General features: G+C 42.3%; 3 protein-coding genes and 2 pseudogenes across 3 annotated transcripts; 3 read left to right on the top strand and 2 right to left on the bottom strand.

The window, feature by feature from the left end:
- The first annotated feature begins 21,616 nt into the window (after positions 1–21,616).
- LOC145944731 (uncharacterized) lies at positions 21,617–22,320 on the top strand (annotated as a pseudogene).
- Positions 22,321–27,027: 4,707 nt separating this feature from the next.
- Positions 27,028–28,668, top strand: LOC145944551 (uncharacterized). The gene has a single exon (XM_083052941.1). It carries the CDS (start codon positions 27,331–27,333, stop codon positions 28,666–28,668), a length of 1,338 nt encoding a protein of 445 aa, XP_082909067.1. The 5' UTR covers positions 27,028–27,330.
- A 6,416-nt stretch (positions 28,669–35,084) lies between these two features.
- On the bottom strand, positions 35,085–36,047 carry LOC145944730 (uncharacterized). Its single transcript, XM_083053288.1, has one exon. It carries the CDS (start codon positions 36,045–36,047, stop codon positions 35,085–35,087), a length of 963 nt encoding a protein of 320 aa, XP_082909414.1.
- Positions 36,048–36,605: 558 nt separating this feature from the next.
- On the bottom strand, positions 36,606–38,078 carry LOC145944729 (uncharacterized). Its single transcript, XM_083053287.1, has one exon. It carries the CDS (start codon positions 38,076–38,078, stop codon positions 36,606–36,608), a length of 1,473 nt encoding a protein of 490 aa, XP_082909413.1.
- Positions 38,079–48,167: 10,089 nt separating this feature from the next.
- Positions 48,168–51,144, top strand: LOC145944728 (uncharacterized; annotated as a pseudogene).
- The last annotated feature ends 11,354 nt before the right edge of the window (positions 51,145–62,498 follow it).

Genomic DNA, 62,498 nt, shown 5'->3' with positions numbered 1-62,498 from the left:
AATTATTGCGCATGAAAACACCTCTAAAGAATGGTATATGCATACGTCTTGCCAGTTGTTCTAATTGTACATTAGTTGTTACACCCACAGGCATTTTTAGCGTTTTTTTTTTTGACGTTTTTTTTTCTTAGTTGAGAATCCCTGTCCACGTTTGTATGGAGCGAGATAAACTTCACGACCTTCCATAGCGTGATTATGACGTTGCATTTCTTCAAGCTGACGTTGCGCAGCCTTGCTATCATTCACAGCCTTTGCGACTCCCGCTGCTCCACCTGTCAACGAACCGAGAACTCCCAACAATGGTAAAATTGGCAAGATACCACCACGCTTCGCCACAGGCAGTATTCGTTTCTTCTTCTTTTTCAAAGATTTTTTCGTCTTCATCCCCATACCGAATTTTGTCTTTGCTTTCATAGCTGCCCAAACAGTCGTAGCGGCTGCTCTTTCACCAAGAGTTGAATCTCTCGCAGTAATATGTTTTCGCGCTTTCGCAGCGAGTATATTATCAGCAACGTGTCGTTCTCTGAGGGCGTTGCTTTGAGAATATGCAATGTCGTGCTCGCGACACGCGGCATCCAATGGATTAATACCTCGATCACCTCTAGCCAATCGCTTTTCCAAATGAGTCTCCGGACCGCAAAACTGATAGCTGGGAATATGTAATTCTATCGGAAGCGCGTTTATCGCGCGATTAAAGAGACCACTACCTATTTTCGTTGACATTCGCTGCAATCCTTTATCATTGGCGCTGGACCGTCGATGTGCGTTTGCTGCCACGGTCGATTGTAATGTTTCAAACATCGACGACAGGTCTGAATCTCTGGATCCGCCTTTATGTGTTCCGGAAGCTTGTCCCACACGTAGTGGATGTGATTTTCATATCGCAATAAAAATGCTTTTGGTACAAATTGCAGCTGTTCGGCGCTTAAACCGTGAATATCGGAAGCACTTGTTAGCAGAACAAACATTTTTTCGATACTGAGTGATTCATGGTTCCGCGCAGCTATAAATAGGCTCTCCATGACTCATTCATTCATTCGAGAGAAAACATGCGGTTCGTTCAGCAATCGACGATAATCAAAGTTACAAATTTCGACGATAAAACACGGTTGATGTCGGATAAAGAAATGACGCAGACATGGAAACATACTGCCGAATACTATACGCGGAATCATTTGCGGTCCTTCGAATTGTGGTAAAACTAACGCATTGATTAGTTTGATAGAAAGCCCGCACGGCGTTTGCTTCGAGAACGTGTACGTATACTCGAAATCGCTTCAACAACCGAAATATCGATATTTGAAAAATTTGCTATCACCGATAGAAGAAATTGGTTATTTTACATTCTCTAATAATAGCGATGTCATTCCACCGAGTGAGGCGCTTCCGAATTCCATTTTTATCTTTGATGACGTGGCATGTGACAAGCAAGATACGATAAGAGAGTACTTTGCAATGGGGCGACACTCGAGCGTCGACTGTTTCTATTTTTGTCAAACGTATGCCAAGATACCCAAGCATCTTGTACGTGACAATGCAAACTTATTAATTTTATTTAAACAAGATGGGACAAACTTGAAACATGTGTACAACGATCACGTAAATACAGATATGTCTTACAATAATTTTCGTGCATTTTGTCAGAAATGTTGGCAACATAAATATGGATTTGCAGCGATTGACAAGGACAGTCCGCTGACTAATGGACGATACAGAAAAGGATTTAATGAATTTGCAATACCGCAAAGCACTTAGTCGCTTTCGATGCATTGATTGAGCAACGTCTAAATTGCAACATTATGAATAACGATCGTGAAAAGATTGTGTTAGAGATTGCGAAAACGAGCGATTCAATCCGTAAAAATATCGTTTCTTGAAAACTGGTAAAATGGAGGAGGACGATGCATTGGAGAGGCATTTTAAACCAATCTCTGAACCTCTGAAACAGCTTGTTGAAAATACAGTTGGTGTTGAGTCTGGTGAAGAAAAGATTGAACCATTGAGTATGCTCGGAGAGAAAAAAGAGTTTAAAACAAAGCGATCAAATATATCATTGAGCGGTATAACTTCTACTCCAAAGCGAATCAAAAGCAGGCGAATGCAACAATTATTGGATGCAACTACTTCTACTCCGATACAAGATGTACAGCCAAGGCAATTATTGCATGATAAGACATCTATCGAGGAAATTTTCGAGACTTCACCTCAATCGCTTGTGACATCAATTCAACATTCATTACAAACATCCGATGGTCAAAATTCATTGCGAAATCACCTGGGTCCACTTGCTCAAAAATATGTGGCAGCTATATTGAGTCAAGATAAAAATTCCAAGATGGATTACGTATACGGTGTTAAATTTATCGACAAAGGAATGACGCTCGGTAATAAAAATTTCGATGTGGATAAAAATGATAATATAATTATCGATGGGTCAAAATACGTTGGAACAGCAGGTCTTTACGAGTTGGTTTTCAAGAGAATTCCCGACGATGAAATATATACTGCGAATGACTTGCAAAACTATAAAAGTATATTAATAAGAACAAATGCTCACAGACGAAATGGTAATGTGAATCAGCCTGTATTAGGTAACAAGGGATACAAATATAAATATATAATCGCACCATTATTCTCTGATAAAAAATCTGGAAAAGGTATACCGCATGCTATGATCTTAAACAATAATAAGATTGATTACGTGCATTGGAATGATCCCAACGAGTTGGTAGATCGTCTGCGATTGCTTGAAGCTTCACGTCAAGCCGGCAACAACGCCCACAGCAATGAAATATTATCGATTATCGAGGAACTTTACGAAGCTCGTATTATTATAAAATAAGTTATACATCCACGATATGAGTCAGTCTGTCAATATTAGTGGTATCGAAATGTCGATTAATAAATTTGGATTATCACTTGGAACGTCGAATAATAATTCATATTATCAATGGGATGGATTACTAAGAAATTACGTGCGCGATAATACTCTGTGTCTAACAGCCTCCGGCTATGACGCAAGGTCGCGCAAGATACGACGTGTAGCGCAACCAGAAGATGATAATGATGCAGCCAACAAACGATATGTCGAAGCGAGTGTCAAGCTTTTGAGAGATCAACAGAAAGAAATTGAGAAAAAAATAATCAGGCTTGAAAGGAATATGCAGGCGCTATTATTAACGCTGGATAAAATGGCTGTAACGCAGACTACATCAAAAGATACATAAAGAACACTACGTGAAAATTATATCACATTATTACAAATATGCCTCGATCAAACACCTCTGAAAAGCAGCTACTCGTGGAGGAATTGCACGCTCCAGCGAGAAGAAATTTTCCGCGTAGATGTGTCATAGTACATGGATACGACGACCTGTGGCAAGCTGACGTGGTCGAGATGCGTCCTTATGCAAGAGTCAACAAAGGATACAATTACATACTCACCGTCATCGATGTGTTGAGCAAGTATGCATGGGCCCTGCCGCTCAAGAATAAGAGCGGACGCGAAACAGCTGACGCTATCGCTGAGATAATTCGAGATAGCAAGAGATGTCCGAGAAACATGCAAACCGATAGAGGAAAAGAATTTTACAATGCAAATGTGCAGAAACTCGTAAAAAAACACAACATCAATCATTACTCGACGTATTCTGTTATGAAAGCCTCAGTAGTGGAACGATTTAATCGTACTTTAAAGAATAATATGTGGAAAATGTTTACACTTAATGGTAATTACAAGTGGATCGACGCGCTGTCCCGACTCGTTGCAGAGTACAATGCGCGAAAACATCGCACTATCGGTATGAAACCTATCGATGTTACTCCGGAGATTGCCGAAAAACTTTTAAATACGGTATACAGTAACATAAAAATTGCTGCTCCGGCAAGATTCAAAGTAGGCTGTCAGGTACGCGTGAGTAAATTCAAAACCGTCTTCGAAAAAGGTTTTACACCAAATTGGACTACTGAAATATTTAAAATTATCAAAGTGCAGAAAACTAATCCTGCGACATATATACTTGAAGATTTGCGCGGAAATTCCGTCGCCGGAGGATTCTACGAGTATGAGCTACATCATGTTGCAAATCCCGATGTATATCTCGTGGAAAAGGTTTTGCGGAAAAAAGGCGATGATGTTTATGTGAAATGGTTGGGACTGGATAAATCTCACAACTCATGGATTCATAAAAATAATTTATTATAAACATTTATTTAAAATATTTGTACACTGTTTATTTTACAATATATTTATCTAATAATTTTATAAATACAAATATACATATAATATACATATTTATACAAAATATACATATACAAAATATACAAAATATACATATTTTACAACAAATATTATTTACAAAGGTATTTTATAATGTCCTCATGGTAATGTATTAGTGGTTTCAGGTATGATATACCGCTTGTCATCGTGAGGACTTAGAGCAATTTTCGTCTCGCGAATGGTGTATACTTCATGCAATTTCGATCTTATACATGACTGACTACGTGTCATTTCAATCTCTTCATTCAAACACCGCGTGTAATCATCAAACGTTATCGTTCTCGCGACAACGTTACTCTTGACACCTTTTACTTTTTTGGTATCTTTCTTACCATCCACTCGTAATGCATACATTTTTGCTCTAAGCCCTACAAATTCGGTCATTATCGTACCGTTATTTTCATCTTTCATTAGACCTGGCACTTTTTTATTCACGAGCGGTATACCATACACATTGTCCGCAGCGTAATCGCTCGTATCAAATTTGCTTACGTCGCGCTTTATATTCTTATACACATCTTCACATTCGATGTGGTATATTAGGCTGTCTGTGTCGGTGTACATTACCCTGCATCTGTCGCGATATAGCGGTGACATGTACTCGTGATGAAATTCGTATAAACATGTTTTGGAGATGTCGAGTATGCACATGCCGACATAGATTGGTTTGTAAAATTTTACTTCGAGTTTACGTAATTCTACAGCGATTAGATTTTCTGAAAAGATGCTTCTACTGTGGAAATTTGGTTTCGCAATCATTGCCTCTGCACCGTATCTTCCTTCCCAATGTGTGATAAGTTTTACATCAACCCGATTACGCACATTTTCCATCGTTTTGCCGAATACTGCATTATTCATCAATTTATATAAATTTTTTTCAAAATCATATTTCGCGTGTGTTCTAAATTGCGTATTAAGTTCGATATAATTTCGAAGCCATGGAGATTGCGCGAATTGTAATATGCGATGTATTTTTGCAACGCGAAGGCCGTGACGCGTACATTGCTGCAGGTTGCGGTAGTGTATCACATATCGCTTCTTGTTGTATAGCGTTGCGAGAAGCTTATCTTCCCGTTTGCCTGGTGGCTTGTCGCGTGTCGGGCAAAACGGTAGGTCAGTGTGCGCATCGTGAAGACATTGTGGATATTCTAAATCTACTTCAAGGATGTAGCCTGTAGGCGAATCGAGCGCGATAGATGATAAATTGAAACTAGACATGTCATCGACCCATTGAAAATCAGCATAAGGCAATGGTTGACACATTGCCCATCCATACAAATTATTTACATCGAAGTACATAAGGTATGACGATGGTTTCGATGGATCATATGACTGCATGTACTTGTTATTAGCGTGTGCATATCTGTTTGAACATTGACTTAGACCACCGCATATACCCCGTTCTATAAACATAACCATGTCGATATCGGTAAGCAATTCAAACGTAATATTTGTATGTTTTAGCATCGCATCCCACGTATACCCGGGGAGAGTATAATAATACGCAGGGTCGAGCCCATAACTCTCGATGCAAGTGTCGCGGAAATTTTCAAAAATATCTGCTAATAACAAGACATCAGTTTTTAAATATAAGTCGCTATATTCGCCTAGAGTTCGAAGGGAGAATCGATTCCAGACGTTCTCAGCGTGCGCGTAATCGCTCTCTGATACAGTGTCACCGGTCAAGGAACTATAAAACGATTCGCGCGGCGGTAAACGCGTGTCCTGCAGCTTGTCCACGCAGTCAATGTACTCGTACGGAAAGACACCTTTTCGCGTCAATAATTCGAAATTGTGAGTGGATAAATTTTGAAATTTCAATTGTAAATTTTTGAGTTTATCTTTACTTAGAAATGATGCCAATTTATCGAGACTAGTATTGAGAAATTTATATGAATCGATAAAACGTAATTTAATATTTCTGGATTTGTCTTCGGCAATTTGAACATTTTTTGTAAATGATATATATTTTTCTTTAGTTATTGGAAGTAATTCGATTCCCCCTTCGAACGCTGTAGCTATTTCCTTAATTATGAAATGTGAGTCGTAACCGGATAAATTATGAAATACTATTGGAATACAAAAAGAGTTTTTATAATTTAAGTTGTAATTTGAGTGTGCTGGACCTCTGTACCGCCCGGTCAGATGACAATGATCGCGTACGCGTGTATCGTCATCTTGCGTGAATGGTTTCTCACATATATGACAATGTGTCGCGCTATGAAATTTTTCCCACTCGTCTGATGTTAAATTTACCATGGGAACGTTAGTTGCCAAAATATTCTTTACGCGTATCGCTAAATTTTGTAGTTGTTCGGAAAACCACGAAACGCAATCTACACTACGACGAGAATAATACTCGGATAATGAATCGTCATATGAGCAATGTACATAATATGCTATACTAAATACTTGGTGATGTTGAAAGTTTTTTTCTTCTTCCGTCTTTGTCAGTACACATTCGAGGTCAGCGTATACGACAAAAGGAAGCCGTTCTTTCCTGGTATAGTTGGTGAACGCGAGCCACCATTGTCCTTATCGCTCGGTAACCGGATAGCGCAGTCATTCATCTCTCCGCAGTCTACCGTATGTGACTGCAACTTGTCCTCAGACCCGAAATAATGCATACATCTGTAAAAGATAATAGCAATTATAAACACTTTATAATTATTTTATGATTATTTAATATACAGGGTGACCCATTTTAACTTAGGCAGCCAAATAACTCGAAAAATAAGCACACTACGAAAAAATGTTTAGAATCAAAATTTTGTCATTTCGAGGGGGACGTACAATGACGTTAAAATGAGCCCCCCCACCCCTCCCCCTGGGCGGTGAGGGGGGGCAAGTTTGAAATCTTAAATGGGAACCCCTATTTTTTATTGCATATTCGGAATCTTTGGCTAAAAACACATACAATTTGTCTGAAACATTTTTCTCGATTCATGATAGATGGCGCTGTAATCGACGAAATTCAATTTCTTCGATTTCTCTTACTGAGAACCCATGCTTACGATTCTGCAATAAATTAACAATAAAAATACCACGTTTTCATTGTTAATACTCGAAATTAGTCTTAAAACAAACTTCTCATTATTTTTTATTACTCATTAATTACTTCTCAAGAAACTGCTTTTAGCGTAACCCAGGAACAACGTCGTGGACGTAGCAGTTTTCTGTTCCCTTCGGGGTGCTTGATTAACGTGAGTCCCCTCGCCTCTCACAATTCGGGGTGCTTGAACGTGTGGTAACCCAGCCAGTGAAGGCAAGGTCGTGTGGTGATCCAGCCAGTGAAGGCAAGGTCGTGTGGTGACCCAACCAGTTAAGGCAAGGTCAAGTAGTGACCCAGCCAGTGAAGGCAAGGTCGTGTGGTGACCCAACCAGTTAAGGCAAGGTCAAGTAGTGACCCAGCCAGTGAAGGCAAGGTCGTGTGGTGACCCAACCAGTTAAGGCAAGGTCAAGTAGTGACCCAGCCAGTGAAGGCAAGGTCGTGTGGTGACCCAACCAGTTAAGGCAAGATTGCATTGTTATCAGCTCTCTCCGCATGGAGGAGATGCTCAAAGTGTGCACCATTATTTTCTAAGGATAACAGTAATCGACAGCGAAAGTTACGTTGTACATTTTCTAGCATTAAAGGAGTTATAGCTTCACAAGCTCTTCTTATTCTTTCCATCATATTCAATCTTGTCGTTGGAGCTTTACTATACACTGCATCTTTAACGTATCCCCATAAAAAGAAATCAAGGGGGTTCAAATCCGGTGATCTCGGAGGCCACAGAACTGGTCCACCCCGCCCTATCCACCGATTTGGGAACCTTTGATTCAAAAACATCCGTACAATACGAGCATAATGAGCAGGAGCACCATCTTGTTGATACCATAAATTTAGTCTAACTGCAAGGGGAACATTCTCTAGGTATGCTGGCAAATCATTTTCGAGGAATTCTAAATACATTGGACTATTAATTGGACGTTCAAAAAAATGAGGTCCAATGACTTGGCCATTGCAAATGCCTACCCATACATATAAACTCCAACGATGTTGATTAAGCACCTCACGATACCAATGTGGATTTTCTGGTGACCAATAGTGGCAATTATGCCTATTGAGACTACCATTGCTGATGAATGTTGCTTCATCACTGAAACAAACATTACTAAAAAAATCTGGATTCTGATCTAACATCTCAAGAGCCCATCTACAAAATTGTACTCTGAGTACGTAGTCGGCCTCACTTAATTCCTGTACCAGAGTAATATGATACGGATGGTAATTGACTGATCGTAACAATCTATGTGCCGTAGTTTGAGGGATTCCCAGTTCTCGTTCTATTTGACGGGTACTAATATGGGGATTTTGATGAACCATAGCCAAAACTGCGAGCAATCTAGGGTCATTATTATTATGAAGTCTATTCCTTCGCCTTTCGCGATGAAGTGGATTATTACGAGATCTCCTTTCAATGTTTATAATTTGTTGATCAGTAGGATGGCGGCGATTTGGGAATCGCTCCGCATAAGTACGGGCAGTAAGTCTGTAATTTCTACCACATTCGCCAAAGGTTATAAGAATATCGACTACTTCTGTAGGCGTATAATTTGCCATTTTACCAGAATTTTATCAGAGTACAAATGTTAAAAAAATACATAAACACTTGTGACTTTGGCACTAAATGGACAAAATTTTGGAGGGATACTTAGAGGAACTCCATCAGATGGAAAGTCCAAAATGTCTCGGTACTTTGGACCATTCAAGTTGCCTAAAGGGCAGGTTACGCTAAAAGCAGTTTCTTGAGAAGTAATTAATGAGTAATAAAAAATAATGAGAAGTTTGTTTTAAGACTAATTTCGAGTATTAACAATGAAAACGTGGTATTTTTATTGTTAATTTATTGCAGAATCGTAAGCATGGGTTCTCAGTAAGAGAAATCGAAGAAATTGAATTTCGTCGATTACAGCGCCATCTATCATGAATCGAGAAAAATGTTTCAGACAAATTGTATGTGTTTTTAGCCAAAGATTCCGAATATGCAATAAAAAATAGGGGTTCCCATTTAAGATTTCAAACTTGCCCCCCCTCACCGCCCAGGGGGAGGGGTGGGGGGCTCATTTTAACGTCATTGTACGTCCCCCTCGAAATGACAAAATTTTGATTCTAAACATTTTTTCGTAGTGTGCTTATTTTTCGAGTTATTTGGCTGCCTAAGTTAAAATGGGTCACCCTGTATATAATTTGCAATAAATATACGTACCGATCGCAGATATATTTCTTGTGATCTTTTTTGCTCAATTGCGAGCTGACAAGCCGGGATAGATTCTTTATCCAGGCGAAATGTCCAATGTTGTTGCTGTCTTCCACGTACAGCAAGTTGATGTGTCTATCTTTCTTCTGCTCTCTGAGACGCATTGGGACAATGTTCTTTTCTTCGATGCTGTACACATTTATCGAAATGTTGTTTGATAGTTCAAATTTCTTAATTTGATTCACAGTCACTGGAAACTCAATGTCTTGGAGATTCAGCACTGTCGAATAATGGGGATATGAAGATTCCCGTCCACATTTCTTTCTGCGGGGTACAGAGCAGCGACCACCGCCCACGCGAAACATGCATTGTCTTTAGATTGCACGTTCACTACAGCTCTTTTGTTCATTATTTCTCGCGGCAATTTAACATGGCATCCCGCACGCATTGGATTGTATTTGTTTATATTTACAGTTAAATTGTTTATTCGCGATAATGCCCAACCACTATCACGTTCTTGAAATTCTTCTAGCGATGCTAGCGTGGGCTCCATAGCGCGTTGATCGTACCAATCATGTAAATCGGAGGTGTGAAAGATTTCAAAGTTTTTAGTGTTGACACTTTTATTAGCGCGCTTATCGCCCGACACAAACTCACCATTAAATATGTTCACTTTTACACTAGTGTGTTTTTGCAACACTTTTTGCACGTGTCCGATCACAATGTCTTTGGCATCCTCTAGAAATTGACGAGGTTCAATGTGATTGCTGTTTATCACCGCACCAGTCAAGATGCGGCTCTCGAACGCCGTATCAATCTTTCGCCATATGAGTCCGATGTCTCGCGAACTGCTTCCGGCACCTGCCTGTACAAAACGTCTGCGTACCGAATTCTTCAACCCTTCGAGACGTGCGATTTGGGAGACAAGCGATTGTCGAACTCCGATCGGTAATCGTGGACGTTTTATTCGACTTTGTTCTTCCAGTGATTCGATGTATTCGTCACATTGCTGCTCCCACACAATATATTCTTCCACCGAATTCACCCTTGCAGCTTGCTCCAACAAACTTACTTCCAATTGTGCCATTTTTGAGATGCTCTTGCTGAACCTCTGACAATGATACTAACATAGTATGCCTCTTTACCATCCTTTTTATTTAATCGTAGAGATCATTGGCACTTGAGTATGTTGCACATTTAACCTTGACAATAATTCTAATATTTCATTAAGGATGATGTCATAACAGCCGTGCATCGGCGCTTGAAAATTGCAATTTTACACATTTTGAACACCTGGGGGATGACAGCAGCCGGTGCATTGGCATTTGAATATGTTACATTTTGCACATTTTGACCTTGACAATAATTCTAACATTTCATTTGAGGATGATGTCATAGCAGCCGTGCATCGGCGCTTGAAATTTTGAATATGTTGCATTATTTTACATTTAATATTTCATTGAGGATGATGTCATAGCAGTCGTACATTGACGCTTGAAATTTTGGATATGTTGCATTATTTTACATTTAATATTTCATTGAGGATGATGTCATAGCAGTCGTGCATTGACGCTTGAAATTTTGGATATGTTGCATTATTTTACATTTAATATTTCATTGAGGATGATGTCATAGCAGCCGTGCATCGGCGCTTTGATTGGTTAAAAATAATTTTGTGTCAGCAATAATCCCCACTCCATTGCTTTGTATCAATAAAAACTTGTAATAATGATTTAGTATTGTATCAATCACTCGATTGAAAAGGTTCTTTTAAAATGTACTCCGCCAGCATGAATTATTACGTTCCAGTACAAGAGAGCAATGTTTTGTACAAGAAGAAATGTGACAAGTAAGTTTTAATATTATCTGTTAAATGAATTTTTCAATAAACAACTTTTTTTGTTGTTGTTAAATAATTATTTTCAATAAAATTTTTATAGCATTCATCGTGCGGCTCGTATACTTGGAAGAAGATACGTCTTAACCCCAACATCATACAAATATTTGGAAATAGGAATCAGCGTCGGAATAATATCCTATGTGGAATTGGCTCTCGGTGATAATCGAGGCAATCAAATAATATTACCCATTGAAACATGGAAATCTCTAATGCGGAAATGAGCAGACGTTGAGCAGCTAACTGAAACTCCGCTATGGATTAGTGATCTGACACTCGAAGCGGTTAACATGTATACTTCAAAAATTATAAAAATTACTTCATCTGATAATTCTTTGTACATGAAACCATCAACGTTACTACATTTATTCGATTTCGACAAATGTATTGATCATATGTATTCCTGGCTGTGTGAGAATACTCATAGTGTTAATGAAAAATTTAAACAATTTGTAAATATTTTACAATGTGATAATATCCGCGATGTGAGCAATGCCGCAAAGGCGATACGTGATAGTAATATGTTTAATAGTGAATCACTTATAGATTGTGAATTGATAACTTGTGCTATAAATGAAATTATTTATAATGTTTGCAACAAATAAATTATTTTACTGTTAAACTGTGTGTTTAATTATTTCTTTCCCGCCCCTGTTCTATATGTATATGAATAGTATGTATATGAATAGTATGATGTGCACATGCATTATCGGCAAAACTCTTCAAAAAATGATGAGTTAGATGATACTCCAGTTAGAACAGAGAGATGAAGAGAGATGTAGAATTAAATCAAGAGGGGAGCAACATTATAATATGTGTCCCATCATAAAGTTTCTGATAGTCTTGAATGTAAAATGGTTAGAGAAGTTGTGATGGATAGAGAAGATGTGGTGGATGATGATGATATGGTGAATGATGATGAGATGATAGTGATATATCAAACGTTGATGATATATCAGACGTTGAAATGGAGCGTGAAAAGGCATTAAGATATAAAGTTGAGCCAGTAACTTCGGTAGTGAAGTTGTTAAAAAATCGTGAAATTGGTCAACGAAGTCCTAATGCAAAATCGTTGCATCAGTTTTTACGAGATCGTGAAAAGGAAACATTGAATGCCTGTTCTTGCAAGCATTCGTGTTTTATGACATATCCCCTATATTGTTCTCCAAAAAAGCGCAAGCTTCATCATGGCGTTTTTTGGAAGATGTTCCATTGGGTGGACTAATATTTACGCGTCCAATAAATCTGACGTCAAAAGGCTGAGATTATCATGTAAGTTATAAATTAAATTAAATTAAATATAAATCAAATTATCTATTAATTATAAATTCTTAATAACATTTTCTGTTATGCAGGAGTCCCCGCCCAGCAGTCCCTGCCGCTTCTCGCAGCCACCATCGCGCTGCAGTAAATTTTATATATTTTTTTACATTTTATATTATATTTTATATTTTATATTATATTTTATATTATATTTATATTATATTTTATATTTTATATTTTATATATTATTATTATATTTTCATTCTTATATTTTTACACACACACACATACACACACAAACATTTTGTAAAATATACACACACACACATAGTTATATAATAAAAATTATTTTAAATATATTAAAAATATATAGTTTATTTTAGATTAGATCTTCTCCCCTTCCTCATCCTAAAAATATTAATTAAAAAAAAATATTATTAAAAAAAAAGTCCTCTCTCGCGTCCGCCTCTCGCGCTCTCGTTCGCTGCATCAGCTCTCGCGCTCTCCATCGCCGCATCGTCTCGCAACATCTCTCTCTCGCTCTTGTGATATCTCTCTCGCGTGCACCTCGCGCTCTCCTTCGCTGCATCAGCTCTCGCGCTCTCCTTCGCGTCATCTCGCTACCTCTCGTCATCTCGCGCTATCTCTCTCGCTCTTGCATATACGCCTCGCTGCAACACCTCGCGCTCTCAATCGCCGCATCATCTCGCTACCGCTATCTCTCTTTCGCGAACGTCTCTCTCGCGACATCTCTCTCTCTCTCGCGTTCGCCTCGCGCTATCCTTCACATTCCTCTCTCCCCGCGGACCCCTTACCCAAAAAGTTTCATGCGGTCTTTCGCGGATTCCCCTCTCCCCGCAGACCCCTCACCAACAAAGCTTCATGTGGTCTTTCGCGGACGCCTCCCCCTCCCCGCGGACCCCTCGCGGACCCTAAAATCGCGGACGCTCCCCTCCCCGCGGACCCCTCGCGGATCCTAACCTCGCGGACGCCTCCCCCTCCCCGCGGACCCCTCGCGGACCCGTCACCTAAATCGCAGACGCTTCCCCCTCCCCGCGGCCCCCTCGCGGACCCTAACCTCGCGGACGCCTCCCCCTCCCCGCGGACCAGGCACCAAAATCGCGGACGCTTCCCCCTCCCCGCGTGACGTCATTCCCCCGCGAGTACTCTGCGTTGATACCACTGCTTCCTGAGTTAGAACCGGCCTAGTATTACTACTATCGACAATTTTTGTTTCGAAAAGCAAGCACGGTCGAAATCGGACGTGGTCGTTGGATGCATTCGAGTCAGAATGGATCGCGGATAAACCAAGAGTCAGCATCGAGATTCCGGTCGCGAGCGTTCCAGTTGGCGAAATTGAGTGTCGCTCCGTCATAGGCGGGGGAAGGGGCAGAGCCTCTTCCCCCTGCACCCCCATCCCCGCCTTGCGCCCGAGAACTGGGGGGCTTCGCCCCCCAACCCCCCCTGTGTCGCCAATAGCTTGCGCCAATGTTGAAATTTTTAAAATACGTCTAGAGAATCAAGTACCGTGGGACAGTACGGCGCGATACGGACACTCGCCGGATTATGTGAGACCGGAAAGGTGGTGGAGGTGGTGGTGGTGGTGTTGGTGGGGTGATACAGGAATAGGACGACTCTGCGAAATGCGTCATGTATTCCGCACTACTCTGGACTCGATGTATTTACGAGTCGGCTTCGAGTTCGATTTCTTGTCCGTCGGTCCTTGCGTGTCTCTCTTGCAACGTCAAACAGCTGCCCGCTATCGTTTTCCATCAACTTGAAATCATCCTTCAACGTTACAAATATCGACAATTTTTTTTAAGCAAGCGGTCAGGATGGATTCGGGTCAGGATGGATTCGAGTCTGGATGCATCGCGGTTACGTCCGGCGAGGTCAGGACCAACCATCAGTCACGGTTTGGTATGTGGTCAGGACAGATTCTCAAAATTATTTTTTTTTTAATTTTCCAACATTATAGAATTTTCACAGATGGACGCGACAGTGGGGCTTTGCCCCCCAACCCCCCACCGGGGGGCTTCGCCCCCCTGGACCCCCCCCGACTCGCCGCTCGTCCTCCCGCGCCTCCTCTCGGAGATATCGCGTTTTTAAAATTTCAAACGGCCGTATCTCAGCGGTTAGGAGGGGTGGAAGGGTGGTGGGAGTGGGGATAAATCGGACATTTCACAGACTATCCGTCCGGCACCCGAGACGACCGATCCCCCGTGTCCCGCGTGCGACTCGCGACGCGCGTCGAGTCGAATAACGAGTGTCGTCCGAGTTTTTTAAGAGCGAACACGCTCCGTGTAGATTAGAGTCGGGATGGATCGCGGTTACGTCGGACGCGGTAAGGACGGACGACCGGTCGTGGTCCAGCGTGGTCGGGACGGTTCCTCGGATTTCTATCATTCGATGGATTTCAAACATTATCGAAATTTTTGAGGTGCGAGCTACAGTGGGGGGGCTTCGCCCCCCAACTCCCCACAAGGGGGCTTCGCCCCCGTCGACCCCCCACCCCGCCCCGACACGTTGGTCGCAGACGCGAGTGAGAGGAACGAATCGATTGTCTTCGGCTTCGCGAGTCTTCGCGCGACTTCGACCGATCGCCAAGGTCGACGGGTCGTTGGACGCGTCTCGCCCCGTCCACCTCGGACACCGGTGGTCGCCTCCCTCCCTCCTCCCTGCCGCTGAGTTATCGCGTTTTTTAACTTTCAAACGGCCGTATCTCCGCGGTCAAGAGCAAGGGAGGGGGGTAACTGTGGGCTCACCTTGGACATTCGGCCGACCGTCCGTTCCGTCCCCCCCTTGTCGCTCTCCCCTCCCCCGCGTCCTGGCAACGTCGCAACGCGTCGCGGTCAACTTTGGAGTCGCGTATCTCCGAGCGACCTTGACCGATCTCGGCGGTCGAAGCGGCGTTGGACGCGGCCGGACATGTCCAACTCGGACACCCGAGGTCGTCTTCCCCCCTCCATCCCGCGGAGATACGGCGTTTTGAAATTTTCAAACGGTCGTATCTCGGAAACCGGAAGTGGCCGCGGGGTGGGGGGTGGGGGAAAAAGTTGGAGATTCCGAGGGCCGTCGACCCGGCCCCTAAGATTGTCGATCCGTGATGGTCGATATTTCGGTAAAATCCCTAAACTGGCCATTTTTCGACCTTACAATTTTCTAACCTATCCTCCCTTCCCTTCTACCCCTCTTCGTTCTTTTCCTCTTCCTCCTGGTTCCTTCCGCCTTTCCTCCTGTCTTCTCCCTTCCGTCCTTCCAACCAAGTGTTCCATTCCTCTCTCCGGCTCTGTCTCCTCTACCCTTGTTCCTTTCCTTCTCCTTCCAACAAAAAACATTTTTTACAGTCTCTCCTTACCCTTCCTTTTTGTCTACCCTCCCTTCCCTCCCCCTTCTATCTCCTCTTCTTTTCCCCCTTCTCCTTTCCTTTCCCCATTTCCTCCTTGACCCTTATACCTTCCTTCCCCTCTCCCTCCCATCTACCCCTCTCCTCTTCTTTCTTTCTTTCTCTTTACTTCTACTTTCTACCCTCCTCACATTCCTCTTCTTTCTTTCTCTTTACTTCTGCTTTCCACCCTCCTCACATTTTCCTCTTTCCTCCCTTTTGTACCAACCTCCCCTTCCATTATCCCATAACCATTCCCTCCCCTCTCTCCAAATCCTTCTGTTCATCGCTACCACGCTTCTCCCTTTTGCCCTCTCCTTTCTTGCCTTCTCCACTATCCTCCACCTTTCCCTCCTCTCCTCCATCGTTAAATCTTCATTTATCCCTACTCCCCATTTTCTTCTAATTTCCCACCCTTTCTCTATCAGCTCTTTTTTATCCTCCTCTTCCCCCATCTCCACTATCAACACCCAAGAACCTGCTTCCCCTTCTCTTTCCTCCATCCCCTTTATCTCAAACTCCCTCCCTAGCACTCTATCCACTATTCCCTCCATAAACCTTTTCCTTTCTAACCTCCCATCTCCCTCTATTCCCCTCCATATTACATTCTTCCTTCTTCTCCTTCTTCTCTCCTGTTCTTCCTTCTTCTCTCTCTCCCTCCTCTCTCGTTCCCTTCTCTCCTTCTCCTTTCTAACTTTCTCCTCCCTCTTTTCTAACCTCCTCCACACTTCTTCCCTTTCATTCTCTCATTCCTTGTCCTCTATCCTTCTTCGTTCTTCTGTTCCCACCTTTGCTAACTCTTCTTTCTTTTCTTCTTTCCTCCTTTCTCTTCCCTCTCTTCTCCTTCCTTTTCTAACCTTCCTACCTCTTCTTCGCTTTCCGTTTCCCTCCACCCTGTCTTTTCTTCATTTTCTTTTTCTCTTCCTTTCCCCCCATAGTCTTCTCCTTCCCTACTGTCCCGGTCCTCTTCTTTTCCTTTTCCGCTCTTCCCTATCCTCCTCCACCCCCCCTCCTTTCCGCTTTCTCCTCCCTTGTCCTCCCTCTCCCTAACCTCTATCCTCTCCTCCTTATCTCCGCCCCATTTTTTCAACTCCTTGCTCTCCTTTGTTTCATTTCCGCCGAATCTGTTCTCCTCTTCCTCTTCCTTCCTCCTGCCCACTCTTCTTTCTTCTTCTATCACCTTCCACCATTCTTCTTCACTCTCTTCCGACTCTCCTCTACTATCACGGTCGTCTTCTTTTCCTTCCCTGCTGTCTATTTCCTCCTGCGTGCTCTCCCGGTCCTCCTCTTCCTTCAGCCTCTCCATTTCATTTCTCTCTCTTACTTTTCCGCTTCCTTTTCCTTCTCCTTCTAACCTCTCTCTTTTACCTTCTCTTAACTTCGTACCTTCTCTTTCCTTCTCTGCCGTCTTCTCATCCCTGCTCTCCTTGTGTACCTCCTTTCTCCTCCCTTTTCTTTCCTTCCATCATCCATCCCGTAATCCTCTCCAGTACATCCGCCACTCTTTTAATCTCTTCCCTTATTCCTTTCAGCTCCTCCACCAACTTTTCCTGCCGACTCATCTTTCCTTTCTCTTCTCCCCTCTGACCTGTCTTTCCTCTCTTCACTCTAAATCTTTCGTCCACCGCACCTCCTGGCTACTCCACTGCTTTTCCGTCTCTCCTCTGTCTACTACTCTCTACCATACACTGTCTTTCTTGTCACGCCGTCCTCTCCTGTTATACTCCTAACCTCTTCTATCTCTCTGTCGTTCACAGCAACGACCCATCAATGATCAATCGATCAATCGATCTCCTGTGTGTCGCTACTTGCTCTTCGATCCTCGTGGCGCCCTCTCTCCCTCCTCTCTTCACTTTTCCGTATAGAGACACTGCCTGCTTCAACACCCCAGCGCCAGGATTGGGACATTTGACAAATTCTAAGGTTTTTTACGTTATACGTAATATGCATGTATATTACGTCAAATATGTATAAATAAGTAATATACACGTTACCTAACTTTATCTAAAATTAATATATAAGCATTTATGTATTCAATCAAATAAAGAACTTTATAAGAAAGTAAAAGTGTGATATTAAGTGAAACGATAAACGATGAATTCCGAAAATAAAATCAGTCAGGTAAGTAATCAAGAAACGCGATATCATGTACATGTCTCATGTCTCCTAATTTTATTAGTTTGAGAAAACTGATTAAAAAACTAATTGTTTATTTACAGCCAATATATTCAATTTCAACTCGTCCGAAAAAACAGCGGTTAGAATCCAAACAATCCAAGCAACTATCAAAACCGCTAACAGCTGATGCTGATGGGAACGAGATCGATTTAGCATTAGCTCAATTTTTTTGGGGTGTAATATTTCATTTAATATTGTCGAATCACAATATTTTAAAAACTTTGTAAAACTGCTTCCAACATACACACCTCCAACAAGAAAAAAACTTTCTACAAAGCTGCTCGATAAAGTTTATCAAAATGTATTGGCTGAAAGTAAGAATGTATTGCAAAGCACAGCACTGATAATAAATAAATGCAACGTTCAACTTAACCTGTCAACTGTCAACTGTCAGGGCTCTCAGTCCTCAACAAAAACAGTGACAACAAACGGCATGAAGTTTCAGCAACGGCCTGAAGGGGCGCATTCGATGTATTTTACATAGAGTTCCTATAAGTAGAGTTGTGCCAATCTGGCGGAAGTCGCCATTTTTCGTTAAGCAGCATATAAAGAGCGGCAAATTTCAAATCCTTTATCGCAACTACTATATACGTTAATGTAACCTAAGATAAAAGACTATTCTAACTTTATTATAACTTTATTACTTTATTAATTTATATATATATATATATATATATATATATATATACGAGGGTGGTTTGAAAAGTCCGTGCAAAAATGAAAACTACTTAATTTTTCGGGATAAACTTTTTTTATTTTTCAACGTAGTCTCCTTTTAGGCTTATACACTTCGTCCAACGCTGCTCCAGATTGTTGATCCCTTCCAAATAATAAGATTGGTCCAACTCTGCAAAATAGGTATTCGTTTCTGCAATCATCTCCTCGTTTGAATAAAATCTCTTTCCCCCGAGCCATTTCTTCATATTGGGGAACAAGTAGTAGTCCGAGGGAGCCAAATCTGGAGAATAGGGGGGATGCGGAACGAGTTGGAACCTTAATTCCATCAATTTTGCGGCTACAACTACAGATGAGTGAGCTGGTGCGTTGTCGTGATGGAAAAGGACTTTTTTGTGGGCCAATCGTGGACGTTTTTCTTGCATCTCGGTTTTCAAACGGTCCAATAACGATGAATAATATGCACCTGTAATAGTTTTGCCCTTTTCCAAATAGTCGATGAGGATTATTCCTTGCGAATCCCAAAAGACAGTCGCCATAACTTTCCCGGCCGAAAGAACGGTCTTCGCCTTCTTTGGTGCAGACTCCCCGCTGGCAACCCATTGTTTGGACTGTTCCTTGGTCTCAGGCGTGTAGTGGTGTATCCATGTTTCGTCCACAGTGACGAAACGACGCTTAAAGTCCTGTGGATTCCGCTGAAACAGCTGCAAACCGTCCTTGGAACACCTCACACGATTTCGTTTGTTGTCAACTGTGAGCAATCGCGGCACCCATCTTGCGGATAGCTTTTTCATGCCCAAATGTTGATGCAAAATATTATGTACCCGTTCACTCGAGATGCCCACAGCACTAGCAATCTCGCGCACCTTCACTCTTCTATCATCCATCATCATATCATGGATTTTATCAATGATTTCTGGAGTAGTGACCTCAATAGGGCGTCCAGAACGTTCAGCGTCACTTGTGCTTATATGGCCACTCCGAAAATTTTGAAACCACTTATAAACTGTTCTAATCGAAGGTGCAGATTCACCATAATGTTTATCAAGCTTCTCCTTAGTCTTCTGAGGCGATTTGCCTTTCATAAAGTAATGTTTTATCAACACACGAAATTCTCTTTCATCCATTTTTTGGAAATCATTCGACTTTCTCGATTCAAACGAACGCCAAACACAGAGAAATAGACCGATCTGGCTGAAACATGGTGTGTGTTCTTCCAAAAGATGCTACTAACTAAAAATAACCCCGATACGCACCAGTGGTGCCATCTCTCTGACTTTGCACGGACTTTTCAAACCACCCTCGTATATATATATATATATATATATATATATATACAGGGTGTTTCAGACTACCCGTACCACCCATTTAAAAACTAGAGAAGTGGTTATTTCAAAAAAGTAAAAACATTTTCTTTATAAATCGGGTGCGCTCTATCGAATGGTGACATTTTCAACTTCTGGTTCCGGCCGGAAATAGGCGATTCAGACCGGAAGTGCATTTTTTTAAATGGAACATGGTATTTTTTATTGCAGATTAGGATTCTATGCGAAAAAATATGAAATTTTTGTGCGAAACATTTTTTCAAAAAATGTCATTTATGTCTTTCAAACAACCTTCAAAATGTGTGTTGGCAAAAATAACGTTTTTGCATTATCTGCTCTCGGCATAACCCAGGATCTACGACGAGGACGTGGCAGATATCAGATCCCGTGTGTTTGTGTGTTTGTGTGTGTGTGTGGGTGTGTGCGTGCGCGCGTGCACCTCGTAGGGATAAGGACCCTGTGGTTCGTCGCTTCCACAGTAGTTAACGACTCCAAACCCTCCCTACGGTGTGTGTGTGTGTGTGTATTGTGTGGGTGTTGTGTGTGTGTGGGTGTGTGTGTGTGTGTATGTGTGTGTGTGTGTGTGTGTGTGTGTGTGTGTGTGTGTATGTGTGTATGTGGGTGTGTGTGTGTGTGTGTGTGTGTGTGTGTGTGTGTGTGTGTGTGTGTGTGTGTGTGTGTGTGTGTGGGTGTGTGTGTGTTGGTGTGTGTGGGTGTGTGTGTGTGTGTGGGTGTGCGTGCGCTGATATGGCTAGATGTGATTAGGCCTGATGTTCGAAATGTCCACCGTTTGGTTGAATGCAATTAAGTACTCTCTTTTCGAAATCATTTGTAGCATAAAAAATTTCATCAGCATCTAGAGAACCAATAGCGTCACATATTCTACGAATCATATCATCTCTTGTCGTAGGGCGTTCGCCCTACATAGCAAAGTACAAAGCAAAGTACAATTGGATACGTCAACAACCGCGAAACTTTCATCAGAAAATAAATAGTGTAACAAAATTCTCATTGACCGTGTCCTATTCAAACGCAGAAGCTTTAGATATGATGTTTATTTTAGGTGAATGTGGTGGTCAATTTAGAGCAGCTGCGAGGTTGTGGCAAGAAAGATACCCAGATCGCACTTCTAATTCGCACAATGTTTTTTCTCGTTTGTCTAAGCGAATTACTAATAAAGGTATTATTCAACCTGATCATAATAAAGGTAGACAAATTCGACGTCAAGTTAGGGACGAAAGAACGCCAGAAATTCTTGTATTCGCTCAATTGCATCCCCATGAATCCTTAAAGCGTGTAGAACAAGAATCTGGTGTTAGTCGTAGTACAATTTGGCGAATTTATCATGAAAACAAGCTGCATTCGTACAGAATGACTCTGCATCAAGCATTGACGATTGCCGATTTTAGAAACAGACTCGAATTTTGCAACTGGATACGCCAACAACCGCGAAACTTTCATTAGAAAATAAAATTTTCTGATGAAAGCACATTTACGAGTGACGGCTCTGTAAATACTTGGAACTGTCGTTACTGGGCACAAGGGAATCCTCATTGGTTTCGAGAAATAGACCATCAACATATTTGGAAAATCAACGTTTGGTGCGGAATTGTTGAAAAACATATTGTTGGACCGTTTTTCTTTGAAGGAAATCTAAACGGTGTTCGGTACGCTAATTTCCTCGAAAATGATCTTCCACCTTTACTTGAAGATATTCCTCTACAATTACGCCTAAACATGTTTTTTCAGCAAGATGGGTGCCCAGCGCATACATCTAGAGTTGCCCGTGAACGACTAAACGACATGTTTCCAGATAAATGGATAGGCAAATATGCCCACATAATTGGCCACCACGATCACCGGATCTAACTGTTCTCGACTACTATTTGTGGGGAAGAGTAAAAGATCTGGTATACCGCGAACGCCCTACGACAAGAAATGATATGATTCGTAGAATACTTGACGCTATTGGTTCTCTAGATGCTGATGAAATTTTTCATGCTACAAATGATTTCGAAAAGAGAGTACTTAATTGCATTCAAGCAAACGGTGGACATTTCGAACATCAGGCCTAATCACATCTAGCCATATCAGCGCACGCACACAGCTACTCACCCACACACACCCACACACACCAACACACACCCACCCACACACACACACACCCACACACACCCACACACACACACACACACCCACACATACACACAGACACACACATACACACACACACATACACACACACACACACACACACACACACACACAACACCCACACAATACACACACACACACACACCGTAGGGAGGGTTTGGAGTCGTTAACTACTGTGGAAGCGACGAACCACAGGGTCCTTATCCCTACGAGGTGCACGCGCGCACGCACACACCCACACACACACACAAACACACATACACACAGGATCTGATATCTGCCACGTCCTCGTCGTAGATCCTGGGTTATGCCGAGAGCAGATAATGCAAAAACGTTATTTTTGCCAACACACATTTTGAAGGTTGTTTGAAAGACATAAATGACATTTTTCGAAAAAATGTTTCGTACAAAAGTTTCATATTTTTTCGCATAGAATCCGAATCTGCAATAAAAAATACCATGTTCCATTTAAAAAAATGCACTTCCGGTCTGAATCGCCTATTTCCGACCGGAACCAGAAGTTGAAAATATCACCATTCGATAGAGCGCACCCGATTTATAAAGAAAATGTTTTTACTTTTTTGAAATAACCACTTCTCTAGTTTTTACATGGGTGGTACGGGTGGTCTGAAACACCCTGTATATATTAATATACATGTGTACACACACACACACACACACACACACACACACACACACACACACATTTATATGTATATTAATATTAAAGAATACAAAAAAATTAGAGATAAAGATAGAATGAATAAAAAATTGATGAATTTATAAATTTATTCTTTTAAGATGACAATAAAAATATATTAAAGCCACAATAAAAATACATTTGTGACATTCATTAAAGTTAAGAGCAAAAATAAATATTAATTATCTGTTAAAGCATAATTATATTTTTAATAACAAGAGAAGGAGAATATTTTCTATAATATAAATATAAAAATAAAAATAAAAATGTTTTAATACAAACAATATTTTTCCTAAACTATATTACGTGTAATTATATTTTATGCAAATTTATTCATATTTGTATATTATATATTTATAATTTTCATAATTTTAAAATTTTAATGTATTATATACAATTGTAATATTTTATGGTACTATTATATTACTAATTTGATATTTACATATTTGTTCATGAAACTTACTTTTATCTTGTATTTTAATAACTTACTTGATTATGTTTGTCTTGCATTGCAACTACTTACAATTAGTGGCAACACATACATATATACACATACTCATTTTTATTATACACTTTAAAAAAAGTAATGTATTACATAAAAATATGTAAAAGTACATAAATGATAAGTGTAAATTTACACGATAAATAATGAAAATATATCAATTTTATACTTATTATTTATGTAATTAACATATTTTTATGTAATATATTAAATTTTTTACAGTGTGCACTAAGAGCAGGTACAATACATTTTGAAGGTCATCGATACTCTGTTTCCGGAAATGGAGGATGGGTACGATGACCCGATTCCTGAAAGAGAAGTGGAATGGGACGAGGAGCTGATGCATGTCTCGAGAGGAGAGCTGAGGGATGCCGTCAGGAAAATCAAGAGCGCGAAAGCGCCGGGACCTGACGGCGTCCCGGGACGGACATGGCGCCTTGCTCACAAGGATCTCTAGGATGAGATGAGGGACCTGTATACCTCATGCCTCAGGAAGGGGAAATTCCCCCCGGTATGGAAGGAGGCAAATATAGTCCTCCTTCCTAAAGAGGGCAAACTGCGGGACAAACCCTCCGCGTACCGGCCGATATGCCTTCTGGACGAGGCAAAATCCTAGAGAGGATTATTTGCGACCGCATCGTCCGGCATTTGGCCCGGGAGGGCCCGAACCTCGATGAAGATCAGTACACGGGTTCCGGGTCGGGCGATCTACAATTGACGCAGTCAAGAGAGTGCGCTCGATCGCGGAATCCGTCATGGAGGAAGGCGGGGTGTTGCTGGTAGTATCATTAGATATATCTAATGTTTTCAACACCCTGTCCTGGCGTCGGGTAGGGGCGGCGCTGGAATACCACCAGGTGCCCCCCTACCTGATAGCGATGGTTCGGGACTACTTCCGGGACAGGAAGGTGACCTACTACGACCGGGACGCGGAAAGGACGGAACGTAGAATGTGGAGTTCCGCAGGGGTCCGTGTTAGGACCGCTCCTGTGGAACATCACGTACGACGTGGTCCTGCGGACTGCCCTCCCTTCCGGCTGTCATGTCGTCTGCTATGCAGACGACACTTTGATCCTGGCCGGAGAGAGAAACTGGGGGGAAGCTATAGCCAAGGCCAACTTGGCTACTGGGACGGTGGTAAACACCATTCGGGCGGTAGGGCTTAAGGTGGCGCCCCATAAAACGGAGGCAACCTTTTTCCACAACAGAAGACATGGGGCGCCACCAAGAGCCCGAATACGAGTTGTCGACACCCCGGTCGAGGTGGGGGCCCATCTGAAGTACCTGGGCCTCCACCTGGACAGTCGGTGGACGTTCGGCGAGCATTTCCGGCAAATCTCCCCCAGGGTGGAGAGGGCGGCCATGGCACTGAGCCGCCTCTTACCTAACCTTGGGGGACCCGCGGAAAAAGTTCGCCGACTGTACGCTGGTACTGTACACGCCATGCTTATGTACGGTGCCCCCATATGGGCGGAAAAGGTGGTGGCCACTCGGCGTCTGCGCGATGCCTTGAGACAGCTACAGCGTCGGGTGGCTAACCGCATATGCAGGGGGTACCGGACAGTGAGCTGGACGGCGGTGGGGGTGCTCTCAGGAGTGCCCCCGGCGGAACTCCTAGCCCGCATGTACTCTGAGGTATATACCAGGGTAAAGGAGCTGCAGCGGGCGGGAGTTCTCGTCACAGACGATATCAGGCGTACAGTGAGGGGGCAGGCCCGACGTGTCCTCATAGAAAGATGGCGGGGCATGCTGGAGGATCCCAGCTTGCCCGGCCAGAGGACCATCGAGGCCATAAGACTTCATCTCGTCCACTGGCTGGACAGATCTCAAGGAGGTGTGTCGTACAGAATGGCGCAGGTGCTCACCGGACATGGTTGCTTCGGTGAGTACCTGTGCCGAATCGGCAAGGAGAAGTCTAGGGTGTGCTGGTTCTGCGACTATGATTGCGATACGGCCCAGCACACTCTGGAGGAGTGCCCAGGATGGGCGGGGGAGAGGGCGGAACTGGCGGCGGTGGTGGGTGGGGACTTGTCCCTGCCCACCCTGGTGGGTAAAATGTTGGGAGACGAGCAGAAATGGAGGGCGGTCTCCTCCTTCAGCGAAAAAGTCATGTCGCAGAAGGAGGAGACGGAAAGGGAGAGGGAAAAGAGCGGGAGAAGGGGGAGACTTGTTCTCTCCCTTGAGTCCCGGGAGGAGAGGGACGACCCCTCCTGGCTGCCCGGGCGAAGAGGTCGCTGTGGTGGGGGCCAGGGGAGGGCCGGGCCCCGTCCCGCCCTAGACGATACTGGGGTGGGATGAGGTCACCGGGAGGGAGTGCTGGACGCTTAAGTCCGGCGCTCTGCCCCCGGAGACCTCGAGGGAGGGATAAGGGCGGATTCCCACGGCGTAAGCCCTGGGGAGCCGCCTGAATCCTGAGGGCCCTCCGGTTGGCGGTTGGATCTGCTGCTCCCAGTGGGGAGCGGAAGGGGCCGCGGCCGGAGGGCGGGGAGGGGGGCGGGGCTCGAGCGGGAATACTCGAGCCCCGACCCCGCCCCCCCCCAACACCAATGGGAAGGCGTGACGTGGAGCCGGTGTCCGCTCCGCGTCACAACCGGGAAGCATTCGCACGATGGCGGACGAGGAGGTGTCTTGGCCGCAAGGTTAAGGCATCTCCCCGGAGAAGGCTAGGCGGGGGGGCGTCCGGACGGCATGGGATACCAGCACCCCGGGCGCCCCCCAACCAACGCCCGAGGACACCCGCTGTGGTTTTAGTGCGGTAACATTCTGTGTCTTATCACGGGGAAAACCTCGGTTCCCCCTGAGATAAGCAGAATGAGTCCCACATAACCCATGTTCTCATCCCGGAGGCATGGGTACCTATAAAAGGTTTCCCCAGCGAACCAAAAAAAAGAAAAAAAAAAGGTACAATACATTTTTGTATTACATGCATATCCCAACATTATGTATATTACTAGCGTTTCGGACCGCGCTTCGCGCGGTCCTCAAAGCTTTTATAATTCGGACCGCACTTCGCGCGGTTCTCATAAAGCCTTTATAAAACCTGATTTAACACAAAAGATTAATTGTTCTGTCTGTATTACCGCGAACTACTTGTATATTTTTGGACCGATTTTCACGAAATTTTTATATTGATGTTGCAAATTTTTAGAAGATGACTACTATTATTTTTTTTTCACTCCCTGATATTGTATTTTGCGTCTTGTTTTGCATAAACTTAAATATTTATAATTAAAATTTTGTTTGCTTATATTAATTTTTTTTGTTATTTTAATTTCCACACAATTTAATATGTTTTAAATCTGAAACATTAGTTTAGTAACACTCTCTCTCTCTCTCTCTCTCTCTCTCTCTCTCTCTCTCTCTCTCTCTCTCTCTCTCTCTCTCTCTCTCTCTCTCTCTCTCTCTCTCTCTCTCTCTCTTTTTTTTCTGAGAGAAGACGTGTCAAACATCGCTCTGCAAAAGTGATAACTTTTAAGTGATTATATAGTGAGGGAGAGTGGCGAAAAAGTATTGAAGTAATAGTTGCATAGACCGGGAATAGACATGAGTGTTATCTAACAGGAATATGCTGATTTGTGAGCGTGAGAGTTATATTTCTTGTATGAGGCATCGAGATTTCACGCGACAGGTAGACATTAAAGGTGGACACAAAGCGCTGACGTGTGAATTTGGACAAAGGTAATTGACCGCCTATGCTGGTATTAACAGCTTCGGCCGGTAATTATCGATATGAACGATGAATATGACGAGTATCGATGCTCGGCATGTAAGAAGGCAATAAAAAATCAGGTTGTTGCATGCAAATCTTGTATTAAACTGTTTTACCATCCAGGATGTGCAAGTAAACATAAAATTTATGATAGAAATCGCGAACTGGTGTCGTGTCCTGGCCCATTTGAGAAATTTACAATTGAAAGTGAAGCAGATATGAAGAAGGCACCGACAGCAGCGGGGAGCAGCAGGGAAAGACAAGGATCTACAGGATCTACGGGTTCGTTTACGACATCAAGCAGTGGAAATAGAATATCAGGAGCGAGTGGATCATCGAGTAGTGACGTAAAAATAGATTGGCTTGTAAAAACTGTGAAAGAAATAAAAGACGAAACAGCATGTAAGAAGGAAATTAAAATGATGGTTAAGGAAATAGTTCGAGAAGAATTTGGAAGTATTAAACAAAAACTGGAAGACTTGAGAAGAATTATACAAGGAGGAGCGGGTGGACTGGCAGGAGGAGCTCAAAGATGTTATAGTGAAGCAGTTAAAGAGAAGAAAAAAGAAAATATTATAATTGTCAAACCCAAGGTGCAACAGGAGAGTGAAGCAACTAAAAAACTGATAAAAGAAAAGGTAGATATCAAGAATATGGCTATGGGAATAACGAAGTTAAAAAAAGGAAGTAAGGGAACAGTGATTCTCGGCTGTGAGACTGGAGAAGAAATGGAAAAGCTAAAAGCGACAGTACAAGCCAAGCTGGGCGAGAACTTTAACGTTACTGAGTCACCGCGGATGAAACCTAAGATAAAAATTGTCAATATTGGCGAGGAAGAAATGGAGTTGAATGATGATGATTTAATAGGTACAATTAAGAAGCAGAACAAAATTGACGTGAAAAATGAAGGAATTCATATGCGAATAGTGAAGAGAATAGTTAAAGAGAAAATAAATGAGAAATATCAGTCCGGAAGAAGAGGAAAAGATGGTATCGTAATAATTGAAGCAGATGAAGAGACACATGAAGTAATGTTGAGAAAAGGGAAACTGAATGTAGGATGGAGAAAGTGTCCTGTATTCAATCACATTAACATTAAAAGATGTTTTAAATGCTGGGGTTATTATCATATTGCAAAGAATTGTACGCGTAATGAAACATGTCACAAATGTGCAGGAAATCACAAGGTGAGTGAATGTACAGCGACAAAGAAAAGATGTATAAATTGTATGTTTAAGATTCAAACATACAATTTGAAAATAAATGATGAGCATGGCGCACTTGATCCGGAATGTCCGACTTTCAAGAGGGCGATACAGGAGGAGAAGAGGAGGGCCGGATGGGAGGTAGATAAATAGCAACTACAGAAGGAAACGGAATTAATATTATATACAAATGCGCAAAGTTTGATGGCGCATAAAGACGAGATACAGCATCAGATTATGAAGAAAATGAATCCTGCGTTCATAGCGTTATCAGAAACCAGAGTGACTGCTGAAATTGAAGACTGTGAAGTGAACGTACCGGGGTATAGTATGATTAGATGTGATGCTGAAAACAGAAATACAGGAGGGGTTCTTTTATATGTAAGGGACGATATTAAATATGAGATAGTATTAGTAAAAAAGTTAGAAGCGAATTGTTGGTGTGCTGCGATTGAGGTGAAAGATAAATTGTATAAAGGAGTGATAACAGTAATATATCATTCACCGAGTTCATCGCATGGTGAGTTCGTGAGATTTCTGGAGGATATAATAGAAGAATTAATAATACGGGGAGAATGTATAGTAATAGGAGACTTTAATATAGATATTATGTTGGACTCGTTTTATACAAAGAAGTTACAAACGACAATGTTGAGCTTAGGCATGAAACAATATGTAAATAAACCGACGAGAATTACGAAAGATAGTAAGACAATTATAGATTTAATTTACGCTAATAATAAAATAGAAGTGCAAGTAATTCATGAACCTAAAATAACGGACCATGCGTGGTTAAAAGTTGATCTTAATGCGAATAAAATTGATAATAAATACAGAGAATTTAATGCTAGGAATTTTAAAGAGTTTAATGTAGATGAATTTATTAAATTAGTGGAAAATAAATTAGGAAAAAGCCAAGATATGAATGTCAGTGTGAGAGCGAAGAAACTTGTCGATAATATAGTAGATGCGTTGGATGCTACAGCACCTAGAAAAAAATTTAGAATTCCGAAAATATGGGAAGGGAAAAAGTGGTTTTCGGATGAAATAAGGGAAGCAGCGGCTAAAAGGGATGAGGCGTACAGTAAAGCGTTGTATGATGACACGGATGAAAATTGGTCACAGTTTAAAATCGAAAGAAATGCAGTGGTTAAACTAATCAGGACAAAGAAAAAAGAATACTATGAAAATATGATAGATCATAACAAGGGAAATCCGACATCTATGTGGAAAACCTTAAAAGAAATAATAAGGGGCGAACCAAAGGGTACAAATAAAATAGAGAATATAGATTTTGAAATATTAGATAATACTGAAGGGTGCAATATAGCTAATAAATTTAATTTATATTATATACAGAGTATTGAGAACATAGTAAAATCTATAAGTAGAGATAAGTTAGGAAGTCCAGGTAAAAGAATTATTTTTGTTATTGAAAGCGAGGGAATAATGGAAAATTTTGAGATGATTAGAATAGAGCATTTACAAAAAATTGTTATGGAACTACCAAAAAAGAAAGGCACGGAGGAGGGATTAACTAGTGATATACTTAAAGCAGTATTTTACGTAATAAAAGAGGAATTTATTGATATAATAAATAACTCTTTGAGGGAAGGTTGCTGTCCAGAAGGTTGGAAAACGTCTACGATAATACCGATTCCAAAAATAGAAAAAGCCAGAAAAGCAAGTGAATTTAGGCCTATTAATATGTTACCAATATTCGAGAAAGTATTAGAATTAGTAGTTAAAAAGCAAATTGAGGCGTATTTAGAAGATAACTGTATTATAACAGAACATCAGTCAGGTTTTAGAAAACAGTATTCGTGTGAAACAGCGATTCAAACAGTCATTGACGAATGGAAACTGGTAGTTAGTGAGGCAAAAATGGTGGGGGTAATTTTCATGGATCTCAAGCGAGCATTTGAAACGATAGATAGAGAAAGACTGTTAGAGAAATTATATCAATACGGAATTAGAGGAACAGCTTTAGAATGGTTAAGATCATATTTAAAGAATAGAACACAGCAGGTACGATTTAACAATGAATGGTCTGCATTATTGGCCACAGAATATGGAGTACCACAGGGATCTGTATTAGGACCTTTGCTATTTATAATATATATAAACGATATAATTAAAGTCTGTCCGGAGGGATGTAGTATAAAAATGTTTGCAGACGATACGCTAGTGTATGTGACTGGAGGGAGTAGTGCGGAATTAGAAAGAAAAATGAATATGGCATTTGTTACAGTGGAAAGATGGATGAATACAAATAAGTTAAAAATGAACGCAGGGAAAACGAAATATATGATAGTTCGAAGTGTACGAAAAGAACTGAGAGGTAACATTACACTGAAATGTTTGGATGGAACGGAGATAGAGCGTGTGGAAAGAATGAAATATCTAGGCATAATTATTGACGATAGGTTAAGATTTAAGGACCACTGTGATTATATGCTAAAGAAAATAGGGAAAAAAGTGAGTTTTTTAAATAGAATAGGTAGCTACATATCGGCATACACTAGATGTATTATATATAAGTCAATCATAGCGCCTCACTTTGAGTATTGTGCGACGCTGTTAATTGATATGGGAGAAACACAACTGAATGAATTGCAAAAAGCGCAAAACCGGGCCATGAGGGTCATATTGCAATGTGATAGATATACCAAAGTGGAGAGTATGCTGCAAGCGCTGCAGTTTATGTCCATAAGACAGAGGCTGAATTATAATGTGTGTATATTTATTTTTAAGATTTTAAAGAATATGTTACCGGATCAATTAAGAAATAAGTTAACAATAGTGGGAAAAGAGAATGAAAGACAGACACGGCAAGCTGGGGACATTGTGGTACAATTTCGTAGGACAACGAGTGCACAGAAGAGTATGTTTTATGAGGGAGTGAAAATGTACAATGCCTTACCAGCTGAAATAAGACGAATCGAAGAACTGGAAGCGTTTAAGCGAGAGTTAAAGGAGTATATTGTAATTAATGTAAATTAGACTTGTATTTTACAAATAGCTGAGAAAGCTAATAAATATCAATCAATCAATCAAAATCTCTCTCTCTCTCTCTCTCTCTCTCTCTCTCTCTCTCTCTCTCTCTCTCTCTCTCTCTTTCTCTCTCTCTCACTCTTTGAATGTTTCATACAAACTACATAATTATTTAGTCGTATAAACTGCATAAAATATATATTTTTTAAGCATAATTACACTGATCAACACACAAATAAATTCGGAGATTCCTTCAGTATTTTCTTGTAGATATTTTAGCGCTGATTACGAATCCGGCCGTAAAAATTGCGCATTATGTTAGGTTTTCGAGATATCCTAATCTGAAAATACAAAGACGATATTTTTCCGTAAGGTATAATTTTTAATTGGGGTGTAATACAAATTGTGCTACGGCAGATCAAAATAAAGCTTAAAACTTGTAGCTTACTTAAAAAATATAAAAACGATTACACACTAATCTTTGTGAGAAAAAAATTATTTTACTAGCTTTATCTCTGAAGATTCTGTATTGGTATAAGAAAAAGTGCGAAAAATAATATTTTCAATGAACAAACTTTTTCTGACTCTTTAGATTCGATCTTTTTCATATTTTTTATGTAAATTACAAGTCTTGAACTTTATTTTGAGCTGTCGTAGCCAGTTGTATCACATCCAATTAAAAGTATCTCTCTCTCTCTCTCTCTCTCTCTCTGATTATTTCATACAACATAATAATTTAGTCGTACAAGCTACATAAAATTTATATTTTTAGGCTTTATTATTTAAGTCTTTCTGTATTTATTTACAAACAAATATTACTTTAAAAATTACTTTAATGACTTCGCCCCCCTCTCTCTTTCTCTCTCTCTCTCTCTCTCTCTCTCTCTCTCTCTCTCTCTCTCAATTGTTGTGCGTTTAAAAATGTTTAACGTAAAATAATTTGGTCGCCCTAAAAAGGGCGGATTTGATCGCTCTGAAAAGGGCGGGTTTGATCGCCCTGACAATGGCGGATTCGTTTTTAATTAATTTCATAAAAGATGTTCAAAGTGGCCTCCGTCCATCTCAACGCAGGCTCTCAATCGTCTCACCATATTTATTTGAATATTCTCTAATATGTTTTCGTCTATGATCCAAATTGCTTCATGAAGCTTGGCCAAATCGTCAATATTTTCTGGAAGCTTTTTGTAGACAATTTCTTTGCAATAACCCCAGAAGAAAAAATCCAATGGGTTAAGATCTGGAGATCTTGCAGGCCATTGAATTAGACCATATCGGCCCATCCAGCGCTCAGGAAACATTCTGTTTAAATAATTGGTCACAATCTTGGCGTTGTGTGGCCCGGCACCATCTTGTTGGAAGATGATATTATTCCTCTCGATCAGAGGAATTTCTTTTAAAAACTCTGGCATTGTATTCTGTAAAAATTCTATGTAATTTGCACTATTTATGTTATCTGGGAGATAAATTGGATTCAATTATTGTCTTCCTATAATTCCTGCTCATTATTTTTAGTGTTCTGGTTACAAATGTTGCACGAGTGTAATGGAATGCGTGCAATTTTTCTTCTGCAAAAATTTTTTGCATGATGGAATATGATAAATCATGATTTTGAGCAAATGATTCTGTATTGGTATTGGTATTGGTTTCAGGTTCTTATTCGATATCACAAATAATTGCGAATCACATTTCGTAAACTCCTTGCTTTAATTTCTTTTATTTGATCATTTGAAATTTTGTAATCAAAATAAAAGAACTGCAAACATTGTTGCGGTTGTTAAGCAACGATCGTACTTTATAAATAACGCGACGTAATCTCTGCGTCAATTATCCTCTGTCAACTAAAGCACGCAAAAAAATGACATTATACACAACACAAGAATATTATGATATGCTGATGGTACTCGGTGAATTTCAAGGACAACACCATGTGGCTGCAAGAAGATACGCTGCACTGTATCCGAACCGAGCACGACATCCATCGCCGAACGTGATACACGCAGCAGCTCAGAGATTGCGTGAAACCGGCAGTGTCTTACCAAACAAGATAGATACAGGAAGAATACGTGAAGCAAGAAACTTACGAAATGTGGAAGCGGTTCTTCAAGATATCGAACACAAACCTGAAACCAGCATCAGAGTCATTGCTCGAAATAATGATTTATCGTATTCCACCGTGCAGAAAATTCTTGCAGAAGAAAAGTTGCACGCATTCCACTACACTCGTGTGCAACATTTGCGAGCAGAAGACTATCCTCGAAGAAGAAATTTCTGCGAAGATTTGCTGAGAAAGGTGGATCGGGATCCGAGATATCTTTCTCGTGTGATATTTAGCGATAAATCGTTATTCACACGAGAAGGAATCTTTAATTCGCACAATTATCATTACTGGAGCGACGAGAATCCTCAACTTACTCGATTCAGAAATTTTCAGATTCGTTGGAAGAGGAACATCTGGGCAGGAATCATGGGAAGGCAAATATTGGGTCCAATCTATCTTCCAGATAATATAAATGGTGCAAACTATCTAGAATTTCTGCAAAATACAATGCCAGAATTTTTAGAAGAAATTCCTCTGATCGAGAGGAATAATATCATCTTCCAACAAGATGGTACCGGGCCACACAACGCCAGGATTGTGATCAATTATTTAAACAGAATGTTTCCTGTGCGCTGGATGGGCCGATATGGTCCAATAATGGCCTGCAAGATCTCCGGATCTTAACCCATTGGATTTTTTCTTATGGGGTCATTGCAAAGAAATTGTCTACAAAAAGCTTCCAGAAAATATTGACGATTTGGACGTCAAGCTTCATGAAGCAATTTGGACCATAGATGAAAACATATTAGAGAATGTTCAAATAAATATGGTGAGACGATTAAGAGCCTGCGTTGAGATGGACGGAGGTCACTTTGAACATCTTTTATGAAATTAATTGAAAACGAATCCGCCCTTTTCAGAGCGATCAAATCCGCCCTTTTTAGGGCGACCAAATTATTTTACGTTGAACATTTTTAAACGCACAACAATTGAGAGAGAGAGAGAGAGAGAGAGAGAGAGAGAGAGAGAGAGAGAAAGAGAGAGAAAGAGAGGGAGAGAGAGAGAGAGAGGGAGAGTGTTCTCGCCTCTCCGAATCACTAATTACCGTGGAGGCTCGGAATTAATATTAAATGTCTAATGGGGCGCGGTGATTCCGTAATCGCGAGAAGGCCGTTTCTCCTTTTCTTCCTCTATCTCGCGCTTGTATATCTGAGGCACCTCGAAAACGCTGTCTTCGCAATAACGCTTGTTCTCGGAAGGTCGCTATCGATACTACTGAATAGTGTACAAATTCGGCGAACCTCGCTCCTTGCTCCAGGAATCGATCGCCCCGAGGCAAGGGGAGATCCGAGGAATTTGTCCAAAAAAATTGTTGTTTCAAATCCGAGAGCCTAGACACTCAGGGACGTAAACGCGACGATTACGGACCCGGTCCGCAGCCCAACATCCCGCCCGCCTCGTCCAGGGGACGAAACAAGGAAGTGAACCGCGGCGCCCGCCGCACGCCGCCCTGTTATCCAATGATGGGGCTGTGGATCTAAGGCGCCCGCAACCCTGGAAGTGGACAGATCTTAATCACGGGCCGCGTGAGACGGGAGGAGGCTGTCTCCACTGTCACGACGCGAACCAATCCGTCGCTTCCAGGGTGCACCGCACGTATCCTACCGAGCGCCCATTTCGATAGTGGCTGTAGCTCGTCCTTGACGAGGACGAGGGTTCCAATTTCCAGGTTGGCCGCGCGATCTCTCCATTTGCCCAGTTGCTGCAGATGTTGATGGTACTCCTTTGACCACCGGGTCCAGAAGTGGTCTCGCATGGAGGCAATCAGCCGCCATCGAAGCCTGGGGTGACTGACACCGTCCGTGTCAACTGGTGGCTCCGGCACGTTGATCGGCGCCTCCCCCAGTAGAAGGTGTCCTGGGGTGAGCGCGGTAAGGTCCGTCGGGTCGGCACTCATCGGGTAGAGGGGCCTTGAGTTTAGGCACGCCTCCACCTGGCACAGCAGGGTCGAGATCTCTTCGTAGGTCAAGAGGTGGTCTCCTAGGACCCGCCGGAGGTGGTGTTTCGTTGCCTTGACCCCGGCCTCCCAAAGTCCACCGAAGTGTGGTGCCGAAGGGGGGATGAAGGTCCACTCCATTCCGTCTGATGCGAGCTGCGCCCGGCAGTCTCTGTAAAAATTCGCTGCTGATTCGAACATCTCTCGGAGCTCCCGTTCGGCACCTCGGAAGTTGGTGCCGTTGTCGCTGGCGAGTCGGGCGCAGCGACCACGTCTCGCCACAAAGCGCCGGAAGGCTGCGAGGAAGGAGGCTGTCGAGAGGTCCGAGACCGCCTCTAAGTGCACCGCTCTTATCGCCATACATACGAAGAGGCAGATGTAACCCTTGGTGATCTTGACTCCCCGCCCCTTCGAGGCCCGAAGTTGGATTGGCCCGGCATAGTCCACCCCTGAGGACCAAAATGGTCGTGCCTCTCGAACGCGGTCTGCAGGCAGCTGCCCCATCTGCTGCTGGGCAGGAGTGGCCCTGAAGCGGGCGCATCTTACGCAGCCATGAATCACGGCCCGGATCAGGGTGTTGGCATGGACGATCCAGTATCGCCGGGTTAGCACGCTGCGGGTCAACTGTGGGCCGCCATGAAGGGTCCTATGGTGAGCGTCGCGGGCCAGCAACAGCGCGAGGTGACTCGTCTTCGCCAGGACGATCGGGTGTTTTTCTTCGTAGGCCAGTGGCGAGTGCTCCAAACGACCTCCGACCCGAATCAGACCTTCAGGTCCCAGTAAGGGTCTCAGCGCCCGGAGGGGAGACCGACGCGGCAGGGGTTCTCCTTGGGTGAGGGCCTCAAGCTCGCTCGCGTAATCCTGTCTCTGAGCAATCCGTAGCCATCGGAGTTGGCAGCTTTCCAGCTCGGCGACCGAGAGGTGCGGGGTTCTGTGGTCCGGTCCTCTGCGGAGAAGCCTGAGGCAGTATGCCGAGACTCGTATCAGCCTGGAAAGGGATGAAAACCTGTTGAGGAGCTCGTTCCCCGGGTCCGGTGGATCCTCCGTAGCCGCGAAGGCGCGTCATTCCTCGAACGCTTCCTGGTTGTCGAGCTTCTCCGTCGGCCAGGCCTCGGCAACTTCCTCCAACCACGACGGGCCCCTCCACCAGAGGCGCTGTTCCGCTAGCTCGGACGGCGAGACTCCCCGAGTCGCCAAGTCTGCAGGGTTCTCCCTCGTGGACACGTAGCGCCACCGCTCAGCAGGCACCAGATCTTGGATGACCGATACTCGATTGGCGACGAAAGGCTTCCAGCGGGACGGATGGTTGCACAGCCAAGCCAGAACGACCTTGGCGTCGCACCAGACGTGGAGATCGGCCGCAGCAATACCAAGGCCCGTCGCTGTCTTCTGCAGTAGTCGTGCGGCGAGCAGAGCGCGGCACAATTCCAGCCTCGGTATTGAGACTGGCTTCGCGGGAGCCACCTTGGTCTTCGCGACTAATAGACTCGCCCGCCAGTTGTTGGATGGTCCGGCGCCTCTCACGTAGACCACCGCAGCGTATGCCCGCTCCGAGGCGTCCGAGAAGCCGTGGAGTTCCAGACGATTGGAGACCCCTGTCCAACGGGGAACTCTCACATGGTCCAATTCCGGCAGCGATGAAGTAAATTTGAGCCATCGTTCGCGCAAGGCAGGCGGTAGAGTTTGATCCCAGTCCAGACCCGCCATCCAGAGGTCCTGAAGGAACGCCTTGGCTGCGACGAGCACTGGGGCCGCCCAGCCCGCCGGATCGAAGAGCCTTGCCACGTCGGACAGTATCGAACGTTTGGTGGGGTTTTCGGTCGAGGTCAGCCTCGGCACCGCTCGAAGCCTCAACGAGTCCCCAGTGGGAGTCCAGATGATGCCTAGGGTGCCCACGCTTTCGGTCGCCGAGAAGAGCCTCTCCGCCTGGTCACCGTCCGGACATAGTTGCGGATGTGAGCTCGTCCACTTGCTTAGCCGGAAGCCTCCCGCCTCGAGAAGTTTCACCGTTTTCTCCCTGACCTGGAGAGCTTCCTCCATTGTATTCGCTCCTGCGAGTATGTCATCGACATAGGTGTTGGCGCGGATGGCGGCCGCCCCACGCGGATGTCGATGACCTTCGTCCTGCGCCAGTTGCAGCAAGGTCCTGATGGCGAGGTACGGCGCCGAGGCCGTGCCGTACGTGACCGTGGTGAGCCGGAGGTCGCGCACTTCGGATTCCGGATCCGCCCGCCATAAGATTCGCTGGAGGTTGGAGTCGTCTGGGTGAATGCGGATCTGACGGAACATTTTCACAATGTCCGTCGTGAAGGCAAACTGGAATAGACGCCACCGCGAGAGCACCAACCAAAGGTCCTCTTGAAGTTTCGGTCCGGGAAGCAACACGTCGTTCAAGGAGACGCCCGTCGAAGTCTTGAAGGATGCGTTGAAGACAACCCTGATCTTGCCTTCCGGGTCCGTGCTTTTGACCACCGCGTGATGGGGCATGTAGTACATCTCCTTGACGGTCCGCTCCTGTGTAGGCACCGCCTCCATGTGCCCTAACGAAAGGTACGAGGTGAGGAACTCCTCATACTTCTGCTTTAACTTCGCGTCACGCTCCAGGCGGCGCTCGGTGCTGAGGAGCATCTGCAAGGCACCGCGACGTGAGGCTCCAAGTCCCACCGTAGGTGTGTCTTTCCGGGGAAGGCGTACCTGGTACTTCCCTTCTGAGTCTCGGCTATGTGTCTCCGCAAACTGCTGTTCGCACCGCTCTTCGTCCGGGGTAAGCCTCTTCTAGCCCGGCAAGTCCTCCAAGTTCCAGAACCGGCGAAGATCCTCCTGAAGATCGGGCAGGGCCGACCCATGATGAGAGGCCACGCAGCTCTTCGCCGTGGCATCCGAGAGGGCCCCCATGAGCACCCAGCCGAAGATGGTAGAATGGGCGACCGGGTCGCCGGGCGACCCACGCTGGATACCTCCCTCGAAGAGCAGGCCATACAGTCCGCCCCCAGGATTGCATCTACCGCGGCAGGCCGGTCGAAATTCGGATCAGCAAGCTCGAGCCCCTGCAGGTGTGACCAGATGCCCCTCGGGACCTGGGTACTCGGCGTCAGTGCGGTGAGTTTCGACAACACCAGGGCCCTTGGGACGGCGATCCGCAACGACGGCGAATGGTCCGCGCCGACCATGAAGGAAACCGCGCTCGGCCTGTGATGATGCCCTGTAGACCGGAAACCGTGACGTTGACTCGACGTCGCGGCAGTCTCAGTAACTGGGCTGCTTGACACAAAGGACGCTTCTGATCCCGAATCCAACAGCGCGCGGACGGTGGTAATTCTGCCTGATCAGCTTGACCCTCGCGGTCGCCAGGAGCACTATCCCCGATGTGGACGTTGACAGCGCGGCTACGCTGGTTGACTCTCCAGAGGATCCTGGTTTCTCGGTTGAAGTCGCCTCAGGAGATGCTGAAGAGGACGCTGGCGGCGACGTGGCCTCGGCGGTCGCGAAGTGCAGCAGCGAGTGGTGTTTCTCTCGGCACTGACGACAACGGTTCGTCGACGGACAGACCGAGGCTGCGTGACCTTGTCCAAGGCAGTTGAAACACGCCTTCTTCTTCCGCACTTGATCGCGGCGTTGCTCAGTCGGCAGCGCTTTGAATTTGGAGCATCCTCGCAAGGCATGCCGCTAACGACACAAGGGACACGTGGGTCCGTTGTCGTTGGCCTCCGTGGACCATGCGAGAGGAGTTCGTCCTTGGAGCCTCCCCGCCTTGACCTTGATGAAGAGAGGGTGTTCGGAGCCGATCGCGGGGTGGCAACTTCCAAGGCACGCGCCCGCGTGAGAAGAAAGTCCTTCAGTTCCTTGAAGGTCGGGAAATCCTGTGTCGAACCTTGCGACGACTCCCACAGGAGGCGGGTGGCCGAGTCTAGTTTCTCGACTAGGAGGTGGACGAACCAGTCGTCCCAGTATTTCACCGGGCGGCCCAACGCTTTGAACGACCGCGAGGCCTGACTGACGACAGTGATGAGTCGGTTGATTTCCGCGGCGGAAGATTTCATAACTGGGGGCGCGGAGAGCACCGCCTTCATGTGGGTTGCCAAAAGAACGCGAGGGTTGTCGTACCTGCACGACAGCTCCTCCCAGGCAAGAGCATATCCTTCAGCGGAAAGTTCAATATTGGCGACGACGGCGGCCGCTTCCCCTGTGAGACTGGCTCTTAGGTACTGCATCTTCTGGATAGGGGCGAGGCCCGCTACGTCATGAACCAGCGATTTAAAGAGCTGGTGGAATGCTTCCCACGTCAACAGATCTCCGTTAAATGTTGGCAAGTTGATCTTCGGCAGCTGAATCTGTTTGAGCAGGGAATCGCCTTCGTCTCTCGGCTCTGGTGTCTTAGACGTGACGAGGAAGCTGGAAATGCGCGATTTCGTCGCCACGTAGCCATCCTCCGTGATGGTGAAGACGTCCTTCTTCATGTAGTCCGAGTCGTCAACATCGTCGAAAGCCAAGAGGGCCTCGTGCCCTTCCAGGAACCGAGTCCAATACATCTCGAGCAGCTGAAGGCGAGCCGTGAGGAAGGACTTCGTCAGCTTGTCCTTCCCGGCTTTGGTGGCATTGTCCCAAAATCTTTCGATCAGGCCAGCAGTATGGGCTTGTTTTTTGATCGCGATGTCCATTGCGATAGTCGCCAAAACGAACTAGCCGGCTCCAAATTTTGTTGTCGCAGCGCGACCGGCTGATCGAGCGTTGGGTCGCGGTAGGCGAGACGCACGCGAGGCAACGGGGGCTCGCGCCGATAGGCGAGACGTGCGTGGAGCAGAGATGTCTCGCCCAGCTGCTCCACGCACGTCTCACCTATCGGCGCGACCTGATCGAAAAATTTTGCGCGCGGAGCAGCAGGGGCTCGCGCCGATCGATGAGACGTGCGCGGAGCAGAGAGGTCCCACTCCGATGGGCGAGACGCGCGGAGCAACAGGGGCTCGCGCCGATGGACGAGACGTGCGCGGAGCGGAGAGAACCGGCTCCGATGGGCGAGACGCGCGCGGGCAGCAGGGGCTCGCGCCGTCCCACACAATCCACTTGGTTCGCGCACCACCCGATGAGACCTATCACCCGCGAACTGCACTGTTCGGTGCACAAGCGAGAGATGACACGCACAGTCACTTTTAGCGGAATCCAATTCCGGCCCGCATCATATCCGGCTCGAAGGACCAAAAATGTTCTCGCCTCTCCGAATCACTAATTACCGTCGGGTGGAGGCTCGGAATTAATATTAAATGTCTAATGGGGCGCGGTGATTCCATAATCGCGAGAAGGCCGTTTCTCCTTTTCTTCCTCTATCTCGCGCTTGTATATCTGAGGCACCTCGAAAACGCTGTCTTCGCAATAACGCTTGTTCTCGGAAGGTCGCTATCGATACTACTGAATAGTGTACAAATTCGGCGAACCTCGCTCCTTGCTCCAGGAATCGATCGCCCCGAGGCAAGGGGAGATCCGAGGAATTTGTCCAAAAAAATTGTTGTTTCAAATCCGAGAGCCTAGACACTCAGGGACGTAAACGCGACGATTACGGACCCGGTCCGCAGCCCAACAGAGAGAGAGAGAGAGAGAGAGAGAGAGAGAGAGAGAAAGAGAGAGGGGGGCGAAGTCATTAAAGTAATTTTTAAAGTAATATTTGTTTGTAAATAAATACAGAAAGACTTAAATAATAAAGCCTAAAAATATAAATTTTATGTAGCTTGTACGACTAAATTATTATGTTGTATGAAATAATCAGAGAGAGAGAGAGAGAGAGATACTTTTAATTGGATGTGATACAACTGGCTACGACAGCTCAAAATAAAGTTCAAGACTTGTAATTTACATAAAAAATATGAAAAAGATCGAATCTAAAGAGTCAGAAAAAGTTTGTTCATTGAAAATATTATTTTTCGCACTTTTTCTTATACCAATACAGAATCTTCAGAGATAAAGCTAGTAAAATAGTTTTTTTCTCACAAAGATTAGTGTGTAATCGTTTTTATATTTTTTAAGTAAGCTACAAGTTTTAAGCTTTATTTTGATCTGCCGTAGCACAATTTGTATTACCCCAATTAAAAATTATACCTTACGGAAAAATACCGTCTTTGTATTTCCAGATTAGGATATCTCGAAAACCTAACATAATGCGCAATTTTTACGGCCGGATTCGTAATCAGCGCTAAAATATCTACAAGAAAATACTGAAGGAATCTCCGAATTTATTTGTGTGTTGATCAGTGTAATTATGCTTAAAAAATATATATTTTATGCAGTTTATACGACTAAATAATTATGTAGTTTGTATGAAACATTCAAAGAGTGAGAGAGAGAGAAAGAGAGAGAGAGAGAGAGAGAGAGAGAGAGAGAGAGAGAGAGAGAGAGAGGAGAGGGAGAGGGAGAGAGAGAGAGAGAGGGAGAGAGAGAGGGAGAGAGAGAGGGAGAGAGAGAGGGAGAGAGAGAGAGAGAGAGAGAGAGAGAGAGAGAGAGAGAGGGAGAGAGAGAGGGAGAGAGAGAGAGAGAGAGAGAGAGAGAGAGAGAGAGAGAGAGAGAGAGAGAGAGAGAGAGAGAGAGAGAGAGAGAGAGATGTCTAATCGCTTTTTATCATGGAATTTTTTTGTCTTAATTTATGTAGAAGTTAATTCCAAGTGATAATAAAATACTAAAATAGTAATATTTTTATTGTGAAATTGTGAAATGTTATTTGAAATTTAGAAACTGTTATTTATATGATGAACGATAAAGGAATAAAGGAATAAAAATGCGTCGATTTTATCTTAAAGATAAGAATATTTAATCAAATTACGATTATTACTTCATTCTTCATTCGTCCATTTCCTGTTTATTTGCCATTTAATGTAAAACACGCGTTTGAATATTTTATTCTCAAGCGTTACATTATAGCCCCCTAGACGGTGAATAATATTGTAAAATATTGTTTAGAAACTGCAATAATTCAATAAGCTTCAAGAAATCAATATCAAATATTGTGTCAATAATATTGACTGTCTAGGGAAGTGTGGGGCCACATTGATCTCGCGACGCGTTGCGCCGTTCCTGCCTGCCCGTTGTACCGGACTCGTCATTCGCTAACTTTTTCCTGTTATAATTAAAAAACTAAGCTTCGGACAAAATTTTGCAAAAGGAAAAATCGTCTCAGAATTCGTTCAAGAATATGACATTTTAAGGACATCAGGTTGTTTTGAATCACCCTGTATGTCGATGGCGCGAAGTTATTATCGTTAGTATTATGTCGTTTTACTTGCTCTGTCGTCTTACTTGTCGTTTATTTTGCTAATTGTCTTAATTTTGCTATTGTTGTTATAACAAGACAAACAAATCACTAATATAGCAATTAATTAGCGTTGATCTAATAATCAAAATGTATAATCTAATATGTATCAGTAAATATTATAGTGTTTATTTTAAAAGTCAGATGAAGAAAAAAAGGATTAAAAAATCATGTATTATTGCAACTAATAGTAAGTATGATAAACATTAAATTCATAATATTTAAAATTTAAAAAAATATCCATAACATTCAGATTCTCATAAAATCTATTTATATAATTCATTTCTTTGTAATAGAAGTGCAGAATATTATAATTTCAAATAAGTAGTTATGTATTTAAAGTTTTTCTATGTTATTTTAGAAAACAAATTCAGCTTGCAACAGATTGCAGATAATTTAAACAAAGAAATTCCGAAAGTAAAGTTAACAACTTTATCAGGTATTATAATATATGTTAAATTAATTTATAAATGTTATGTTAAAACTTTTACTTAACATAATTATGTTAATGTAAAATGCTTTAAAGTGTTATAAGTTTACATATAAAATTATATTTACTTTATTTTCATAAATTTTGTTTTAAAGATTCTCCACCAACTGTCAATTCCAATGTTACGTTAAATGTTGATACATCAAATGTGATATTTGAAATCAAAGAAGGCACTTGCGTTCCTTCAAGCAGTAACTGTGATACTGAACAGTGCAATATAAAGTCTGATTTTAATTTGATTAATTGTGATAATACAAATGACAGAGATAACATTAAAGATTCTGCGCATTTGACTGAAGATGCTCTTTGTATCGATGAGAATCTTAATACATTATGTCATTATTGCGATTTTGTCATTATTGCGATGTTAATCAATGATGTTTGTATTATTAATAGCACTTGAAAAGGACTAAAATTTATAGTCGAAACGTAATGTGTTAATTAATTAATAAAGATTTTGATGCCAGTTTTTGGTCGAAATAATTGTCTACCTGTTATTTTCTTAAATTCTCACTGGCGAATAACAATTACTTAGAATTTATTTAATTTGCACCGGACCTAATTATGGTGCTCTCTCAACGTGAGGGATTTTTTCAACACATCACAATTGATTATGGAAAGAGTAATACGGAGGCGTTAAAGGCTTGGATTAACACCAACAAGAAAATATGCACAGCGAAACAGCAACTGACCTTTCTTATTCGTTGCAGAAGACATGACATATTACCAGCACATATTAAAAATATTAATCTTCACATTTATTTTCATAGTAAGTCAGTTAACCAAACTTTTGCGAAACTTAGTACGCGTTTACATCATAAAATCCTTAAGTTAGAAATTAAAGATTTAAATTTTAAGCTAAAGCGATTACATAACGACGTCAAATTAATCGAGAATAAATTGAAGAATAACTTACCACGCGACTTATTAAACGATTTTTTTGAAATGAACTCAAATAATGTAATAACTTTCATGAACAAGAAAAGAAATTCAGAAATTAATAAATTCAATTTTTTGGTTAAAAAAAAGAATATCAGTTTTGATCCGTTTAAAGATATAGACAACTCAAAAGGGATAATTAATATTAGTGACGCGGTCATTCCAAAGAATGTAATTGATTTTCTTAGTTTGGGCGATAAATTTGCTCCCTCCATAAACCAGTGGGAAAAAAGTGATCGTTGTCAAGTAGTTATTGAAACAATCAAAAATATCGAAACATGTAATAGAAAAATACCCAGAGAGGCGATAGATTCAATGAGGAGCTTGACAGCTAATCATTTAAAAGGTTTTTTAAGTAAACAAAAACATCTCGGTGCTAGCGATCGGTATATGCTGAAGAGTTTGTCTGTTTGCAAAAGGTTTTTACATAATAACCAAAATATATTAGTGACTAAAGCAGACAAAGGTCAAGCTATGGTGATAATGAATAAAAATGATTATATCTTAAAAATGAACGCGCTATTGGAAGATAGAACCACTTATAAAAAGTTAGATAAAGATCCAATTAAAAAAATAACTAATAAAATCAATGCTTTAGTTAAGTGTTGGCGTGATAATAAGCTCATAGATGACGCAACATATAGAATGTTAAATAACACCAACGGAAATCTCCCACATTGTTATGGGCTGCCGAAGATACATAAAACTGACATTCCTCTCCGCATTATTGTGTAACGATGCCCCCCGCATCGTTCCCGACCGTCCACCCGTCGGAAGGCTGCGCCCGGCGAACACCGGCCGGGCAGGGCAGCAGGCGCTGAGCGCCACAATTAATTAATCCAACCGTTAAATACGGTTCCACGAAAGCGCCCGACGCGCGCCGAAATAAACCGAGTCGTATCACCCCTACTTCCCCTCCTTCGATCCAGCCTCCGATCCCGTTACTCGATCCATATAAAAAGAGAGCTCACGATAAGAGCTCTCTCAGATACCATTCCGACTCCGTCGTATCGGAGACTCTTCCGCCCGAAATAAAGAGCCCGAGGTAGACGCGTACGCTGCCTCTGCGGAGATAATCTCCGTGCTCCGAACTTCCGGCTTCCGCTTCCCCCGTCCCCCGACTTCGAGGTAGAGTGTCCTCTGTCTCCCCCGAGATATTCTCGGGAGTCCGGGGTTCCGACCGCGCCCCGCAAAACGCGCGCTGACGTCAGCGGGTGGAGCTCCGCCGCCTCTGTCGAGGGTTCTCGACCGTCAGTGCGCTCCCCCCTCCGCACCCCATACGGACGGCCGTGACACGCCGACCGTCGCGTCACGAAATAAATCGCGGGCCGCGTACGCCCGCCGACCAGGCGACCGCTTGCTACGCGCGCCGTTCGATTGCGCTCTCTTCGAGATATCGAAGAGAGCAGCCGCTCTCTCGCGCCTCGCGCTTGCGCGCGCCGCGTCGCGCCGCGTCCGTGCTACCGCGCGCCGACCCGTCGCACCGCCCGACGCACCGTGCGTTCCACGTACGTTACACATACAGCGATCCACTATCTATACACATACACACACATGCGAATATACACACACCCACACGCTCACTTGTACATAGCATACACTCAATTCTATAATAAAGGCGTTTGTTTGTCACCTCAACACCGCGTTCGTGTCTCACCCTTTCTCGAGCCCTGATCCCGACTGACCTGTCCGAGCTCGCGAAAGCGACCGTTACAATTGTATCTGCACTGGGCAGTCCTGTATACAATATAGCACAATATTTACATAAGATCTTACATAAATCAATAGAAAAACCTAAATCACATATAAAGGATGGGTGGTCATTTGCAAGGAAAATAAAAAACATACGCATCAATGACGACGATGTTTTAATCTCTCTTGACGTAACTTCATTATATACTAACATTCCTAAAGAATTAGTGATCGAGTCCTTGAAAAAAAGATGGAACACAATTTCCACGAATACTAATCTTAATCTGGCTCAGCTTACATATGCAATAGAAACTATTTTAGATTCTACGACTTTCAAATTTAATGACCGGTTTTATGAACAAGTCTTCGGCAGCCCGATGGGTTCTCCTTTGTCACCTGTTTTGGCAGACATCGTCATGGATGATTTAGAAACGTTCTGCTTGAACTCTGTTAAATTCGATGTTCCTTTATACTTTAGATACGTTGACGACATCTTTACCATAGTACCAAGATCAAAAATTAATGAGATGTTATCAGTTTTCAATGCTTATCACCACCGGTTAAAATTCACCTATGAAATTGAAAAAGACAATTGCATTAACTTCCTAGACACAACTGTTATAAGATTGAAAAATGGGAAATTAACTACGAATTGGTTTAGAAAACCTACGTTTTCGAGAAGATACATTAATTTTTTATCTGCACATCCACATAAATACAAAATTAATTGCATTAATAACTTAGTTGACAGAGCCATTTTATTGTCAGATAATAGATTTCATAAGGATAACATTAAAATTATCAAAGACATTTTATCCAACAATTGTTTTCCATCATTTGTTATCAATAAGTATATTAAAAAAAGATTACGGATTCTAAAGAATAAGGAAAAAAATGATGGAATGAACAGTTTTGATTCGAAAAACAATGGTGATAAGGGAAAAAGATTTGACATGTCTTCACATATAATTTTACCTTATGTTAAGAATCTAACAGATAACATATCTAGAACACTTAATAAAAAAGGATTAAAAGTAATATACAAAATTCCTAAAAAATTAAACACGCTTATTAAACGTGGTAAAGATGTATTACCAATTATGAACAAAACAAATATAGTGTATAAATTAGACTGCAAAGATTGCAATGCTTCTTATATAGGCCAAACAAAAAGACATCTTAGCACTAGGATAAAGGAACATCGGAATAATGTAAAAAAACATGAGTCATCCCATTCGGTGGTCAGCAAACATAGAACTGAATGCAATCACGACTTCCGTTGGTCGGATCCATGTATCTTGCATGGTGAGAAAAATAAAAGATAAAGAGAAATCGCCGAAATGTTTTTCATAAAAAAACATAAAAATAAAATTAACCTACAAATAGACACAGATAACCTTAGCTCTATTTATGATAATGTTATTAATATCGTTTAAAAATATCTGGTTGTCGACGTCCTCTCAACAGTAATTGACAGAATGTCATAATGACATGTATTGTACTCGCTCTCTTGATTTCTATTCGATTTATATTAACAAGTATGTATCTTACATTTTTATTCTTGTGATGTCATTATTGCGATGTTAATCAATGATGTTTGTATTATTTATAGCACTTGAAAAGGACTAAAATTTATAGTCGAAACGTAGTGTGTTAATTAATTAATAAAGATATTGATGCCAGTTTTTGGTCGAAATAATTGTCTACCTGTTATTTTCTTAATACATTAGTTGTTAGTAACAACATTGAGATAAGCGGTAAGTCTACGATACATATAATTAACCGGATTTTAATATATTATACAGTGAACATTCTATATGCAGTTTTTTTTACATATTTTGCGTTACAATACATTATAGCTTTTGCAACATAAGTTACACACAATAAATATTCTCTACTTTATTTTCATAAATTTTGTTTACAGATTCTTCACCAGCTATCAATGCTACGTTAAATATTGGTACAGCAAATGTTAATTACGATATCGAAAATGTTTCGACAATATTAAGTAAGGTTTCTGATGTAAAACAGAGCGTTCAATGTTGTAATAAATTTGTTTCTACTTCTCAAATATGTGAAAATGTGAATTGAGAAATGTAGAAATCCTAAAAAAACTCCGAAGATCTTGGAAATACAAAATGTTAAGATACGAGTATTACTAAAAAAGATTCCAGTGCATACAAAGAAGATTGATAATATTACATACAACAATATGCAGCTGAATAATACGTATAGTATCGCTAATAACAATGTTTCTTCAAATTCAAACGAGACTTACGTTATCGATAATATTTCAAATGATACATCCGGTCCAGTTGCAGAATCTACACTCATAGAGAATCAGTTAAGCTTAGAGTGTGAAATCAATGATAATAATTCTAATAAGTCTGATGATACATCCGTTACATCTAAAAATAATTTAGATGATAGTTTTTATTTGTCAGATTGTTCTATGCTTGAGGACACAGATGAAGATGAAGATGAAACTGAAAATACACATGAACGTACGATTAATACAAGTAAAAATAAATCTGTGAACAGTACATTAAATTTGACATCATCATACTCATCTAAAGTATGTGATGATAGAAATATGTATGTGTAAACTTCTGACAATCCTAAATTGAAACTAAGTATGTGCCTATATTGTAAAACATTTCAAACGCAATTTGCAAGGCATATAGAAACAGTACATAGAGAAGAAGATGTGAAAAAGTTTCGTCTTTTACCTAAGGGTAAGTTGTATGTTATATACAAAGTAGTCAATACTATTTAGAATATTCTAAAAGTTAATTGAAATCAAATCCTAACGTAGAAATCGAAGTTCCTAATGTGGAAATGTCGAAGAAAATCATTTATCATAGCTTTTCAAATTTTAATACTTTATATATTTAAAATTATGCTTTTTAAAGTGAAATTCTATTCAAGTTAATCACTCAAAATTTTATGAAAAATAAAATTTTGTTATATATATTCGGCTAATTTCATTCAAAAAGTTTTTCTTGTTCAATCGCTCATAACTCGAAAACTATTAATGTATCATGTTTTTTATTAACACATTTCCATATCTAACTTGTACATATACTACTAAAGTATTGTTTGCAAATTTTTGCAATACAGTGCTGTTGCATTCACTCAACTCAAAGCATATAAATCTAATTTTTGTGATTTAATATTTATTTGAAATGTTCTTTGCACTAAATTAAATTAAAGTTTTGTTATAAAGCTGATAGATATTATTTATCTTTTTGTTTCTAATCGGAAATCTAATTCAAGTTTAAACACATTTCATTCAGTAAAATATTAATTTATGGATTTATGAATATGAAAATTGGATTTGGTCTGCTTTTGGATTTATTCTTTAAAGTCAAAAATGCTACTTTTGATAAATATATAATATTGAGATGACTTTGATTGAAATAGTGTATTTTGTTTCCTCAACTAATATCAAATCTATTCCAAAATTCTTCCATACTGAAAAAACTGTGCAACCAGACAAATATCTTCTCTCTATACGATAAACATAAATCAATTCTTCTCATAATTCTACGTACAAAAATATTCGATAAAATAATTTTAAAAAATGGTAAATAAAATATATAAAATAACCTCAAAGAATAAATATTTTACAAAACATCTTACATAAAGAATATTAGGATAAAATATTTTATCAAGTAAAATATTTTGTTAAGTATTCATTTTTTGATGATCTTATCAGAGAGATGATCTTTATATGAAATAAAAAGAAACTCATTTAATGAAAGGAATCTCATTTATCAAATTATACGTATAGCTTCATTTTAAACAAGAATCCTTAAATTAAAAAAAAATATATAAAAAATTTTGCTAACTATAATATTTGATCAAACAATTTTTTTCTGATACTTTTCAAATATTAATAATTCATTGTGTATATTATGTGTAAAATTTTTAATAATTTACTTTTAATTTAATCGTAATTTATCATACATTTTGTTATTTCAGGTAACCCGGAACGAAAGAAGATTATTGGTCTACTTAGACGAAAAGGAAATTTCATATATAATACTAATTCTAACTTAAATAAAGGAGATTTAATTGTATGCCGGCGTCCAAGAAAACAATTGAATAGACAAGCAGCCGATTTTATTCCTTGTGCTAAATGCAAAGGGTTTTTTTCTAAAAATAATATAAGACATCATTTTGCGTCATGTACGCAAAAAAGGGAATATCCTCAAAGAAATGTAAAAATATTGGGACGTACTGTGGCTTGTCGAATTCATTACAGTGCAAATACACCATTAAGAAGATTGGTCTTCCCAGTAATGAGGGAAGACAGCGTAATTCAAATTATTAGATATGATGAATGAACTGCTAATTGGTTTTGGTAATAAAATGTGTCAGAAATATCGTCTCCAACATCAGCACGATATGATCAGAGCGCGACTGAGATTACTTGGACGATTTCTTATTGTTTTGAAAGATCTCGATAATAGTATAGTAGATTTCTCTTCAATATATGATCCAACAAATTATGAACAATGCGTTAAAACTGTCAATAAACTCGCACAATTCGATGAAAAGACTTGGACATATAAAATGCCATCCATTGCATCATCTTTAGGAACACTTATGAAACAAATTGGGAAAATTTTAAGAAGTATGTGCATTAAGAAACAAGATTTTAGCAAACAAACTGTGGTAGAAAATTATTTGAAGAGGATTATCCTGTTACTGTAAATAAAATTGTGTTTGAAACTCAAGGGCATCGAAAAAGGCAAAAAAATATTGTTTTGCCATCTATAAATGATATAAAGATATTCAATGCTTGTCTCAAAACTGAACGCACAAAAGCTTTAGAATTTTTACAAACAGATGGTTTCTCAATTCACGCATGGCGTATGTTAGCTGAAACAACATTAATAACGATTATGATATTTAATAGAAGACGTGCTGGTGAACTGGAGCGTGTTTTAATTGAAAATTTGGAAAATTGTGCGGCAGTTTCAAAAGAAGAAGCACCTGAATTATATAAATCTTTATCCAAATATGTACGAATGACAATACGCGGGAAATTAGGAAGAACGGTTCCTGTGTTACTTCATGAAGAAGTATTAAAATGTATGCAAATGATTGTTAATTATCGTAAACAGGCTGGTGTTCTCGAAAATAATCCTTATATTTTTGGTATACCAGGTGTCCCATTTTAAAGGACCCACTCAAATATCTCATTATCAGAAACATTGCGTTAAATCGAAAAATGTTTCCTACAAAAGTTGTAGGGTTTCGAGGGGGACATAACATAGTAATATTCATTTGACCTTGGGCGGCGTCTCCAAGGTTAGTGAATATTAACCTTAAGTGAAGGTGAGAATGAATTTTGAAGAAAATAAAAAAATGCTTCAGATAAAAGTTGTTCCATTAATTAGTAGAAAAAGATGTTATAATAAAAAATATGGGTTTCCATTTAAAAAATTTATTCTCACCTTTACTTGACCTTGGAGACGCCGCCCAAGGTCATATGAATATTACTATGTTATGTCCCCCTCGAAACCCTATAACTTTTGTAGGAAACATTTTTTGATTTAACGCAGTGTTTCTGAGATATTTGAGTGGGTCCTTTAAAATGGGACACCCGGTATATACACCCGACAAAAAAAGATTCAAATATTTGAGAGCATGTGTATTAATGCTAAAATATTCTATAATTTCTGGGGCGAAAATGCCAACTTCGTTACGAGGTACAATATTGCGGAAACATATTGCTACAGTATGCATGTCATTAGATATATCTGAACATGAAGTGAATGATCTAGCTGATTTCATGGGCCATCACGAAAAAATACATAAATCGCACTACAGACAGTCAATCGTAACAAAAGATTTGGCTATATCACTGTAACGGTCGCTTTTCGCGAGCTCGGAATAACTCGGTCGGGATCAGGGCTCGTAAAAAGGGTGAGACAACGAACGTAGCATTTAGTGATAACATATGCAGTTTATTAATTTAGGTGTCTGTATGTACAAGTGTTCGTGTGTGTGTGGGTGTAACGCCTTTCGTTAAAGCCCGTGTATTATGCGGGTCTTTAAATCGCTTCGGAGTGTTGGTTGACACGTACGCCGGTGTGTGTGTGTGTGATCGCGGGATGGTCGTGTTTACGTCGCCCGCTAGACGCGGGGTCGGGGCGGCGCGCGGGGCGCTCGGTGTTGTCGCGACGCGAGTCGGCGCGGGTAGAAAAACGCGTCAGCTGAGAGCGGCCGCTCTCTTCGATATATCGAAGAGCGCAATCGAACGGCGCGCGTATTAGTCGGCCGCTTTATCGGCAGGATTTCGCGGACCGTGATTTCTGAATTGACGCGACGGCTCGGCGTATCACGGCCGTCCGTATGGGTTGCAGGGGGAGGAACGCACTGACGGTCGAGAACCCTCGACGAAGGCGGCGGAGCTCCACCCGCTGACGTCAGCGCGCTTTTTGCGGGTCGGAACCCCGGACTCCCGAGACTATCTCGGGGGAGACAGAGGACACTCTACCTCGAAGTCGGGGGAACGGTGGAAGCGGAAGCCGGAAGTTTGAAGCACGGAGATTAGCTCCGCAGAGGCAGCGTACTCGTCTACCTCGGTCTCTTATTCCGGGCGGAAAGATTCTCCGGTACGGCGGAGTCGGAACGGTATCTGAGAGAGCTCTTATCGCGAGCTCTCTTTTTATACGGCTCGAGTAACGGGATCGGAGGCTGGATGGAAGGAGAGGGAGTGGGGGTGATAATCCTCGGCTTATTTCGGCGCGCGTCGGACGTTTTCGGTGAACCGTGTTTAACGGTTTGAGTAATTAAATGTGGCGGTCGGCGCCTGCTGCCCTGCCCGGCCGGTGTTCGCCGGGCGCAGCCTTCCGACGGGTGGACGGTCGCGAACGATGCGGGGGCGTCGTTACATCACCCCCCCTAGAAGTGCCTGAATTTGAGGCAGCTATTAGCGAATGCGGCGGTGATACCGGAGTTCGCCGCGTCGCGAAAACTGCAGGACCCAGTATCCGTGTTCCGCGGATTGGAACTTGTAGCGGCGGGATACGAATACCGCGAAATGCGGTACCTCCACCACCATTCTGGGTGCGACTTGGTACGGAATCGGCGGAGGGATTACAGGTCCGGTCGGCATCTGGAGCGTCGGTCGTGGTGCTGCGGTCCTCTCCGGAGGAGCCGGCTGGCGTGCTGGTCGTTTCGGCAGTGGCGGTGGTTGCTGCAGCAGCATTTCGCGCTTTCGCTGATTGGCTCGGTCGGAGCGTTGCACAATAGTGCCCACGCGGGGCGGCCGGGACGGTGCTGGTCCAGCAGGGGCGCTCGGCGGCGGGTCAGGACCCTCGTCATCGGTCGAGTCGCCCAGTAGCTCATTTATGGCTTGGATGATATCTTTTTGGTCGGCTGTTCTCTTGACGGTTCGAACCAAAGTGAGCTCGTTATTTTTCGGAGTCGTCCTCATCCTGATTGTCGGGGTCGTCGGTGTTATTGTTTATTATTTCCCCGTTTCCGTTCGCGGTGTTAGGTTTGTTGTTGTGGCCTGGCTTTAAATCCTGGATGTGTACATGGCGGTACCATTTGCCGTGGGCGCTTTTCAGGTCGACGATTACGGGTGAGACGATGCGGTGTACCGTGAGCGGGCCAACATATTTGGGTGCTAATTTGGCATTGAATGCGTCTTCGTGACAGCGGATGCTGTTTTTTCCAGACGATGTCAACGTCTGCAGCATGTAGCTTTAAAATATTTTTATTTTTTTTACAGCAGTAGCATATAATTTGTCTGCCGACATAAGAAACAAATGTTTTTCATTAACTTGCATGTTTATAGCTGTTTCTCCCCTCGTCTTTAATGCAGATTTAAATACACAAATAGCATTAACAGAAGCCGACGAAATTTTATTACGTTTTTTTGTTTTTACATTATTTAAAAGAGAAAACATTCTCTCCGGATCGGCATTAGAAGCGATCTAATAGTATTTATAACATTTTTTAAATTAGGATATTTAGCATTATTATTGGTGTCTCGACGTTGTAAAATTTCTTCCCAAGCATTATCAAAATTTAATTTAGTGAGGCTTTGTTTTTCTTCCATTGTAAAATCTGATGCTAATGCAATCCATTCTTTTTTTAAAGCATATTCATCAAAACCACTAATAGTTAATGACGAAAGAAGCGTTATTGAATGATGTTTCTCTATTATAAAATAAGCTTACAAATGGTTGAAAAACTATTAATTGTGATAAAAATGTGTCATTTATTGGTAATCTTTTACGAAATTCTTCTGCAGCAGTCACATAAAATGTTAAACAATTTTCTCGAATAATTTTAACAATGTCTACGTGACCTTCCAGTAGTAATTCGTTAAGATATTCCTCACATTCTGAACCCAAAGTAACTTCATTAAGATCTTTTTGATTCTCCTTTAAAGGGAATGCAATATTTTCAGAAAATGGTTGTAAATGCTCTTCTTTTAAAAAATTTTTGCAGATTTGGAAAAGAAATTTTTTGGATTTTGGTTGTAATAAATGAATTCTGGTTTCTAATGCTTGAAAAAATGCATTAAATGCATTAAAGAAATTTAAAGTATATTTAAATAAAAGAAAATAAGCTTTTAGTTCTACGTTGTTCATCATAGACAGTAGATATTCTCCAGAATTTTTTTTTTCCCCTTACAACCATTTCGGTAAGAAAATATTTAATTGTATCCCAAGATTCAAGAAGTCGTTCGACACATAAATAATGAGACAGCCAGCGTGTATCACATAATTTTAATATTTTGCGATTTGTTTCTTGGAAACATTCACAAAATTCTCTGAAAATTGCTGTACGTTTTGGGCTGCTGTTCAAATAATTAGAATTTTTTTTTATAAATTCATTGCAATACGCAGGTATTTTATTACATGCAGTATGCGCTGCTAATGCAGCGGAGTGGCAAGGGCACGTTAAAGTTAGTAAACGTGGACATAGTTCTTCCGACTTTTTTTTGAACGATAAATATTTCCCTGTCATAACAGATGCGTTATCGCACGACAAGGCAACAATATTTGGAAATGGTATCTGCAGTTTCCACATTTCACATTTAAATGCCTGAAACAACTTTTCTGCGCTTGAATCTTTGGCATCAATATCGATTAATTTGACTAATTGCGAGCGAACATCTAATGTCTCCGAATCAACGTATCGGACAAAAAAAGTCATCCATTTATTATTAGATATGTCTGATGTTTCGTCAATAAAAACTGAAAACTTTGTATTTTGAATTTTATTGACGACACGATCCGTCTCAATCGGACACAAAACGTTTGTAATAATGCTTTTACATTTCGTTCGACTCATGCTCATGCTTTTCAATACGTCAGGATCTTCTCCTATTTGTTGAAAAAATGTAAGAATCTCTGTTGCATTTTGATGAGAAATGTTTTTATCAGCAATTAATGCCGCATATCTGATTTCCGCGGATTTTTTACGCTCATTAAATGGCAAAAGAGGTTTATTTTGCATATTTAAAACTTCTAAATTTGATTGATTTTTTTCTAGATATTTTTTATATATATTTATGTGTTTTGGATTCTGCATGACGATGGATTTGCGATAAACTGCTAGCGATAGATTTATCGCAAATCAAACAAAAAAATAAACTTTCGTCATGTGGCACTTCACGCAACCAAAGTTTAAATTCTTCAATATCTAACCATTCTTTTTTAAATATTGATTTACGCGATTTTTTTATTGGTATCTCAACATTATCATTACTATTATTATCAGATGATAATGTATTCTTTTTAATATTATTTTGATGATACGCGGAGTCAGCATGTCTTAATATGTATGTTGAATTGCACGAAAAAGTTTTATTGCATATACTGCAATAAAATAACTACTATCTACTATCAGATGATACTTTACATACCCAAGATTTGTATCGGTCGTCTGTAAGCCTCTGCAAAACTTCGCTTACGAGCTTTTCGGGGCTTCGTCAGTTCAACACACATTTTTCGTTACTTAATACTATTTGTTAAAGCGAAATATATATACTGATCAAGAGCTAATTGCTCGAAAACGAGAGATGTTTATAGTAAAACGGTTTACAGCTGACTCGACAAATTTCGAAGACATAAATGTCAAAAACCTGTCGCTAGATTGTTATTGTGTCAAACAGCTGATTGGAGAGCTGCTTGACAAGACGAGACGCGCGGTAAAACGATCAACACGTGCAAAAAAGGTAAACACGGCTCGTCGGGAAGCCGATTATAATGATTGAAATACATTTCCCAATATACAATATTTTAAATTTTTTGACGGAAGAAACCACCACCTTCTCGCTGTTTCCGTTGAGCAACAATACGTCGTACATTAATAGAAAATAAATAGGGAATAAAAAGAATAAAATCTAAAACAATATTTATAAATTAAAATATTATTTTATTACAATTATTTCTTTAAAGATAAAAAATCTTTTTTAATAGAAAGGCGTATATATTGTCCAAGAGTGGATTTTTATATATAAAATATACTTATAATTATTAATTATAATTATTATTAATTAATAATTATTTTTAATTAAAATTTAAATATAAGTTACTTAATTTATGTTTAAAATATATTAATTTTATTAATATTATTTTATATTAAATATATTTTTTATATTTTATATTTTCTTTTTGCATATTGGGTCGCATCGCCTACTCGCTATCGCCAGTATTCCGCATTCGCTCGAAATTCGTAGCTCTATTCTATCAAAAGAAAATAAAGGACAAAAGATATATATCTGTTCTCTTCTATGTTCGAAGGACAAGGGTTCTCATCTTTTCGGTGTGCTCTGCGCTGCCGACCTACCCCCTCCACTGCAAGATGGCTGTCGCGCGTGAAATCTTGCATCACTGCTGCGACCGTGTGCAAAAAATAATATGCGAAATTCCGCTCTCGCGGCGCGCGCCACCTCGTGAATTGGTGTCCAAGCGTGCCGCGGTTTTGGACACGGAACAAAAACTGCCTATTGCGTGGACGCGTCTCAAAAAATCGACGTCCGCGCCGATTGAACGCTCGACGTGGTGGCGCCACTCGGCCGACAATCTAACAACGAGGTGTCTCCTCAGCATCATCCTCGTTATTATACACATTTCCTCCGCAAACAGGCCGAGGCGGTTAATCGCGTCGTTGATGTTGGCGGTACGCGTGCGATCTAATATAATAACCTCCTCGATGCGGAGCTATTGGCCCCGCCACACGTAATTACGCCCGAAAGATAATATATCGCGCAGGTATTGGCGCGCCGACTCGCCCAGCTCGCGCATGCGTCGCGTGGGCGGTCTCTCCTGGCCGACGGGCGTCGTACCCGCGCGTAATGACGAACGAGGCCAGGTAGGCCGTATCCGCGGACCTCGCCATCTTGGCCGCCGAATTATACGCCTGGCAAAAGGTGATCGCGTGCGAGGCGTGAGCGGGCGAGGCGTGTCGCTTGAAGTAGCCGTAATTTTCTAAGAAACCGGCTCGGTACCGCTCCAGCCGGCCCCTCTGGCTACCGCCGCCGAGAAAGATTGACCGGTGAAACAGGGCGGACAGCGAATCGGGCTCCTTTAATCCGCCCGAAAGTTTTATTAGCAGCGCGCCGCTGCCGCTGCCGTCCGCGCGGTCCTTCACGCGTAATATATTCCCGTGGTGGACCTGCAACAGGTCGACGTGCCGGCTATTAATGCGGGCGATGCGCCGCAACAACGCGCCAGCCGGGCCCCTAGCGACGCGCATACCGTGTTGCGCCGCGTAAAACCGCGAGTACGCGATCCCGCACACCACGCTCAGATCTATCTCCTCCATAATCCGACGAATGTTTCTCGCTAAGCCCTGATAATCCATACGGAATACGTCGTAGGCGCCGTCGATGTCATGACGGGCGTAGCGTATTCCGCCGCGCGCCGTCTCGCTGTTCCGCTCCAACTGGCTTGCCGCGCGTAACATCACTCGCTGCACGAAGGCGGTGCAGCACGCGCGCAAGCCCGTCCTCCGTGTTGGTTGCGCGTCTTGGGACGTTACTCAAGAAAGCGCCGCCCTCCTCCATCTGGAATAGCATAAAAATGTAACGGCCGTCGAGCGTCGCCAATTTCATCTCTGCCCAGCGCCGGTCCGGCCGAGCGTCTCCCTCCTCGAGTGCGGCCCTACGCCCGCGTCCCTGAAACCTGGGACGTGCCTCCAGATATCGCGTCAGTTTGTCGTTTAGACAAGGAGCGATGTACGGCCTTGTGTATACAGTGCAAGATACCTCGCACGTAAACGCCTCGAGCGAGGTGGCGCATATTAACAACGAGTCGACGTCTCCTTGTACTCGCACGCGTCGATTGTCGTCGTCGTCGTCGTCGTCGTCCGGGTGCCGGCGGACCAGATCCGACTCGCGGATCGGTCGAGGATGTAAAACCTCCAGTATTCGCCTTCCGTCCTGGAGATACCTGAAACAAAAAGAGAAAAGAGATTAGTAAATTAGAAACACACACAGACACACACACGCGCGCGCGCGCACACACGCACGCACACACACACAAACATGTAAATTACTTAGAGATAAGTGCCTGTGGAAACTTACCGGCCACCCATCTCCTCCTCCTCCTCTTCTCCGCCAGAATGATTAGTGTTTGAAGATGCCATATTTGTATCGTATTAAGTGTAACGACGGTTCGCCCATCATGGGACCCCCACCGCAGTGAGGGATCTTTCCCCGCCGGAAAGTTACCCTGTTTAAGCGTCGGGCAACCGAGAAGCGGCTTTCGATCGGCCACACCTAGCCCGACGTGGTGACTCTACGAAAAAGGTTCTCGGATTTGGGCCGAGCCCACTATTGATGCTAAAGGTTTTTACACTCACCCCAGCTCGCGGGCGCGCACCGATCCGAACGGCCGCTTACCCAACGAGCCGGGCTAGAGGTTGCCGGTGTACATCCCCGCCGACAGGGTATGAGTCGGTGTCAGCCACGCACCGCCTCCACGCCGTGGTCACGGACTGCGCGCGTCAACTCCCGGATACGCTCCGTACAAGGGTGCGGAGCGGTTCTTCCACGAGTTTGCATAACCGTTCATGGGATACTACCCGTCTTACTAGGTCAGAGGCCCAGATACTAACGTCACGCACCCTCACGGTCGGGGGGCTACTACTCCCCCCTTGGTTAGTCTCCGAGGAAATATCGACGCGCAGCCGATCGCACCCGACGCACACGCAAACACACGCACATACACAAAACACACACACACACAACACACAAAACACACAAAAAAACACAAGCACACGCACATTCACACGCGTGCTCTTAGTCACCGTCCCTCGCCGCCGGGCCCTCCCGATGGTAGGACCGAAGGTATTGCCCCAGCGGGTCACGGAGACGACGAGGCCCCCCCACCGCGACAAGGTGGCACACGACGGGAATGGGGAAAAAAAATTAAAAAAATTTAGTAAGAAACAACAATGCAGACATGTGGATTGATCGACGAGAAAATCGCTGAAGTAAATACCGTGCACTTGTGAAAAGATAAGTGAAAGTGAGGAAAAAGTGAAAAAAATGAAAGAAATTAATAAAGTGATCAAAACTGATAAATGTTAAAAAAATGAAGAATTTGATATATGTGAAAAATGTGAATAAAGTGAAGAATGTGAAAAATTAGATAAATGTGATAAATGTGAAAAATGTTATAAATGTGATAAATGTTACAATTGTGATAAATGTGAAGAATATGAAAAAAGTAAACAAAGTGAAAAAAGAGAAAAAATTTTAAAGTTAAAATTTTGAAAAAATTTAAAATAGTGAACAAAGTGGTGAGATGCGGGAGAAGTCGCGGAAAAAAGCGCGTCACGGGCTCAGGGAGCAGTCCTCCCCCTAACGGCGCCGTACCGCCGGGCGTTTGAAGTCGGGGTCGCCTTCCCCTACCGACGACGGACCCTTGCCAGCATGGCGAGTCCTAAGGGATTCGTCGGCCTCCCCCTGAAATCCCCTCCGCCCGGTGGTTCACCCTTCCAGGACCGCGAGGGCCCATTCGAGTGTTCCTTGGGTTTCGGGGAACGTGGAAAAAAACATATTACAAAACACTATCTCGCCCCTCCGAGTCCCCCGTACCGCGTGGCCCGACCCTCTCTCGTTATAGAACGAGAGAGAACCGGGTCACGCGGTCGAGCCCTCGAGAGGGACGAGTACTAATCGAAAGGAAATTTATTTAAAAAATTTTACCGCTCACCATACTCCATCCTGCGTCCCCACTGGCTCGCCTCCCTCCTCGTGGTCCTCGTGGTGGTCCTCGTGGTGGTCCTCGTGGTCGTTTAGCTCCTCCACTGTATGCGAAAGACGCACCCCAGACTCTCTCGCCCTGACAAGCCCCAGATGCCTCAACCTGCTCCAAACCTCATTCACATTTCGAGCTCGACTGAAGATGTCGACGTAATAGGCACTCTTCGCAGCGCGCACAAGATTCTGTGCTCTGTTACGCAGCGTCTTGAACTGGTTATAAAGCTTCTCGCTTTTTCGCTTACGCCAGGCTCTTTTGGCCCGATCCCTCTCACGCATCACCGAGCGGATGCCCTCTGTTAGCCATGGAGCAGGTAAGTTCTTGAAGTACGTCTTTTTAGTGGTACATGCAGGTCGAAAATTTGTAGTGTTCTCGCATTGAAGATCTCGATCTTTTCGTCCATGTTGTTAGAGTTAAGCAGATCCGTCCAATCAATGCCATCGACATCGGAGCCGAAGGAAGCATTGAAACCACTCCAGTCTCTGCAGATAACCCGCCTTACGCCTCAACGCTGCAGTTTGATCGCATATTTCACAGAGATGAGATCATGTGCCGACAGAAAAGCAACTTCATGCTGATCGTATCCCTTAAGTTTATCAGCGTCATCGATGATACAAAGGTCCAAGAGTGTACTAGAATTTCTCAGGTGGTGAGTAGACGAATATGGAATGAGGTATAGACTCGAAGACGTAATAAAACTGGTCAATTGTTGGCTGTCATACGTGATTTGATTCATGTCGGCATTAAAATCACCGAAAATGACCGAGTGCCTATAATCAACCTGATGCTCTAAAAATACATTTAAAAATTCATTCAGATAACCCGAGTTCGGGGGACGATACACCACTGCTAACAGAAGTTTAGAAAGATCTTTAAATAAAATCTCTGCTATAATAAATTCCGGTCGCGGCGCAAGAGACCCAGCAGAGACGCCGAGGACAGAGGCACGAATATAATCCGCCAGATAGAAAGCCACACCCCCTCCATGCCTGCCCACCCGATCACATCTGAAGAGGGAATAACCGGACAGCCTGACCATGTCATCCGAGATATCAGGCCGGAGCCACGTCTCAGACATGCATATGATGTGGTAATCAGCATTGCTGAAGAAGAGCCGAAACTCATCAAAGTGTGCAACGAGAGACTGGCAGCTGACATGACAGATGCTAAGATCCTCCAGATTCTTAGTCATCGTATCAGTTATAATTGATGTTCACTACTCTGTCCTTAATCTTGCGGGCCAGAATCGGACACGTGGCAGCATCCATAGCAGAATGTACAAGGTTGTGTTTAGATCCCTGTAGTTGGTCGCAATTGAAGCATTTCGGTAATTGATCCCTACTCTTGCAGTCCTTCATGTCGTGTTTTCCCGCACAGTGTCCACAGGAAGGCTCACTCTTGCAATTCTTAGCGATATGACCGAAAGCAAGGCATCTGTAGCACTGGACGATTCTAACATAGTCGGCAAAAGAACAGGCAGTAAAGCGTAGATAGATGCGGCCGTTTCCAAGCAATACTCTGCGCACCGCAGGCGTAACTTCAAGAACGCAGCTAGTGATGCGTCTGTTATTTCTGGGCTTGTACACGACCTTTAGATCGCTCGCAGCCTCACTATTCAAATTCTGTGCAACAAGTTCTACAACTCATCTCTGATTTCATCAGCTGTCATCTCTGCTGGCACTCCATGTACAATTAACCTTGGGTTTAATCTCACGTCCTCACGAACCGTTAGTCCAGCTCTCGACAGGCCAGGATGAGCTCTAATTTTCTCTATGTCCGGAGAAAAAGCCTCTATTCTAACGCCACCGAGAGAGAGAGAGAGAGAGAGAGAGAGAGGGAGAGAGCGAGGGAGAGAGAGGGAGAGAGAGAGAGAGAGAAATTATTTAATATTATTATTAGTGTAATTATTTAAATTTATTAATAATTATTTAAAATTCTTATTATTAGTTATTGATTTAATAATTAAAAACAAGTATAATAATATATAATAAATGTTTTTACTTGTTACTTGCATAATCCCGATTACTTCAATATGATCCCCTTTTTTAATATCATATAACATTTAAAATAATCATCCTCTATAAAATTCATAATGTGTATTTCTAATTTATACACACCATCTGTTATTGCACCACATCCAATAATTTTATTTAATTTATCTATCGTTATTTGAAAATTTGTTTTTACATATCCTTTTAAGACAGTAAAGTATACAATTAATTAGAAAAAATAGAATAAAATAAAATTTTATTATTTATAATATAATTATAATAAAGTTTTAAAAACATTTTTAT

The sequence above is a fragment of the Prenolepis imparis genome, unplaced genomic scaffold (genome assembly GCF_030444845.1).
Source record: "Prenolepis imparis isolate NDT839.2.m4 unplaced genomic scaffold, iyPreImpa1.0 SCAF_13, whole genome shotgun sequence".
Lineage (NCBI taxonomy): Eukaryota > Metazoa > Arthropoda > Insecta > Hymenoptera > Formicidae > Prenolepis > Prenolepis imparis.
The sequence above is the reverse complement of the archived record's forward strand: the minus strand, read 5'-3'. Positions and strand labels throughout refer to the sequence as shown.

Bases quoted from the DNA above. Each gene is read 5' to 3' on its own strand.
- LOC145944730 (XM_083053288.1), bottom strand. From the start codon at position 36,047: ATGGGGCAGCTGCCTGCAGACCGCGTTCGAGAGGCACGACCATTTTGG.
- LOC145944551 (XM_083052941.1), top strand. From the start codon at position 27,331: ATGAACGATGAATATGACGAGTATCGATGCTCGGCATGTAAGAAGGCA.
- LOC145944729 (XM_083053287.1), bottom strand. From the start codon at position 38,078: ATGGAGGCGGTGCCTACACAGGAGCGGACCGTCAAGGAGATGTACTAC.